This window comes from Rhododendron vialii, chromosome 6a, assembly GCF_030253575.1.
Source record: "Rhododendron vialii isolate Sample 1 chromosome 6a, ASM3025357v1".
In the NCBI taxonomy this organism is placed as follows: Eukaryota; Viridiplantae; Streptophyta; class Magnoliopsida; order Ericales; family Ericaceae; genus Rhododendron; species Rhododendron vialii.
The window spans coordinates 35272408-35342770 of record NC_080562.1 but is presented as its reverse complement, the minus strand read 5'-3'; the positions used below and the strand labels follow the sequence as shown (position 1 = coordinate 35342770).

The window sequence follows — 70363 nt, the reverse complement described above, 5'->3', positions numbered from 1 at the left end:
AAAAAACAAGGGTTTTTTTTTTCATTTCCGGAACGGAGCCTCAGAAAATTATCTGGGGGGTAGAAACGCTGTGAATTGTGATTTAAAAAAAAGAAAAATCCTACATTTTATATTACATTGCCAATCTGGGCAGAGAAATTGGATTGGTAAGGATGGGTTCCAGAACTCCAAAAAAGTCATTATTTTTTTATGAAGGCAATTTCAAACTCAAAAATTATGGACTTGTTGAAATCTAAAAATATATAATATGGATCTTGTTTGAAAGATTTTATTGAGATCTTTTATACGATGCAAAAAAAATTAAAAAAAATATTTTTTATTTATATTATTTTTGAGTTTGAAAATGTAAATCTTATTTTTTTTAAGAAAATTTCTGAAACGGAGCCTAAGTAATACCACCCTTAGGCTCCCTCTTTCACATAAAGTCCTAAAAACTATTGGTAGAAGCTCAGCCCGTGCAGTGGAATAATCATGGCTTTAGTTCCTATTAATAAGAGAGGACTAACTAAGTACTAAAAATAAGAGAAAGAATCCTCAAGAGCTCAAGGGAAACACACTAGGCGTATATCTATGCGTGGCTACTTAAAAATGGAAATAAATTTATTAAAATAAAAAACACAAAACAAATAAGGCAAGTGACCTTGCCTTGTCGAGGACGAGCTAACAGGAAGGGCCCACTAAGCACTAAATGGAAGGAGACCCATTCTTAAACAGCACATGGGGTCTAGAATTCAATAATGAACCAAGTAGAAATGGGATTACACCAATGGGGTTCTCGTCTATCGCGCATGGTTTAACGATTTAAGATTTATAATGATTATGACTAAGATCAGATAAAGAATCTCATACTGTAATCGCCAAAGAGAGAGGGGTGGGCAATAGACCATTCCAGCAGCAGTGCCGAATTCCAGATATATACAATTCCTTCTTTTCTTGCGCTTCCGGGGCTTTTGTTTGAGCCGGAGTCTGATATTTTGCGTTTCCACAAAGTTCTCAATTCTGGGGTTTCACGTCCAAGACAGGTCTGATCATCTGAAACCAAGTGAGTAGCTCCCGTTTCCACAAGTCCTCAATTTTGGGGTTTCACGTCCAAGACAGATCTGATCATCTGAGACCAAGTGAGCAGCTGGGGAGACTTGACATAATCTCCCAACCAATACTATCTGTAAAATATGTATTTATACGTACATTACAACATGTGTTATGCATGGAAGTAGTAATGGACAAAGTAATTAACTTATTTCAGTGACTAGGTAATTAAGTATTGGAAAACAATTAAGTATTGGAAAACAATATTCACTCTCAATATTATATTCGTCTCATCTTTATTTTTATAAAAGAAATGTAAGAACTTCGTGGATAGTAGTAATAAGAAACAAAAAAAAAAACTGGAATATCACAACAGTACATTGAAGAGAGACAATGTAGGTGAAGATTTGGATGGAAACCTTTGGGAATTTGAATTGGGTGAGTTAACGTTGACCCAATATTTTGGATGTTTTGATTGGTTTGATCCATATATGACATATGCAAAAGTTGCAAACAGAAGGGAAAGCTCCCTTGAGATGAAAGAAGATACTCTTTCCGTCCTAATTTATTTGTCCAATTTCAAAAATCTAACTTTTTTAGAGAATATAATAATTACACTTAAAAAAAATACAACTTTCCACATTTACCCTCAACTTTTTTTTAAAGAAGTTGCTTTATTCAACTAAAGAAAGGGCAAAAAGGAAAAAATGATTCACTTAGAAGTCAAATGGATAAATATTTTGGGACACTTAAAAAGTTAAAAAATGGATAAACAAATCGGGACAGAGGAAGTAAAAAGGTTTGGATTTTGATTTTAGCGCTCTACTTTTGTATATAGGTGCTCCATTTCTAACTTCATATATAAAGTGAACCGTTTGCGTACAAAAATAGAGCGTCAAAATCAATTTTCTAAAGGTTTTTATAAGAGAGAAGAGAGTGTTGTGAGCTTGGTTTTTGCTGTATTGGTAGGGGACTGGTCACTCTGATGAGCACCCAATATTGTAGACATTTGTTGCGACTAATCCCATTTTATGTTGTTTTAACTTACATTTATTTAGCTTTTATTTGATACTGCACGTAAGGTGTGTTTTTAGTGTTTTCAGATAAAGCGTGCAAATAAGGCGCATTTCAACGCCAAGGAATGCTCCGGATGCTTCCAAGTACCCGAAGACCCTATCGGCCCCCTAAAATCTGTCTAAGTATGGAAAAATGACTTTTTGAAAAAGTATCAATTTTCGAGATAAAAAATGACGGTAATTGATTCTTGAATTTTTCTAAGAGTAACTACGAAGTTGCAAGGTTTTATTTAAAGAGCAAGGTCATGTTTTGAGCCATTTTCTCTTGCGGAATTTGTGCAGTTTTCCATTTTGTACTAAAAGTGGGGGGTTGACATTTTGATTTAAATGGAATCTTGAAATTCTGGTAATGCTATTGTTTCCAAATGGGGGGTACTTTTTTATTTTCATTAAATAAATTAAAGTAAAGGAAAAGTGAAAGAAAGGTTTAAAATGTAGCCTTTACTTAAGTTTAGAGAATGAAAATAAGATGCTGAGGAGCTGTGAAGTTGCTGTGAGCTGTTTGCTGAAGCTGAAGCCAACTTGAAATTTGCAGTTTTGAAGAATGTTATCGATAACATCCTCAATGGTATCGATACCATTTGCTCCATTTTGGTCCACAAGTTGTCCAGACCTGAGGGAATCGATAACATTTTGTTGGAGTTATCGATACCAATTTTCTCCGGGGGATCTTTTCAAGGATGTTATCGATACCTTAGCCTATGGTATCGATAACTTTTGTCTCCTGCAAATATTTTTACTGCTTTTTGGACTTTCCATTTATGGAATACTTGTCACTTTTGGCAAGTTCAGGGATATTTTGTGAAGAGAAAATGCTGAGTTGTATAAATACTCTTCTCTCTCTCTCTCTTATAAAGTAGTAAGTAGTTAGCTTAGGATAGTCTTTCTCCATTGTTATGCTTTCAAGTTTTCAAGCTTATTTTCCTTAGAACTCAAGTAAGTATTTGGTTTCGTTTAATTTGTCGTGTATTAATGTTGTAGCTACGAACTAGATTCTTCTTTAAATCAAGTTTATTTTCATTTCTATCGGTTAATCATGTTTTCTTCCTTTAGCATGCTTTCTAGTCTTCTTAATATGCATGAGTAGTTGATTAGGCTTGGCTACGGAATGATTAACGTCATGTGATTTGGGTTAATCTTGCCTTTCTCGACTTAAGACTTGAGGTTTGGTTTGGAAATGTGAGTGGTTCGCCTTTATGTAACAAAACTTGTCGATGTTAACCTCCGTTGATCATGTGCTCGCTCATATGGTTCCGTCAGCTATGTCTAGCCTCGTGTTTGCCAAAAAAAGAACCAAAGAACTTGCTCGCTTCCCAAACCACGCTTCTAGTTCTTGACCTTGATATTTAGTTTGAATGCAAGTCTTGGCGTTGTTAACCTCCGGTGATCATGTGCTCGCTCACATGGTTCCGTGAGCTATGTCACGCCTTGTGTTAAGCTTGTTGTTCAAACTCTATATCAAGTCTAACTATTTTCATAGCTAAATCTTCCGGTTGATAGCCTGTGCCGCGCGATTCAACCGTGTTTTCGTTGAGAATGGTTAGCTGACCTAAATTACGGGCGTTATGAACTCCATTGCCTTGCCGCCTTTAATTCTTAAGTTTAACTCTTTTTCTAGTCATTTTCATAAGGGCAATTCTCACCTTTCAAAGGAAAACCAAAAGTTGGTCGCCTAAACGCCGAAAACCCTTACATCCAATCCGAACAAGCTATATTCGAACTCCCTGTGGATCGACTCGGACTTTCTCGCTATACTATGCAAATCTTTAGTTGTAGTCCGATTAATAAATAATTGAATTTGACGGCCGTTTGGTAAAGTTCACGACTACCGAATTTCGGCTCGATCACACTCTAAAATTCTAGCACCACAAACTCTTACATAAACACATTCATATATATTGTGGGGCTCACACACATTAGAGGTCCAATTGGATGCCGTATGAGTTTTGTGTATATTATTTATGAATGGGTGATAAGATAATAAGAGGTAGTATTAGTTAAGGAGGGATGACTCATATTGATGTGATATTTATAAATGGTGTATTAAAAAGTAGATGATTTGGATGATGTAGTAGATAAGGAGGATAAAATAATATGCCGTTTGGATGAATGATAAATTAGGTGTATAAAGAAGAATGTATGATGTAAAAAGCTGTCAAGTGACCCATTGGCCATTGTGCAGTGTTTAATTTGATTATTCATTACATTAAACATATAATTATGAAATCCAACTTTCGATTAAATTATTTTCACAAATAATCAATAATAATTTAGTTAACTAATATAATAATATTAAAATAATTAAAATAATATGCAAAATATTAAAAAATCATTTTTTAAACGTATAATTCATTTTTTAAATTAGTTAAATACCACCCACATGTTTCCATTTTATAATATAATACCTAGCCCTCTTGAACTATCATCTGGCCACACTTTTTTTGGCCTTCTTCTTTTTCTTTTTTTTTCTAGACTAAAGACCGTTACACATATTTTGCTGGTATGATCCCCCTGACTGGAAAAAGGCATATGGGTTTGGGGCCAATGAAGAAATTGGGAGTGCAATCTCTTTCAACAACAATGAAAGAACACTGGAAAAACATGGCAATGCAAAAGGAAATTGAAGAATTGAAAGTGGCCAATCAAATAATGCAAGCTAGACAAGAATTACAGAAAAATGTTGGACAATCCAAGTGGAATGTGTTGTATTTTTGCTATCGTACAACAACACATGGAACAAATGAAGAGGGGGATGAGTGAGGGTAGATCTGTCAAGAAATAGGGTGTATTAGGCCGGATAAATTATCCACACCTCAAGGGGTGGCTATAATTTGTACGCCATCGACGGGATAAACGGAGAAGGGGGATACGTGAATACAAGAGACAAAATTGCATCCAAGCGGCTCCAAACCTGTCCCGTCAAATCCTAATACGGGTGTATTGCACAATACACTTCTCTTCCACAGCATCCAATCGGGCCCTAGAGGTGCGTAGTGTGTGCGGGACCCATAGGACACGTGATGTGTTTGTGTAAGCATTTGTGGTGCTAGAATGATTGCTTGTCACTTGAGGGGGTTATTTGTAAATTGTAATCCTTGTACTGACGAGTGGCGAGTGACAAGAGAGTGTGCATGATTTGACGAAACTAACCTTTTATCAAACAGAGGAAGTGTCTTAAAAACAAGGGGTAGTTTTGGGTCAGACGCAAGTCAAGTCAACAAAACTCTTTCTCCTGGAACTCGCACACGCACATGAGATTTTTCATTCATAAAACAGGTTATAGTATCGATTAATTTTCACAACCCACAATATTTTTCATAAGAAATCTCTCAAATTGTTAAGCTCAAGGGGTTGGTCGAGTACAAGTGTGACAATAAACAAGAGATTTAGGCTCCGTTTCAGAAACCTTCTTAAAAAATACTCATTCAGTCCTAATTTATTTGTCCCAACTCTAAACTGGATTAAAAAACTAGTTATATCTTTAAAGTGGTAATGAATTTTATATCCAATATGAATCTTGTTTGATAGATTTCGATTTATTCTATAATTCAATATTTTCGAAATCACCTAAAACATTATAAATTACAAGATATAATTAATTGAAAAGTGACACGAACTCCTAAAAATGACAATTAAATTGGGACGCAGGGAGTAAGCAGCTTATTTCACATTTTCAAACTCAAAAATAATATAAATGAAAAATAATATTTCAATTTTTTTTGCATCGTATAAAAGATCTCATCGAGATTTTTCAAATAAGATCCATATTGTATATTTTTAGATTTCAATAAATTCATAATTTTTTAACTTGAAATTGCTTTCTTAAAAAATAAAATTTTTTTTTTTAAATTTCGGAACGAGGCCTTAATGATTACATTCCTAAACTCATAGTTTCGAGGCGTTCGACCTTCACTACCCGCAAAAGTTTTTTGGCGCCATGCCATCAAAGGTTTGTCTAACCAATAATTTCAGATCTCGAAAATGATCTTGTATGCGGGTCCCAACACCCAACTACAGAAAGAATAATCTCTTGAATCGTTGGATTAGGCTTTTTGATTCACGGAGTCAACTTGATTGGATGGATGAACCTACAATGTGGCCTTCAAATTTTCAAGTATGAGGCATTACTGAAAGGGTTGTTGAACCAAACACACAAATGTTCACACTACACTTGTTAAAATCAAATACTAGTTATTTGTCTACATCCTACAAATACAATAATGCTAGGAACACAACATTTTACACTAACACCAATTACACCCGTTTACGTGGCACTGCGTGATTAGTAATGGGAGAACAACTACTTTGCAACCACCAATCATGTAGTGTCACGTAGGCGGGTGTGATTGATGTTGTAGTTGAGTGTTGCGTCCCTAACATTATTGGGATAAATAATCTTACTTCTCGTATTACGAAAAAGCTATGATACACATGGGGTGTACCATAGAAATGTAACGCACTTTTTAATTTTTTGTGTTACACGTAATTTTGGCGTGTATATTACACATGTTTTTTGCTAGTTATGAAAGTGGTGTACCTTAAAGTATATGATACGAATAGTTTTGGGGACGTTACACATTTTTGGTTCATGTTCTGTGGGTTTTTTGTGTCATACTTTTTAGCTCATTAGTCACAATTTTATGGTATTAGTTACGCATTTTTTGTTTGAAGTTTTGAGTAGAAGTGCATGGGGACCAAACCAAATTGAGCCTTGTATTTCAATCAATCGGAGTCGGCTGAATAGAAGTGTATGGTATATATGCCCCAAAATAGTTGCGTATTTTTTTTGGGTATTAATTACTTTTTTTTTTTTGGTAGCCAAAATTTTGTCACTAAATTTTTTTTGGAGTGTACCATAGCTTTTCCGTCACATTGTGTACCATTTTCAAATAACACTAAACAAAGCTGAACGGATAGTCGAATAGGGAATGGGATGTTGCCGATCATCCCGGGAGCCTGCAAAGCGAACAGGGATGAAACCAAGATTTTACCATAGTAGTGGCATGTATACTAAAAAAATAAAAAAATGCATTACAATATTAATAGTCATTGGCTCCAACAAAAACTATACTAGTAAATAATGTTTTTCATTTGCACAGAGTGTGAAAAAAGAATAATTTTAATTTTGGATATCGACAATCCCACTCCCCAAATTTATAATGTCACTCCCCAAATTCCTATATGGATTTCCCAAATTGATAACCGCACTCCCTTTTAGTGACATTATAAATTTAGGGAGTGACATGCATTATAATTAAATTCCCTTAATTTTTTAGATTAAATTGTTTTAGGGTTAGAATGTGGAGGTTCTTTTCGTAATTATTCATTGTCATTTATATTATTTCACTTTGGCCCATTGAATTTAGTTTTGGAATACTTTTTTGGATCTCCTTTCTTAAAAAAAAAAAGATTTATGACTAGTATATAATAAAAAAATAAGGGAAAAAAAAATCTAGCAGTGGCGAGACTATATATAAGTTGGGGATTAAAAAAAAATTCACATATCATAATTACATTTTCTAAAATTGTTGTCTTGACGACCGCCGCGTACTAGACCCTGATTCCATCCTTGAAAGCGGATGCAGAGTGGGCGGTCTGCCTGGAATTGCTGGGGGAAAGTTTTCTCTACATGAGAAAGGGCACAGATACAGAGTTCACACAAAAAAAAAAAAAAAAAAACGGAAACTGCAACTAATAAATCACAGTTCATCTTAGCTATTTAAGGGTATATCAAATAACTCTAATAAGACATGATCAGTCTGTTTTGGGCTTCAATTTTGATCCCTTCCCTCACCTTCCTTATGAACTCTTCAAATTTCTTGTTTAGTTCCTCAACTTCCTCTGCACTCATCAATCCCATTCCCTCTTCTTCTTCCTCTTCTTCACTGAAAATAAACTCTTCCTCTTCTGTTTCTTCACCAGTACTTTCATCTTGTGAAGTGAGTACAAGATCATTTTCCTTGGCTTTGTCTTCTTTAAATTCCACAGCTTCTTCTCCAACCAATTCTCTCTTCTCAGCAACTTCAGGTCCCGACACTACTACAATAAACCATAAAGATCACAGCTATTGGCCGTGATTGTAAGTTTTCTATCACACTCTTGCTACCGTGATGGATATGGGTGTGATTGTAAGTCATTCTCTTTTATCACAGTTATAAACCGTGATTGAAAGAGAGAAACAATCACGGCCAAAAGGCGTGATCGTTTCTCTTTTATCACGGTTATAAGCCGTGATTGTTTCTTTTAGGCGAGATCATTTCTCTTTCAGGGTGTGATTATATGTCACTTTAGATCATGGTCTATAACCGTGATTGAAAGTTCAAAATAATCACACCACCATAAATTGAGATGGAAAACCATTGCGTGTGATCTGTTCTTTGTATCTACTAGACCATCTTTTCTTGTCATTGCCAAGTTTCGAACCCACGCACCCTTAGTTGATTTTCTAAGCCCTTACCACTAAGCTAGCCAAGAACTTCTGTTACATTAGGAAAACAAAAATATTTATACTTACTTCCTAAATTGAAAAAACTTTTTTTTCCCCTTAAAATTTGCTGAATTTTTTATTTTATAAACTAACCATTTCACATAGATTTTGTGTTTATATTGAATTTCAATTTCAATGGTGGCTTCTCAATTGGATTTTAATCCTTTTCAAATAAGGCTAAGCCATAATAATATAATTGCTTTTTACCTAATGTGTCAAACGTATGCTTGGAAGACATCCGAAATAACTAAATTTCACTACTACAATAAATCATAAAGATCACGGCTCGCCCACGTAAAAATCGGGCACTAGTGGAACAGTTCGCCCGTCATCGAAGAAACAACTGAGCACTGGTGGAACCCAGTTGTGGAATTTGCCTTCTCTCTCTATATCTTTTTGGACGTGAAGATAAAGATGAAACGTAAAGATTTTTTGGGATGAGTGCAATTAGGGCTTATCTTCTTACTTTTTGTAAAAAAGAAAAAATGAACTTTTCAAAGTTCTTAATTAAACGACATCGTTTTTCTCACATAACTTTTCAAAGTCTGTCTAAATGCGTATCAGCCCGCCTACGTGAAAATTCAGATTGGGAGCCTAAATACGTAGGCTTTTTATCTCACCGTAAGAGTGTGATAATTTATCTCACTTTTTTCCGAGCTAAAATTTTTTATCACGCTACAAGGGTGAGGTAATTTCTCTTTTATTTCGCCGCAAGAGTGTGATCATTTATCTCATTCTTTTCCGCCCTAAAATCTTTTATCACGCTACATGGGTGAGATCTTTTCTCTTTTTTATCACGCCATAAGAGTGAGATCTTTTCTCTTTTATCTCGCCACAAGAGCGAGATCTTTTATCTCATTTTTTCTGCCCTAAAATCTTTTATCACGCCTCAAGGGTGAGGTTGTATTTCTTTTATCTCGCCACAAGAGCGAGATCTTTTATTTCGCGCTAAAACTCACTTTTTATCTCAGTTTTGGACTTAAACTGAGATAAAAAATTTAAGCACTACTTTTTATCACGCTTTCACTGAAAACCGTGATCTTTGTGAATCTTCTTAGTGTGACGCATATCTATTATTGTAGTAGTGCGATATCAGATAGTCGAAAATCTTCGTGACGAGTTGGTCGCTGTGATCAGCAGAGGAGTTTTTGACCAAGAAAGCTAGAATTCCATTGCAAAACAGGAATACGTAGTTCCTGTCAGTGGTGTAGCCCAGGATTTTAGAGGAAAAGGTGGCGATACTATCAGTGAATAGGGGGAAAAAGGGGAAAGAGAAATCAGAAAGGAAAATGCAAAGAGGGAGAGGAGAATTTGGATGGGTTTCTTTGGGAGTTGGAATTGGGTGAGTTGATCCATTATTTGAATGCTTTTTTGAGTTGTTTTTGCTATAGCGGACTAGAGGATTTATAGTCCTCGAACTGCAAGGGAGTGTTGGTTGATTTGACCACACTGCCCTGTCGACAGACAGAAAGTGTTTAGAACAGTGTCTGAACAAAGGGTAGTTTTGGGGACAGGAAAAATTATTCCATGCCACACTACCCCTTCACTATCTTTCTTCAGTATAAAAAAAGGACAAGTATCAGCAAGGGACAGCAACCCATGGGGTTGAGTTCGTTACAGAAAGTCCAAGGATCTCCACGGCACGCCGGGCTCACTCCGGCCACCGGACGGCTGATCGGAGCCGACCAAAAATTCTAAAAAAAAAAACCCGAGTGGGTTTACCCGAGAATCAACGGCATCTGATATGTGTAGGTGGCCGATCCAAACACTCCATTTTTTTGTCGTGCCGTCTGGATCAGGTCGGGATCCCTTTGGTCGGGAACTGTAGCACGGCTGAGTTCGTTAATACCTAGTCAGTAATCACCTCCTCCGCTTGACATGGAGATTTATAAACATACCAAAAACATTGTCTCGTCCGCAAGACGAGAACTTTCTAAGCAAGGTCACGCACGTGTTGTGTGAAAAACACCATCGTGCGCTTCCCAAAGGATATCGATTGATTTTCACACCTCTCGATATTTTGCATAAAAAAATCTCTTGGGTCCTTGACTCTAAAAGGTTAGTCAAGTGCAAGCATATGAGAACAATTAAAAGGTTTACGTTCTTGAACTCACATATTCAACCCCAACCGTCAGTGATTTTGGGCGTTAAATATTTATTTGATCGTTATATTTAAAATTTCAATGTTAATCAAAATGCGTGTAAGCTTACCATCCAAAACATCCATAAAAACTTTCTTGAATTAATCGTTCTATTAGGCTTCATGATTGATTTTCATGGAGTGGATTTGTATAAAGTGGGGATTGCTTTGGGAAAGGGACCGCTCTACGGTCAACACGTGTTAAAAATTCAAAAGTTGTATTATACATTGGCAAAAGCTATTGTCAGCCCTAAGGGCGTACCATAGTGAGCATCACGCACGCTTATTTATTGCTTTTTTCAACACACTGACAGAATATTTGAAGATTACTGAAGTTCTGAAGCAAATGACAAAAATAACTCCACACTTTTAATAATTCTACATCACCCAACTCTCTCTCCCTTCGTGCCATTGACGAACCCCAACAGCCAAGGTGTTCCTAAATTGGACTTTTTCTGGTAGCCCTCCGTTTACTTTTTCTTTCGCCATTTTCAATATTTCCATCGTGTACGCATCATATTCACCTCGAAAAATAGCACTTCATTTTTACCTTCTTTTTGATTGAGCTCTGTAATTTATGGGTTTAAAACTTAACTCAGTTGAACGTGTGGACGTGGAACAAGGAAAATATGGTTCTCTCACCCCGCCCGTGCTCTTTCTCACATTACTCAACAGACATGGGTACTTTTTTTTTTATCGACAACAGACATTGATTTTACTCATGGTTTGTTTTTCTCCATCACTCATGGTTTTCTTCTCTTTATAAATCTCTTCTTTTATAGATCTAGATCTGATTTTCAGTGTATTTTTTTACGAAGTTAGCGGAAGGATAGATGTTGTTTCAATTGGGTCGGTGATTGGCTTGTACTGTTTTGAGCGAGGAATTCTTTAGTAATGGCCTTCTGGTTCTTCCATTGTTGCCGTCGTAGTCAAAATTAAAAGTTCCCATTTCAAATGTCATAAGATCTAATTATAGTGTTCTTGTTTTTTAGTCGGACAATCAATTTAGACCTTTGATTCCTTATTTTGAAGTACATTAGTCGGGCAATCAATTTAGTTGGGTCTCCCCCAGTCCGGTTTGTACTGGTCTAGCGCTCTAGATCCGGTGGGTGTTGGGCAAATAATTTTAGTTAAGGTTTTGGTGGGTGTTCGGAGTGAGGTCAGCGGTGGTCGACGGCGGTGTCGGTGGTGCTTTTTGGGGGTTTCCGGCAGTGGCAGCAGTGACGTCGTTGTTGGGGTTTTCCGGTAGCAGCTCAGGTCTGTTTGTTCGCCGGCGTTGTTTCCTTGTTCTAGGCCGTCAACGGCAGTTTCAGGCGTGAAGCAGTGTTTGGTCTTCGGCACGGGATTAGATTTCTTCTTTCGGTTGTGATCTATTTGTTATTTTGATTACATCCATTATTATTGTTTACTTGTTTGTACTGGGATTTTGTTTGATTTCTCTCTGCCTAGTTCCGGATGGGATTCTCATATCGGCACCTAGTGCTGATTTGCTTTTGCAAGGTGTTCTGTAATCCCGGAATAGATAGTTTGGTGCACTCCAGTATTTTGTGATGTAATCTTTGTCTTTGGGCTTGAAATGAATTGACTGATTAAAAAAAAAAAACAGAGAGTACATTTGGGGAATACGGAACATGGCAGACAGAGGCTAGAGAGATGCATTAATCAACTATTTCATGCAATTCGTGCTGAATCAAGTAATATTAGAATTTGGGAGAGACAAGCAGTCGACAAATTTGGGAATCAATTTTATTAGAGTTCTCGGAATATTGTTTTCATCCTCAGCAAATATAAATGCATTGGTTTGTGAATAGAGAGAAAATTGGGAAAGTAGATCTGGCCTTCAGAGCTGGGTGCTTGCAGAAAGAACTCAAGAGATAGGGAATGGAGTCCTGCTATCATTACCGATAGCCTCCCCACTGAAATCGTACCAACGGTCGCACTGGGCCGTCTTCAGCCACTGGACGGCCAATCCGAGCAGTCCAAAAATTCTAAAAAATAAAAACGAAGGGTCCATTAGGGAATCAACGACATCCGATGTGTGTAGAGTGTTTGATCTAAAAGCTCTATTTTTCGTATACATATATACACGAAAAATAGGGTGTTTAGATCAAACACTCTACACATATCGGATGCCGTTGATTCTCTTGTGGGCCTCTCGTTTTTTTTTTTTTAGAATTTTGGACGGCTTGGATCGGCCGTCCAGTGGCCAGAAACTGCCTGGCGCAGCCTTCGGTACGATTTCAGCAGAAATGGGTTAAAGCCTTAAAGGACAGGAAGGCTAAAATGGGACAGGAAGGCTAAAATGGGAATTCTTAGAGCTGTGACAGTACAAAAATCAAATATTTGACTGACTGTGAAAAGTAGTCATAGAAAATGTCAGAGCATAGACATGTGTCGTCCATTCAATTTAAGTTCCTTACTTTAATCTTTCCTCTCCATCAGCCCAGTGGGCGTACTGTAGAAAGACCCTTATACATTTGCGCAAAGACGCTATTATTCGGGTAATTTGGTATATTTCAAAGTAAGTACAACACCACATAATGCCTAAGGGGCATGGAGTAATTACTCGGGTCGATGGGCGTACTAGATTTGAACAAGTCAAAAAAACAACTTACTAAATTTTTTGCTGTGACATCACTTTTTTTTTTTTTTGAACGGCTTTGTTGTGACATCACTAATGTAATGTAAGTAGATGACCTAAGATACCATATTTGCACTTTACAGTGGGCGAAGGAATTTGATTAAGGCCCGGTTTCAAAACACCATTTAAAAAATACTCTTAAGTACTTATTTCATATTTTCAAATTAAAAAATGATGTAAATAAAAAATAATTTTTTGATTTTTTTTGCATCATTTAAAAGATCTCAATGAGATCTATCAAACAAGATTCATATTGCTAAGAAAATTAATTACTTAAACACATGATTTTGAGCTTGAAATTACTTTTTTTAAAAATAAGTATTTATTCTTCATTCTGGAACACACTCTAAGCGGATAGCCATTTACTTTATTACATTTTAATACCTCTAATATGTTTAATTGCAATTCAAGTCCTTATAACTTCCTCTCAATATATGCAGGGTCCTCAGTTTGTTGTCTTATTTATTCTGAAATCCACAAAAAACATTACTACTATAACATAAAGAGTGAAATTAAAAGCGGTGGTGAAAAATATTTCAATGATATTTTTTTGGTCTTCATTATCGATTCCTTTCTTGATAGTTTCTGGAGAAACTATCTTTACCATATGTGTTCTTCTTTATTTTCTTTAATTTTATGACACTTTTATCATTTATCTCATTTAGAATCCTTTTTTTCTAATCTTCTCTCTTTTCACATTTCCAAATAAATTCAAAATGAGAATGTTACACTCCCTTGTTAAGATTAGAAAGGTCATCAGAAACCAACATCACCTTAAACTAAAATTATTGATAAATACATACTCCCTCCGTCCCTTTTTAAGTGTCCTGCTTCGTAACTCCAACTTATTAAAAAGACATAATCGTTACACCTTTCACATCAACTTTTTCCTCCACTTTCCCTACTTACCCATCATCATTACACTTTTACTCACTAACTTTTCAAAATAAAATCTACTTTTAGGGACAAAATAGACAATACACCAACTTTTACTTCCCTAACTTTACAAAATGGACACTTATTAAGGGACAGCCCAAAATGGTATACTGGACACAAAAAAGGGACGGAGGGAGTAAAAAATATGATCAAGTTGATAACCATTATAATTCTTACAATATCAAACATTATAAAGTTATCAAAAAAAAGCAGTTATCAAGCTAAAAACAAATTTTTGAAAAGTGATAACTTTTGTAGAATAGAGTTTTTTTTTTTAGGAAGTAGAATAGAGTTGATTGGTTAGTATTATTCTCTGTTTATGGCGTAAACTAGTTTAGGCCACTTTCTTATTGAATAGGAGTAAAAGAATATGATAAATAAGTTTTCCAAACAGGATGGCTATTTAATTTGTTCAATCTTTATAACTAGCATTATTCGTCAGTATTTTAGTATTTTTTTCACCCGATAACAATATTTGGGGCAATCTGCTAGATAGATTGGGTTTCTCTATCGAAGAATTCTAGGCCCACAGTGTGTCTGGGGCCTAGAAAAAAAACAGATATGCACAGGAAAATCCAGAGAAAATTGGCCAAAATGGATAAAATTCCCAGAGAAAACAAAAAGGAGAAACCAACCTCGACCTCACATAGAAGATTAGTTAAGATTGGCATTTGAAAAGTAGTTCCCATTTGCTCCAATACTGGCCTTTCAAAGAGAGCTTCAAAGGGACCCATCGAATTTTCATTTAGATAACAACGAACAATCTTCGTCCGTATAGAGACGCTGTGGCGATAAAACAATCTCACTAATTATCATACGGAGTATTAATTACTCCAAAATTTACAATTACCACGTTGTAGATCTCCAAGAGATAAGTATCCATATTAATATAGATCGATCGATGTCCATTACCACGTGTTATGTATGATATAATCAGCGTAGTTCCTTAATCTAATCCACTAGGCTAGATTCTCTGACGGACAAGGTTTTATTTTTGGGCAAAAACCAACGGGAAAATTCGATTATGAAGCTCCGAAATTGAAGATCGACAAAAGTATGAGAGAGAGAGAGAGAGAGAGAGAGAGAGAGAGAGAGAAGAACCAAGAATACCTTCACGTATTGCAGATGATCAGTGATGGAAGAGAGAGCTGAGGAGAGAGAACCACCTCTGATTGTTTGCACCAGTACAATCTAGGGTGGAAGCGGGAGATGGGAGGAAAAGAGATTGGGAAATAATAATAAAAAATTGGAAGCGACTGAACAGTTGCTCGTCTGGCTTGATGAGTTACTGTAGCATCGATACTTCTCTCCGACGATGAAGCGAGGCTGATTTTGATGAGGGTTTGGGTGAATGACTCCATACTTTTGACATACAGAGGGCTTCCACAAGCCTGATGAGGATGCTCTTAGAGATGGTGGAATTAATTTTCATCTCGACGAGAAAAATCAGAAAGCATAAAACTGTATTATTACAATTTACAAAAACTCATATAAAATGACGCCAAAGATAGTGAAAATTTGTCATTTCTGCATTTTTCTGCCTTGTTGGAGCTTTTGATAATAGTTTTTACTTTAGAATCCTATTTGTCAAGATGAATGATAAATCGTAAAATTTAGCTCAAACATAAAAGATTTAGAGAGAACAACCAAATCAATAGTGACAAAAAAGACCCTGAAAATTTAGTTCAAAGGGAAGTCTTTCCATAAGCTTATTTTTTGAACAGTTATAATATGATCTTATAGTACAACCAAACCAATTGAACCCCAATAAGGATTTTTTTAGTGCCACATGTAATTTAAGGCATGTTTTCGTAAAAAACACTTAAAATAGATTTTGAACACTATCCCTTGTTTTTTACATCTTAAAATTGTTTTAAAATATTTTTGAGGATTAGTTTGCGGAAAGTTACACACATTATTATTTTTTTGACTTACTACATAACGGAGGCAGCAAGTAATTTGGTATATTCTAAAATAGAGTACTAGACAAACAATATGAGGCGGAAGAAAAATTATTCGTATGCCCCATGAGGCAATGCGACATAGTGCCTCAGGGCATGGAGTAAATACTCGGGACGACTGGCGTACTAAATTTGAACAAGTCTATTTTTTGGGAATGACTTCGGTGTCCCCGGTCATTTTGGGGATACCGTAACTTTTGGCATAACAAAACCATTATGAGTATAACTAAAATCCATTACAAGCATAACAGAATCACAACAAAGCATAACCAAAACCACAGCAAGGCATAACTTGTTTGTTATGCCTTAGTTGGATTTGGTTATGCCTTGGTTGGTTTTTTGGATATTCCTTAGTTATGTCTTGTTTGGGTTCTGTTATGTTTGTAATAGGTTTTAGTTATACTTATAATGGTAAAGTTATACCAAAAATTACGGTGTCCCCAAAATGACCGGGGACACCATAGCATCATCCCTATTTTTTTTAACTGTGACATCACTTTTTTTTTTTGGACGGCTTTTTTGTGACGTCACTAATGTGATGTAAGTAGATGACCTAAGATACCATTTTTCCACTTTACAGTGGGTGAAGGAATTTGTAAGCGGATAGCCATTTACTTTATTACATTTTAATCCCTCTAATATGTGTATATTGCAATTCAAGTCCTTAACTTCCTCTCAATATATGCAGGGTCCTCAGTTTGTAGTCTTATTCATTCCGAAATTCACAAAAATACTAGTGTAACATAAAGAGTGAAATTAAAAGAGGCGGTGAAAAATATTTTAACGACATTTTGTTGGTCTTGATTATCGACTCCTTTCTTGATAGTTTCTAAAGAAACTATCTTTGCCATATATGTTGTTCTTTTTTTTCTTTAATTTTATGACAGTTCTATCATTTATCTCTTTTATCTTCTTTTTTTTCCCCTCATAATCTTCTCTCTTTTAACATTTCCAAATAAATTTAAATGAGAAAAAATGTTACTCTCCCTTATTAAGATTAGAAAGTTCACTAAAAACCAACATCACCTTAAACTAAAATTATTGACAAATACATAAGAATATCAAGTTGATAACCATTATAGAAATTACAGTGTCAAGCATTATAAGGTTATCAAAAAAGTAGTAATTAACAAGCTAAAAATGAATTTTTGAAAAGTGATAAATCTTGTAGAATAGAATTTTTTTTGAGAAAATAGAATAGAGTTGATTGGCCAGTATTATTCTCTGTTTATGGGGCCACTTCCGTATTGAATAAAAGAATATAATAAATAAGTTTCCCAAATAGAATGACTATTTATTTTGTTCAATCTTTTTAACTCTCATTCTTAGTTTGTATTTTAGTATTTTTTCACCCGATAACAATATCGGGTTGGGGCAATCTGCGAGGTAGATTGGGCTTTTCTATCGAAGAATTCTAGGCCCACAGTGCCAGGGCCAAGAAAAAACAGATATGCACAGAAAATCCAGAGAAAATAGACCGAAATGGATAAAATTCCCTGAGAAAACAAAAAGGAGAAACCAACCTCGACCTCACATAGAAGATTGGTTAAGATTGGCATTTGAAAAGTAGTTACCATTTGCTCCTGTACTGGCCTTTCAAAGAGCTTCAAAGGACCCAACGAATTTTCATTTTAGATAACAACGAACAATCTTCGAATTCCCACATGAATGCTTGTTAATTTCAGTCCAGGAATGAGGATCCAATAAGTTTCCTTCTTCCTCTTCTTTCTGATCATCAGTCAATTGCATGGCTACGCAGTTCTGTCCTTGTTCTTCCTCCTCAGCAGCCAACTTCTCAACCTCTCCATCATTCAAGAATGAGACACAATCCTGCTTGACAAAATCCGTCATTTACCCAACAAGAATCTGTTACTCCAAATGGGTGCCTCAGATTTGTTCAAGATTCCACGCAAGAAAGCATTTTGAGCTCAATTCTGTAAATGGGTTTCCTTTAAATGCTGTTTCTTTTCAAGATGGTTAGTCCTCTCTCAAACTCCCGCTATTTGTTCCTACTATTGTTTGCATAATTATACCCTAGACGTGGGGCACACGGGATGCGTCTACAAGTCCATTTTTGTTAGAATATGCATGGTGGCAATCTGAACTGTGAAAGTGGGAAAGAGGGGAGTGAGACGGGCAGTTTTTTTTTTGTTCTTCATTTGGTGGCGGTGCCTTTCGGCTTTGATTTGGGGCATAGTTCCACAGTCACTTTAGCTCCTCGGTTTTTGAAGGCACAGGAGGCTACTGTTTTAGTGGTATTCTGAGAGCAATCACTTTGTGCATATATTGCCAAATGTTAGGTCTGTCTCCCATCCTCCCCGCTATACCCAATGATTGGAGACTAGATGAATTCTGTTGTTGTTACTGTGTATTCGGTGGCAGTGCCCTCTATGCAGTTAAAAATGCCGTTAAAAAGGTAATTCTGGAAAACTAAAACGTGAGTCACTCTTGAGACTTGTGTGTTTGCACGCGTGTCTTCTTGACTGAAATTTTAAAAGACCTGCATTTTCTGATTCTTGGTTCTTGCTAGCAATAAGTTTGGAAGGACATAGTCCATTTGTGTAATTATCTTGTATGCCGATCAATGGGGTTGGGTATCTTTTATATACCTGTGTGTCCGCGCGCGTGTGTGTCTTCTTTGATTGTAGTTTGGAAATACATACGTTGTCTGATTCTTGGTTCTTGCCGGAATTTAATAAGTTTTGGAGGACATTGTCCGGTTGTCTAATTATCTTGAATGTTGCCTATTCTTTCTTTATTGGTTATGAAAACTTTCTGAATCCAACAGAAGAGCAAGGATTTTTTTGAAAACCCTAGAAGAGGCGGATTGAATAAACAAGTACAGTGAAAGAAAAGATAACTACTAGTACAATCCTGTGGAGTCTCCTGGGACAGTTAGCCATGCACAAGGAGACATTGCTTCTGAAAGAACGCCTTCAATGAACTTAAAGCAACTAGTCTGCCGCTAAAATAATACCGGGTTGGAAAAATATCTAGGAGTGTATGTCAGTCAGATCTTCCCTTAATGCTGCAACTTTAGTCTCAACATCTATTTTCCCCATTAAGAGCCATTATTTCTCGTGATGCACATAATAAAAGTTCAGACCAAGTTCTACTATCTCTCCTTAAACTGACTGGTTTTAGGGAGGTTTTACTTGCGTCATCTATGGTACTTGACATTGCACCCACTGGCCTTTTCTGGAGCTGCAAATACATGAACAAGAGGTGATCTTTACGAGACTTGAGAAGCACATTAATTCCTTAGTTAATTACGGCGCAAGTCTAAACCTGGGCTCTCTCCTCCTCTCTTTTTCCCCCCTTCTTTCATCACTCTCCCGTGTAATCCATGATCATGGGTATGTTTTATGGATCCTTCCTTTCTTTTCGCTCATTTCTAATTGTATGTCTGGTGCATTTTTGGACTAGGTTTAGCTGAAGAGCCAATATCTAGAGCAAATAGTAAGCCGGTCGCTTTGGAGGGGTCTAGTCCCTTCTCAGGATCAAGAAAAGAAGAATCCAGTCTTAGCATAATTATTGTTGGAGCTTCAGGGGACCTTGCCAGGAAGAAGATTTTCCCTGCACTTTTTGCTCTTTTTTACGAAGATTGTCTACCTGAGGTTCTACTCAATTCTCTCTAAAAAACATGTTTCACTTAGTAACTGTATGAAATGAATTGAGGATAATGCATTTGGTGCCATTATTTTTAAAGAACTGTCCATAAAATGTCTCCCCCCGTTGTTACTTTAATGCAGAATGTCACAGTTTTTGGCTATGCGCGAAGTAAAATGACTGATGAGGAACTGAGAAACATGATTAGCCAAACCTTGACTTGCAGAATCGATAAGAGGTATACAATAATGCTGAGTCTTGGTCTTGTGCATCATTTAGCCCTTGTACTTATAAACAACAATTATTAAAATGGATGACCACTTCCAGAGAAAATTGTGGGGACAAGATGGACGAGTTTCTAAAACGATGCTTTTACCACTCTGGTCAATATAACTCCAAGGAGCATTTCGCTCAATTGTACTGCAAGCTGAAAGAAAAAGAGGTATTCCATGATTTACTTTTGTGGATAAATTTTGATGTTTGTTAATTACAAGTTCAATTTGCTTAACAAGTGAGTGATATCAGAGCAACAAGTGAGTAATATCAGAGCATCAAAGGTCTTGTTAGTAATTGATTGTTACCATCGTCTGTGTCCTATCTGTCCATGTCCAAATCCAGCACCTCCATAGACCAGTCTCTATTGGTTTAAGCTTTTATTCCCAGTAAGATGAATAGAAGCAAGAGAGAATACATGTTCTTGTTACCCAGGGGATTCTACGTCATATATGTCCAGATAGGGTCATAATCTTTGCAATCCTCCAAATTTTGCATTATAGCAACTTGATACTGCTGTTTTCAGGGAGGCAGATCATCATTTAGGTTGTTTTACTTGTCAATACCTCCAAACATATTTGTGGATGTGGTGAGATGTGCTAGCACCAGTGCATCTTCAAAGAATGGGTGGACAAGGGTCATTGTTGAAAAGCCATTTGGTCGTGACTCGGAGTCATCTAGAGAGCTCACTAGGTGTCTAAAGCAGTATCTAGCTGAGGACCAAATATTCAGGTATATTCTGCTTGGATTCTTTTTTATGAGACCAAGTTATGGACTGACGACAAAAGCTGAGTTTGTTAATCTGTGAATCCAGGATTGACCACTACTTGGGGAAAGAGCTTGTTGAGAACCTATCAGTTCTTCGTTTCTCAAATCTAGTCTTTGAGCCTCTATGGTCGAGGAACTACATTCGCAACGTGCAGTTTATATTTTCTGAAGATTTCGGTACAGAAGGACGAGGGGGGTGAGTTCTTATGTCTTTTGATGTTTAAATTATAAAACTCATGATTCCTTCTTGATATATAGATAACCTTCATCTATTTCTTATTGCAAGCTACTTTGACAACTACGGAATCATTCGTGATATAATGCAAAACCATCTCTTGCAAATATTAGCACTATTTGCGATGGAGACGCCTGTCAGCTTGGATGCAGAAGACATTAGGAATGAGAAGGTAGACATTCTCTATCATGATTCTAGTAATCATTGCATAGGCTATTTTTTCTCCAAAAGCTTGCTACAAATATGGAAAATCATTTTTTACTACATCGAGCCCTCCCTTATGGATGGAACGGTACAAAAGATTTATAATATGTCTGTGGCCTCATGAAGAATGGTGTCGTTATCGTAGCCTATAAATTACTATCAATGAGCACATTTTGATTCAGGTCAAGGTTTTGAGGTCAATGAGACTGCTGCAACTTGAAGATGTCATGGTAGGGCAATATAAGGGCCACAGCAAGGGTGGAAGGACCTATCCTGGATATACTGATGATCCAACTGTGCCAAACGACAGTCTCACTCCAACATTTGCAGCAGCAGCACTCTTCATCGACAATGCTCGATGGGATGGTGTTCCTTTCTTGATGAGGGCAGGAAAAGCTCTCCACACTAAGCGGTTGGTAGATCTTTTTCATCTTTCTCCTCCACAAGGATTTTAAAAACAGACAAATTGCCGACAAAAAAAAGGATTTTAAAAACAGTGTGCAATTGTTTATGGTTTATATCTAACTATAAGAAGGCTTTATATCTTCCAGAGCAGAGATCAGAGTTCAGTTCAGACATGTCCCGGGCAATTTGTTCAAGCGAAACTTTGGAACTGATTTGGACAAGGCTACAAATGAGCTAGTGCTTCGCGTACAACCGGATGAAGCAATATATCTGAAGATTAACAACAAGGTTCCTGGTCTTGGAATGAGACTAGACCGCAGTGACCTCAATTTGCTTTACAAAGCAAGGTAAGAAACATATGGTTAACTCAAAATGCTTCTACGACTCATATTCCCTTGAGGATGCTAATAGACAAGCATAATCTTTTTGCCATGCTCTGCATCTGTATGTCTATGTTTTTGTCCTTCGTGCTTTGAGTAGGTCAGATCAAAGTAGGTAATCTTTCTCATTTGTTTCCCCCCAAAAAAATTAGGTGTCTTACTTCTGGGTGATAGGAGCCTTAGTTCCTCGTGGTTAATCTTAGAGGCCCCTTAACTCTGTACTTGAAGTAGGTTCATTAGTAGATTGTGGATGGAAGAGTCGTGATAAATGAAGTAATTACTTTCCCTTGTAGAGTTTCTCAGTGGACAAGTAAGAAACTAAAGGTGAACACACCTCATGTTACACGGACTCCTCTATATGCATAAGGTATCCATGTAGGATACTCGATAGTAGAGTAATGGTATGAAATTCATGTCGTCCATTTTAGTTAAACATTCACCTAGGAATCATATTTAGTAATTATATTTTATAATTGAGCTATGAGTAAACTATCGTGGTATGCATAGAATGCTCCATGGCACCTTTTAAGTACCATTTATAGCAGACAATGAAGGTGTGTTGAGGAATATTGATACTTGTAGATGTGCTAGTGTCCTTGACATGTAAATTAGATTAACATGACACAGACACATATCCCCCAGCCCATGCAACAAAAGAGCAAACAAATATGTCACTCGCCTTAAGTTCCTGTGACCTGAACAAGGTTTTGCTCTGAGACTTTGGTTTGTAAATGAAGGTATCCAAAAGAAATACCGGATGCATATGAAAGGCTGCTCCTTGATGCAATAGAAGGAGAACGAAGGCTATTCATAAGAAGTGATGAGCTTGATGCTGCCTGGTCTCTATTCACACCATTGTTGAAAGAACTAGAAGAGAAGAAGATTGTGCCGGAGCTATATCCTTATGGTAGCAGAGGACCCGTTGGAGTACATTATCTTGCGGCTAAGCACAACGTTCGGTGGGGAGATCTTAGTGGTGAGGATTCATGAAGAATGAAGCTCTCCAAAGGCTTCGCATGCTCATGACAGGTTTTTCATCAAAATTTTAAAGGGTTAAACTTTGATTCTTTTAATGCATGAAGTATTATGGTACTGTCCAAAGTTCCAGCAGACGGGTAGTTTTCTGGTTTCATGCATAGAAGGTCGGACTGTAAAAGAATGGTGAGTTCAATTTTGAGGTTAGACTTTGTTGCATAAATAATGTCCAAATGTGGAAATCAATCGAGTAAAGGATTATTAGGCCTTGTTGGAACTTTTGTGAACTACTTGATTGCTGATTTCGCTTGATTGATTTGATCGGAAATGAGAACCATTTGATGGATATTTTCAGATGGCTAATTCTGCTTGCAAGCTCATTTTATTCTTATATTGCCAATTTTTCAGGCAAAGGGCTAGGCACAAAACAACATAGCACGATTGGAATTTAAACAAAAAGCAAGTCAAGGTGTCTTTTAAAATTATAAGAACGCCACTGTCGCATCATTTTAGTTGGAGATTCTAGTTAAATAATAAAGTAGCATTTTGTTTTTAGACCTCGGTTTTGTAGAGTTTATCAGTGTCCCCCAGCCACTTTGAAGAAATGATTGTAATAGGAACAAATTACATTTCAGTTTGACATAAATGTGCGAACACACATAGAACTACATGAGCAAGTTTACTTGAACAGACTGTTTCGGCTTACTGCACCCTGAATCTGTAGTGTCAAACGCTAGTCTAGTCCAAGAAGTGACCAAAAGGGTGGCAGCTAGGGAAGGCCTTGCTCTAGTCACCTCGAAGTAGTTGACGGCTGATCGAATGAAGTCACTATCTTAATCACCTTTTGCATGAGTTCAACTGCAAAGGACAATGGGTTTTCCGCTAATTCCCCTTCTGTGCATAGACACAAGGTTATAAAAATTGCCATTTCCAATATACCTTTTCGCTGATCAAAAAAAAAAAAACCCTTTCACCCGTGATGGGTTGGATTTTGATCTTCCATCGACTGCAAAAGGAAGCATGGTTTCATTTTTAAGGCTTTGGTTCAGGCACGCCAGAGCAGAGGGGTGAGCACCGTTTAGGTTGTGCAACTTCCTACCTCCATCGTTTATCACCATTTCTCTGAATTCTGGCAACTTTTCTGGATCAAACTGGAGTGAGTTGTACAAAGGTGTGCTCTGTCAGATAGAGGGTACGTACCACCGATGTTTGATGTCTCGGTTATGCCCATGAATTCATGTGGGTAATTGATGGCAGTGTTTTGCCTCTGATCTGAGAATGGATCTATCAAGAAATGGTGGTCTGGCTAGAGAAATGCAGCCTCTGGCTGTTTCTGCCTGCAAGTCACAAATTGCGTAGCCCATATTCGATCGGCCATCCAATGTTTTAGTGTAATTCAAAGCACAAAACCTCCACAGTTGAAACTTTCACCTGTAAAAATTTGGCAGACAAAATATAAACACTACTTGCACAACTAGAAAGTGAGACAGGAAAAAGAAAGAAAGAATATATGTGCATAAATATGCGATTTTCTTATTGTATATGTTTTCAAAATTGATTCTTTTAAAGTACCTCAACCAAAATGATTTTTCAGTAACTCTCAATTCTTTTCCCCTTCCTAGACTTCAAACAAAAGGTAGTAACACAGATCCGGACACAACCGTGTTCAGAGTTGTCCGATGTATATGGGTTTATATGCATCGAACGGTTCTAGATGCAGTTGTGTTCTTAGCATTGGTCGACAACAAAAGCGGTGGATGAATATAGCGGAGGCAATTGTCTGCCCTTAACCTTAAACCATTTATGAATTAGTACTTGAAGGAAACTACAATTATAGAAGAGAACGAAATATGAGAGAGAGAGAGAGAGAGAGAGAGAGAGAGAGAGAGAGAGAGAGACCAAATGGGAACATGGGAAGTTATGGCAAGGAAGGAATCAAATGGGGAGAGAGAGTCTGAGTCAGAGTCAGAGAGAGAGAGAGAGAGGCATAGAAACGAAAAATTGGGATTTCGGGAAGTTATCGTAGGGAGGGAATCAAATAGAAAAAAAACAACATGGTGGCCGCAAATTTAACATGGCCTGAAAATTGTAGCCGCGAGCTTTGTCATACTGGCTGCAAACATGAATAAGATGGCCGTAATTTATTGCATTATCGCCATTAACTTCAATATCACGGCCACAAATTTTTACATCACAGGTGCAAATTTTGAAATTCTGGCCGCTAATTTTTACATCGTGACTGCAAGTCTTGGCGTGGGAGCTAACTTTTACATCATTGCCGCAAGCTTTTGCATGTGGCCGCGAATACCTAGTCGCACCAAATGCTCCCCTTTTGTGAGCACCAAACATAGCCTAAACCGTAAGGCTTACCCTCGTATCGAAAAAGATCAAGACTTTCTCAAAAACCTCCAAAACCCTAGTTTGAAAAATTCCCCAATCTCAAGAAACTCAAACAACATGCTTCGAATCAATCGACCTCGATCTCTCTCCAATCTCTCCAAAACCATTCGGACCTTATGCACTGCCCACGTCTCCCCTACCCCTTCCAAACAAGCCCTAGATCTCTCTCCTACTGCAACTCAGATCAACGATCAGAGCACCTCAGTTCCTCCGACCGATCCAACGGCCAGAAAGCCGTTGAATTTTCTCAAATTCGGCCTCCTTGGTGTCCTAACCGGAGCCTCGGTCACCGCGGGTTACGCCACTTACGGTACTTTCAAGTTTTCTTCTTTTTGTGGTTAACCTTGATGAATGTTGTTACTTATCAGGAAAAAAAAAATCTTGATTTATGTTAATTGCTTTTTGAAAGAACCCGTTTATCAAATATAGTTGCTCTGTAATTTAGCTCAATTGTAATTCTTGCACCATCTCCGGTCCTTCAATCAATTTGAGAGAATTGAATGAACATTTGAGTTGAAACTTCATTGGATACATGGAGCACTCCAATGAGCAAACACCGAATTTAAGTACAATATTTGTTTAAGGTTTATTAACGGCGTAGTGCTAAATTTTTTAGTCCTGTAGTATCTCGAAAATTTCGTGTAAAGAAGAGTGTGTCCCTTGGTTTTGGGTGAAAAGATGAGTAAAACTCATTTTGATGTGTGTTTGAGTAAAGGGAGGGTTTTGATGATTTTTTTCCCCCAAAAAATAAAGATTGTAAAGATCTTGGTAAGTCTGGAGATGCCCTTGTATCTCTAGGGGGTAACAATTGGAAGATTATTATGGAAAATTGGGGTGATGTTTTGCTGACTGATGAGCTTATGGTTGATGCAGAAAGTTTATGCTTGTGCCTATTATCATCTCAATTTTATTATGGCATGTAGAGGTTGAGTGAATTAATAAGATGGCAATGGGTGAGCAGCTCCCATATGTGACACAATGTAATAGATATATTTGATGAATTGGTCTTTCTTGATCTTGAAATAAGAGCAGTTGTTAGAAATAATAACAATCACGGTCATTGAGATTGTCAAGGTGATAGAGGCAGCAAATATGGCATTTCAGATGGTGCTTTTTGTACATGCAATATTGCACGTTTGTTTACCTGCAAAATTTTAATGTACGTTGTGTATATGCAGCCTACACCTTGGAAGAAGTGGATGAGAAGACGAAGCCTTTCCGAGTGTCTGTTAATTTCGCTGTTGGAGATAAGGCATCGAGTCTCGATGTAAGTATGGCATTGATTCTCAATGTGGAAACTTTCATGTTTTGGGGGTTTAGACTCGTGTATGTAAAAGGGGATATTACACTTCACCCTCTGACGTTTGCCCCATAAATACATTACGTTCCTGTGATTCAAACGTGCCACTGTACACCTTGCAATTGCAACCGAAGTGCGAAATTTACTGATTGGGTTAACAGTGGAAATAATATTACTGTAAAACAAGAGACCTACCTAGAGACATTGTATGCATGTAATATATGACTGCGTGAATGTGTTATGTGTGTGAGAGAGAATCTAACATTGAGGTAGCTGGGCTGTATCGCACTCTGTGATTTGAGTAAGCTAATTGAGAGAAAGCAACTAAGGATATTGTCATGTAGACAGCAGTGAGTGGTTGAGTTTCGAGGGAGAAAATCGTGAGCAAGAAAAATGAGGACAAATAAACAAGAAACAAATCCTGCGTAAGGAAGTGTTGGTGGTAGCAGTGGCCATGGAAGTGTATGGTGAGAGAGAAACGAAAAGGAGAAAATGACAGGGATTTTGCTGGTATATGTGTCATTTTGTATACTAAAGCTCAGTTTAAAATCAAAATTATTTAAAAATGCTAACCACCAATTTGATGCAAAATTGGCAGTTGGCCATTTATTGCAGCAGCAAGGGGTTTTAGTGTCTGGTTTTGGACCACAGGGAGCCAATCTTGTTTCAGGCTAAACCTCAGGAGGTGAAGTATAATTTCCCAATAGAATTATTTTGGTGGACCATATAGTTCTTATCCATAGTCCATGTACTATCCTGTTGGGCTTTCTGGTTAAACCAAAAGGAATGTTTTGTTAAGGACCGGTCTTACTGACCGATAGTGTAACGCCCCTAGTAGACCATTGGCCTAGTACCCTGATTTTGATTCACAAGCCACACCACATGGCCCAAAAGCTTAAGCACAAGATACTAGTAGTAGCCCACAAGATTTGTTATATGCCCAAGATCATCAATGTAGACTTCCAATGTGGGATGGGGTGTTTCAATCTCCCCAACTTTATAGCCTCGCGCCTTCGCGAGGGGTTGAGCACTATAATCACCAATACAAATCAAACCAACAACCAAATCAAACCAAACTCCAAGGCCCACATGGTCGTGCACATGGATGGCTTTGATACCACCTGTAACGCCCCAAGCAGACCATTGGCCTAGTACGCTGATTTTGATCCACAAGCCACACCACATGGCCCAAAAGCTTAAGCACAAGGTACTAGTAGTAGCCCACAAGGTTTGTTATATGCCCAAGATCATCCATGTAGACTTCCAATGTGGGATTGGGTGTTTCAGAGAGCCTACGTTGCAGCGCATTAGCAGACTATCAAAATGGATTACTTAGCTGTTTCGTTGTTGCATACTGAAAGGTTACGGAAGTGATGCCTGTTTTGTTTGGACCATTGATAACTTTTAGGCTTTCTAAAGACTGAAATATTTTTATCATTTATTTTGTGGTAATATGTGTATATGGTGATGTCTATTTTGGCAAGGTTGATCCATTGCAACCTGAAATTCTGAAGAGAACGTATTTCCAAATCGATCCGAAATACTTTTTGGAGCATTTATCTGTTTTTGTCTTGTGAAAGCTTTGCAGTTTCCTGACAGAAGCTAAATTGTTTGGAGGTATCTATGTGGCACTACCCATGCCAAAATGGTGCAATTTCAGAATGAACAAAGAAAAAAAAAAGATTTAAGAAAATACATAGAGGAAAAAGCCTTTTTTCTGCATGAATAGGATTGGTCCTGTAATTTCATAGAAAAGTGTGTAATATTCTATCTAGAACTCTGATGGGAATTTCTCTTACATAACAACATTGTTTCCCTTTATCCTCCATGCAGAAGTTTCAAGGTTTTCTTCGTACTGCTGCAATGGCAGGTAAGATCTTGAACCTTGGTACTCTCTTCTTGATCCCCACCCAATTTGCTCCTCGGCCTCCCTTCTCTTTGTGTTTGTTGTGTCTCATAACATTGATTGCAAAAGCTTATTTTTCAGTCACCATACAATAGTGTCCCATCCATGAATATGTGGCCGACTACTATTCCTTGAGCATACTTTTTGCTGATAAGTTAACTCATGATCACACCTTGAGTTCAGCAGATTAGCTTTGTTTTTAAAATTCCCTTGAACTGTTCAAGTCCTTGAAATTTCCATGGCTTTTTTTCATTGGTTCATTTATTTTCATGCTGTTACTCTGAGTTCTTCTACAATCATCAAGAGGTGAATGATGTATTCTGCTACTTACATTTGTCATTCTTGGTCTTGTTTATTTTGTATGACGAATAGTTGCATTATTTTTCCCCCCAATTGCAGTGCCAGCTAAATCCATTGAGCTTTACTTGGATCTCAGGAGTAAAATTGAAGAACATGTCCGGGTGCATACTCTTGTCCAGAGCCAAACCTTTCCTTGTAGCATGTTATGATTTTGTCCTTGATGGAAATTTTTTACATTTTTCATAACATTGTTGTAGGGATTTAGTGAACCTCCCTCAAATAAGCTTCTTCCAGATTTGCATCCGTTGGAGCGGCATGTGTTTACTCTTGTGCTGGATCTTAACGAGACTTTAGTTTACTCTGATTGGAAGGTATGCTTTTTCTGTTGAAGAAATTGTGTGTACAATTAGTAAAAGAGTGAATCCTTTTTTGAGGGAAATTAGGCAAATAAAACGAATTTCATCTTTCATGGATGGATGTTGCTAAGATCCTTCCATTTAGCAGCAACATTGCACCCATTGATTCTAATTGTAACTTTTTCCTATTGTGCATTTGTTTTAAAACAGGGTGGTTTTGTTTGTAACTATGGGTATAGACAACACGCCGATTTATCTTGAAAATGGATGGATTGTTTCTAAAGAAGTTCCGTTAACATATTGATTCTGTTCTGCATTTTTCGTTTGCAAAGCGTGAAAGGGGTTGGCGAACGTTCAAAAGACCTGGAGTTGAGGCTTTCCTTGAACACCTAGCTCAATTTTATGAGATTGTTGTGTATTCAGACCAGTTGAATGTGGTATGTTTTTCTCTTCATTCTTTCAACGTCGTACCCTTTTCTTGTCTCTTCATCATTTTTGAGAGTAGTTCAATTTTTATTCATAGATTTCCGGTTTCCGGTCAATTTCTCCTTTTCGTTTGATTTTTGTAGTATGTTGATTCCATCCTTGAAAGGCTTGATGCTAAGGGGTCAATACGTCACAGATTGTCAAGAACTGAAACTAACTATCGAGGTGGAAAGCATTACAGGGTAAGATAGATTAAACAGACCATGGCATATCTATCATGTGTTTGTGATTGACAGCACTTGACTGTTTATGTTGATGTGTATGTCCGGTGTTAAATTATGCTCTTTTTAATGTTTTACCCTTGTGCATGCATTTTCCGACTTAGTTCATTTTTGCCAATGTTACCTGATAATTACTGAAACTTTTTAAATTTGTCTGCTCATTTTGACTTTGACTAATTAGAAATGCCCGATAATGATGTGATCTACAAGTAGAACTATTTTGGCTGGAAATTCTATAATCCTTTCCAAACATGCTCTATAAAACTTGATAGATGTGCTATGCCAAGAAATAACTTGTTCTTTAACTCCAATCGGAAAGGATAATATGTTCTTGAAGTTATTGTTCAGGTTCCCACAGCATTAACTGTGTTGTGTAGACTACGTGTATCAGACTTATTACAATACAATTGTACAATGTGGTTATGTTGAATATGAATTATTCTGGCAGGACTTCTCAAAGCTGAACAGAGATCCTTCAAGAATTCTGTATGTGAGCGGACATGCACTAGAATCCAGCCTCCAGCCGGAGAATAGTGTTCCTGTCAAGCCGTGGAAGCTTGAAGCAGATGATACTGCACTCGTGGATCTTATCCCATTTCTCGAGTGTAAGAATTGTTGAAATATGGTTTGATCAGTATGCTTTGCTTCTGCAGATTATTGTACTCCTTTTTTTTTTGGAATTTTGTATAATGCTGATAGATTATTGAATCTGGGTTTGACACAGATGTTGCCCGCCATCCACCAGCTGATATAAGACCAGTATTGGCGTCTTATCAAGGACGAGATATAGCAACTGAATTTATTGAGCGTTCTAAAGTACATCAAAGGTACTTCTTTATTCTACAATCTGCTTGCTGAAGTCAGAAGACAGGGAACATTATTACTTTCTCTTGGAGCACCGCCACTTGGTGCTCCAAAGACCTTTACCACCACGCATTCGTGCGGGGCCCAGGATTAAGTGTACAAACACCACATGAATATGCGGTGGTAGAGATCCCTGGAGCACTACTGAATAATCACTCATACCAGAAGATAGACATGTAGCATCATGGATCTCTGTCCCTCTTTCTTAACTTTGATTTAAGGTTGTAAATTAAAGACCTATCCACCAGTTGAAAATGTAAAGTTATGGATATAAAATAATGTGGCTGTAACTTCAACTGGTATACTAAATACTGTGCATGAGAATCAATTCAACATAAGTTCAGTTTGTCTTTGCTAAAAAATATAATTTACTTTCTTGTCCACATGGACCATATCCGACTGCAAAGAGCTTATCGGAATCAGAATTAGATGTTTCATTAAGCGCAGCCATCACTGGAGGTTTATTTCATCTACCAAGTGGTTAATTAAATATCTATATGCCACTTTAACTTACAGGCGGATGCAAGAACAGAAGCAGCATGGCCTTTTCTTGCGGCGTTGAGTCTGGAGTAACATATGAAATGATGGGGGTCTGAGGATATAGCAAATTTGGGGCGAATGTAATTAGGATTGTGCAACGATTTTGGACCGAGGTTGTGAAACAGGACACCGTTTAGTTAGTGAATCATGCCACCATCTTTGCTGCATCATGCCACCATTTCTTTGCCTGTTTTTGGTGCCCATCAATTTTCACGAAGCTTAAAGGGGTTCCTAGTGAATCGCAGTTTTGATTTAAGATTTCAATAGCTGTACCTCTATTCAGTTTTTTCTTTCATAACAGAGTACCATTAGATTGGACGATCTTGACATGGTCCTTGCGTAATTGGATCTGTGTAGTGTAGGGAAAAAGCGGATGACAATTTCCATCATATTCTTCACTATTTGACTTGGATAATAAAATGGAGTTAGTTACTTTGCTAATATGATGAATGAATTGCCATTTGATTGATGTGCCTTTGTACATAATTAGTGTCCAATATGATATTAATATCTTCTCAATCATACGATTTTTTTTGGTCAAAATTTGATGTATAATGTTAAAATTATATGTAATTGATGAAAATCTAGCAAAAAGTGTGTAGGATATGGTTGGGGTTATAATTTGGTCAAAAGGTTAAAATGAGTTTTCATCGAATAAAGTATATATTTCGACTTTCTTGTACTGTAAAAATAGATCATATAGAAATGTGAAAAAACTATTCCACTTGTAAGAAAGGAAGGTGAAATATTCGAATGAAATCCAGAATTAATAGAATGCTGGAAACCTCCACTCACATCACCATTCAATATTTCTTGGCTCGCGACTGATGGGTATGTTCATTTTGTAACAAGTACAAAGGAAACACTCCCTCAATTGTTTCAATAACTAGCGTTTATTTGTGTAGAAGGTTCTAGAGATGTAACTGCTCACCGATTTTATTCAAAATAGTTTAGTGGAGTATATATATAATACAGTTAATGTTTAATTTAGTAAAGGCTTAATGTAATACAAATGTAAAGATTAAGAGATCCCCTAACATATTCTTTTTTATAATTCAGACGCCGACTCCCTTGTCATTAGGTCACCAACTTCCAATAAGAATTATTTGTTCTTTCGTGGCCAGACTTGCAACATGGGATTTAAAAAGACTTGAAAGGTTTGTTGAGCGCCTTGTGATTATGTCATGATATCTTCGGTTTTGAAAGAAGAAAATAAATTTTGATTTATATAATGCTTTAATATGTTTTTTTTTTTTTAAATTCTGCCGCCGCCCGACTCTAGAGGCCTAGACACTTTAAAATTCTTTTTCAAACCTGTTTCCATTTCAAGTGACGAGATAGATAAATAAACACATCTAAACAAAATTAGTATGGGTCATTGGGAGATCTTTCACGATCCCTTCAACAGCTTGGCTCGCAGTAATCCCTTGACCAATTCCCGGTCCAATATAAGCAAGTTGATTTTGCATTCGGGTAGACTTCTTGCAAGAAACATTCTTGCAGAGGATCCAGACTCAAAAAAAATGGTAGGGAAAGAGAGTGAAAGAAGAAACAAAACACTGGCATTGAGTAAACAGAACATTGCTGGATTAGGCGTAGGGCTGTAAATGAACTGAGCCGTTCGTGAACTGTTCGAGGCTCGACTCGGTAAAGGCTCGTTCGAGTTCGATTCGTCTACTAAATGAACCGAACCTGAACCTCAATTTTAGGCTTGTTTCATAAATGAGCCGAACATGAACGCAACAGTATTCGGCTCGATTAGGCTCGCGAACCTGAAGTACATGTGTATCATGGGGATTTTATATAGTTATATAGTAAAAATTTTAAAACTTGTACAAGTCTAAACGTTTACAAGTACTAAAAATTTACTTATGTATATGTTTTTATCTTTTTATATGTATATGAACATATTTATGTACATAATGAAAATTTTATTTGCAGTTTTAGACCTGTATAAGAACATAAAAATATGATATTATTGAATCGTTAAGGCTCGTAAACAAGCTCGAGTTCGACCCAAACCTGGGCAAGCTCGGTTCGAGTTTGGCTCGTCATAATTTTCATTGAGTTCGGCTCGAGCTCGAGTTCGCTAAAAAACTTAACGAACGAATCTGAGTATTCTAATATTCGGCTCGATTCGGCTCGTTTACAGCCCTAAATTTAGGCGAGGTACTGTTGCAAGATGTAAACTATTGATGAGAATATTGAGGTAAATGGCTAAATATTGGTTTTCCCAGGCTATAAACCACTTGCATTTCGTCCTTTGTTAACTGAAGTAACATTTCAACCAAATGTGAAAACCAATAGTCATACTGGAAAACTTAAGAACTCCAACTAGGCTAGGGACAATAATGCCAGGAACACTCCTCTCCCTAATAAACCAAGAAAATGGCGATATCGATCGATAATCACATCACTGTTTTATGTGCATTTTGCATCAACGTAGCGATGGAATTGTCAACAACAGTGAAACCCCCATCAACAGCTAAATTATGGCCACTGACAAAAACAGATTCATCGGAAGCGAGGAAGAGAGCAGCCTCCGCGACATGGTTAGCTTTCAAGGCAATTCCTTTCAAGTTGCCTGCGGAACTTGCTAGTGCTTCAGCTGCGCTCGGATCCTCGATCCCCACCGCTGACATCCCCGGCATCACCAGGGGAGTGGCAACAAAGTAAGGAGAAACACAATTGACCCTTATCCCATGCTTTCCAAGCTCACTCGCCGCAGCTCTAACCAGACCCACCAAACCATGCTTCGAAGCAGTGTAACTGACGGGACCCAACCCTCCTAGAATGGACGCCGAGCTTGCCGTGCAAATGATGGATCCCCTTACTTGTCTCTTAACCATGGCTCGAGCAGCATGCTTTATGCATAATGCTGATCCTCTTAAATTTACGGCCACGGTTCGGTCGAAGCCCTCCTCCATTTCCATGTCTAGGATGCTCTCCATTGGACCCAGGATCCCAGCATTGCTGTACATGATATCGAGGGTGCCGTATTTCTCGATAGCGAAAGCCACGGTTTCTTCCACCTGCTTCTCCACCGTAACATCGCAGTTCTTGTAAATAGCTCTGTGATCAGGGCCTGCTATGGAAGCCACCACTTTAAGACCCAATTCCTCTTGAATGTCAGCTACCACCACAAAAGCTCCATTCTCCACGAATACTTTTGCAGCTGCCTCCCCAATCCCACTAGCTGCTCCAGTTATTATCGCAACCTTCCCTTCTAGTCTGAAACCAAACATTTAAAACGAGCATACAAAACTTGAGAGAGAGAGAGAGAGAGAGAGAGAGAGAGAGAGAGAGAGAGAGAGAGAGAGAGAGAGAGAGAGAGAGAGATCACCTCCTTGGCTTGGACATTTTGATCAGGAGACTGATGTGGAAGGAATGGCTTCCGCAATGTATGCAAGGATACAAGTGCATAAAAGTATGGACTTGCAGTCCTATGATGTTACTATATGTACATGAGAGAGACTTATTCATGGAGGAGCCGTGAATAAATCGTTTGCGGAGCTGTACGATCTCAATCGTCCATTTCGGCATTGGACGGTATGCATGGATTTTAAAAAAATAACTATTCGCCGGAAGAGTTTAAACTCTTCATGCGAAATAGTTTTTTTAAAATCCGGACCGTCCAATACACTTTGGACGCACGCGATTTGGCTCCATAAATGTTTATTCAGGGGAAGTTCCGTAAGAAAGTTTTTCTCTATGTATATGAGAACATAGGGTAAGTTGGGGGACTCGTGGCCCACTGATTGGTTGATGAAATTTGTATGCTATGAATTTTGTTCTTTTAACAGAAATGGCCGGAGAACATTACCTTAATGCGGTTAGTTTTTAACTCGAAAAAGATTACAGATAAGGTGGTGGAGATTGAGGCACGGACCAAATCGCTTCCTTGACACTATTCGTGCCTTTGACTGCGGAAGAGCTCTGGTGTAATAGACCACAAGTCTGCAAGCCGTCCCCAAGATACAAGAAGCCCAAGGACTTAGTTGTATACCCTTCCAAGTTTACACAATTTGGAGAGTAAGAAGCTCTCAAAAAATAATATACTTTCTTAACCCAAACACAAAATTAGGCGTAGAATATGACTTGTTTGCGGTCCAAGTCATGAAACTAGTACACTAGAGGGGAAGGGGAAAAAAAAAAAAAAATCCTTATGCTGCTGGTTAGTCTATCCACGTTTTCCACTTTACATCTTGGATGGGAATTTTGCAAGTACTAAAGGGAAGGTGTAAACTTGGGAGCTGGCTCCTGTCCAGTTATAATTTCTTCGGTCCCGAATCCAGTTTGGGCATTTCGGGCTCACAATAACGATTGAAATCGTTCATTTTGTAGAGCTCGTGAGTTTGTTGTTCATGTAAAAAATTAACTTGATTGGACATTGATAAGTAGACAATCGAAATAGATATGTACAGGAAAATTGGGATGAAAAATTAGAAACTTAAAATTTTCATTTTTTTCTTGTAAAAATTTGTTTCAATCATGAACCTTTCGATGTTTAATCAAGCTAATTTTTTTTACGTGAATAACAAATTCCACAAGCCCCACAAAATGAACAATTCTAATCCTTGTTGTGGGTCCGGAATGGCCCACAAAGACCCAAACTGGACCCATAGACTAAGAACTTTCAATTGCTTCAATCACTACTGTTCAATAATGTTACAGCGTAAATTTTTTTATTTTTTTGAACACATTCAATTTATTTCATATCAAAAGCCCGAATGCAATACAGATTCCATCAGAAGATACAAGGATGAACCAAAACTATTAAAACTTCGACACAGGCACCCACTACAAAAGCAAGACCGACGGAATCACTACATGAGAACCAATCTAGATTCAGATAAAAAAGAATTCCAAACGGACCCTCAGCTTACACCTGAGAAAGCACATATGAAATACGGACGACTTCATGGCCGTGACCAGCAGTGGTACTGTTGTGGTCCCTTGTTGTTTGAACTGGAAATGAACAAGAGCATTTAGTTCCATTGCTTTCAACACTCACGATCGATTCAGGAAGAGAAAGACTACTACAAGTCTCACCATTTCTTCAAGGGTATATATTTTCAAAATATAGACTTGACTCTACCAGTCAAGCAAACAAATCTAACTTGACTGACGGGAATTCCTTATTGGCTGGCTAAAGCTAAAACACAGTATTGAGTGTTAGACTGTTGCACTTTCACAATAAGTCTCATCATTTTGCTGCTAGTCTATCCACGTTTTCCACTTCACATCTTGGATGGGAATTTTGCAAGTCAAGTACTAAAGGAAATTAAGGTGTGTAAACTTGGGAGCTGGCTCCTGTCCAGTTATAAATTGTCCAGTCCCAAATCTAGTTTGGGCATTTCGGGCTTACAATAACGATTGGAATTGTTCATTTTGTAGAACTCATGAGTTTGTTGTTCACGTAAAAAATTAGCTTGATTGGACATTGATAAGTAGAGGATCGAAACAGATTTGTACAAGAAATTGGGATGAAAAAAAATTAGAAACTTAAAATTTTCATTTTTTTCTTGTACAAAATTGTTTCAATCATGAACCTATCGATGTTTAATCAAGTTAATTTTTTAAATGAATAAAAAATTCAATGAACTCTACAAAATGAACGATTCTGGTCCTTATTATGGTCCCGGAATGGGCCCACAAAGACCCAAACTGGACCCGGAATCGGACACATTAAAACTAGAATGGAGCCCCCGTGGCCTCATACAAGTTTTTATTTGGGAAGTCAAAAAGCGACTTCCTAGTTTGTGATACAATTTGAAATGAGTTTCACACTCCTTTTTGATGCGTACACTTCTTCTTCTTCTTTTTTTGTCTTGCATAAAAAAAGTTTCACCGAAAGACAAAAAAATATAGCGCATATACCAAAAACGATTTTGAAAATTATTACCCTTTTTTTTATTTGGGTAGTCAAAAAAAGACTTTCTAGCATTTGGGTAGTTAAAAAAGGATTTTCTATCTACAAAGGTTACCACATACTGTATAATTTTATTAGAACATCGAGGCATCCAACTCTAGATAAAGCTTGATTCATAGAGAAGGCCAAAGAAAAGAAGATCAAAAAAAGAAAAAAAATACATCCAACAAAAGATTGAATGAAACCACTAGGAGATAAATGGAAGAAGCAGCTTCAGCAAGACTTCTCGAGCCTTTATCTGGTAGGTCATCAAGAAACATAATCCAGCATCAAGCTGAAGGCTTAAATGCAATTATTTATTAATTGGAGTATTTGTTATTGGAAAACTTAAAAAGTCCAACAGTTAAGACAAACATTTTCTTGTACTCCAATAAATCAATAATACGAGTAGTAGTCTATCAAGTACTAATAATCACATCACTGCTTTATCTGCGTCTCCATTAACATAGTGATAGAATTATCAACGACGGTGAAACCCCCATCAACAACTAAATTATGACCACTGACATAAACGGATGATTCATCAGAAGCAAGGAAGAGAGCAGCCTCTGCGACATGCTTCGCTTTCAATGCAACTCCTTTCAAGTTGGCTGCGGAACTTGCTAGTAATTCAATTCCGCTTCCGCTCGCGTTGTTAATGCCCATCGCTGACATCCCCGATATCACCAGGGGAGTGGCAACAAAGTAAGGAGAAACACAATTGACCCTTATCCCCTGCTTCCCTAGCTCACTCGCCGCGGCTCTAATCAGACCCACCAAACCATGCTTCGAAGTGCTGTAAGATATGGGACCCAACCCTCCCAGAACGGACGCTGTGCTGGCCGTGCAAATGATGGATCCCCTTACTTGTCTTTTTACCATGGCTCGGGCAGCATGCTTTATGCACAATGCCGGTCCTCTTAGATTTACAGCCATGGTTCGGTCGAAGCCCTCCTCCATGTCCATGTCTAGGATGCTGTCCATTGGACCTAGGATCCCAGCATTGCTGTACATGATATCGAGGGTGCCGTATTTTTCGATAGCGAAAGCCACGGTTTCTTCCACCTGCTTCTCCACCGTAACATCGCAGTTCTTGTAAATAGCTCTGTTGAAATCAGGGCCTGCTATGGAAGCCACCACTTTGAGACCCATTTCCTCTTGAATGTCAGCCACCACCACGAACGCTCCATTCTCCACGAATAGTTTTGCAGCTGCCTCCCCAATCCCACTGGCTGCTCCTGTTATTATTGCAACCTTCCCTTCTAATCTGAAACCAAACATTATTAAACATAAAAAAGAATTCTACAATCAGAAGCTTCTCATGATCTGCATGGCTTAATTAACCACAGGAGAGAGAGAGAGAGAGAGAGAGAGAGAGAGAGAGAGAGAGAGAGAGAGAGAGAGAGAGAGAGAGAGAGAGAGAGAGAGAGAGAGAGAGATCACCTCCTCGGCTTAGACATCTTGATCAGGAGACTGGTGTGCGGCGGATGGCTTCCTCAATGCAAGGATACGATAAGAGAGGAATTGAGATACAAGTGCAGAAAAGTATATATGGATGGATTTGCAGTACTCTTGTGATGTGCTTTATATAGAGCCATACAGGGCATGTTGTGGTCGTAGCTAGCTTGTGGCACATTAATATTGACTGGTTGGTTGCTCAAATTTGTATTCTATGAAGGACAAAGTTCACTTTGACCCCTGTGATTATCGCAATATGCGATACCCCTCATGGTTTAAAACAAAGTAAATAATTTATCTGTGGTTTTGAAAATGTATAGATAGACCCTTGCCGTTATATTTTCAATTTATATTAACGGACACAACATTAAAAGATCGATATACCCTCATCATGTCCTTGGATTCTTTTTCTTTTTTAAATCTAACCACACCATCCCTTATACCAAAAATTGAATCCAAACCGTTGATATTGTAAATTTTAACGAGTACTACATTTATGCCAAAATTCAAGTCAATCAAAAAATGAAAAGCTCATGGTCGAATCGATATTGTTATGAAATTAAAATTTCAAATTTGAATTTACTAAAAATTAGATCACTTGGTTATTGATGCCTGATCGAGATGATTTTTTACGGAGATACTCTATTCTTTATTTAATACATTATGAACGACTCAGATTACATTCCAGAGAGTTATTGATGCGTGTCAGATTACCTCTGTTAATATGGATAAAAAACATGACGGCATGTGGTCTATTCGCACATTTTCAAAACCACAGGTAAGTTATGTGCTCAGTTTTGAATCATGAGGGAAGTATCCGCACATGACGATAACCAAAGAGGACTTTACCCTTCTATGAATCTTGTTGTAACAAAAATAGAGAATATTACCTGGATGCAATTTTTGGTTTAGCCAAAAAAGAAGATTAACGTACGATGGGGTGGTGGAGATTCAAGCATAGACCAAATCACTCTTGAGACTATTCGCGTGCCATTAATGGAGACTTCCGGTGTAATACACTACAAGTTTGCACGCCGTCCCCGGGATCGATACAAGAAGCCAATAGTATGTACTTTATCGATAAGATATTTTAACAAATCTGAACCATTAATTACTGAGATGAGTTGCCGAAATAACCGTATGAGAAGTCGGGTCCTTTGTGTACGTAGGAAAAGATCGATCCAATCCTACACAAACCCGTACACTAATAATAAAAAGGAAAGACATTTGTTCGGTTCATAATTTAGTTTAATTTTTATTTTGTTTTTCAATCATTACCCTACTTTTTTTTCCAATTATTACCCTATTTCTCTAATTATTACTTTCTCATCTATTTCTATCTCTCTCTAATCATTACCACTCTCTTCAATTATTACCCTATTTCTTTCTCCATTACTATCAAAATTAAATTAAACTCTCAACCAAATAAGCTATCTTTTTGCTGGTTAGTCTTTCCACGTTTTCCACTTTACACCTTGGATGGGAATTTTATAAGTATTAAAGGTTAGGTGTAAACGTCGTAATGAATAAGAAATCAATGCCCACATTTCTAGCCACGAATTTTTTATGCAATTTTATAGTAGTTTATAGTTTGTGATACAATTTTTTATTCGGGTAGTCAAAAAAGAACTTCTAGCAGCAGGTTCGTGATACAATTTTTGACTTGGGTAAAATGACTTTCTAGGCAAAGGCTGCCTATGTTTTGTTTTTTTTTTTTTTTTGAGATTATCACATTTCTCAATAGAATGTTCTAACGAACAAAAAAAAAACACTTCCCCTGGAAACAGAGCATTTGAGAACTACCAAACCATGATTAACAGTGATTTTCACGTGGCCCCGTTTCACTAAAGAGAAATAAGTACTGATTTTTTGAATTAAAGGTGATGTAAAATGAGAGAATGACATGTCTCGTAAAGCGAAAAATAAGTACTTACAAAATAAGAGCCTTGGCAGAATGGAATAGGTTGTAACTTCCCTCCAAGAACATTATTGGTAAAATCTGACTAATGCAAACTAACTAGAACTTGGAGAACAAAACTACATTCTAAAATCAACTATTTTTTAGCGATACAAAAAATGATTATTCAATACAGCGAAATCGATCCCTTAGTACTCAATCATGTTCAATGACAGCAAGAACAAGGGGTAGCTAGTAGCTACATGGAAATAAGTTTGATGGCGGCTTGCTCTGTTTTTTTTTTTTTTTTCCCTGCTACCTTGAAGACGTGATTTTTCCAGGCAATCGGATTCTGATCAATCGCCAATTGTTCTTCTTTCCTCTGCGAAGTTCGTTCTTGCTATACTTCTTGATTCATTTTCCCCCTAAAACTTTTAACCCAAATGCGATTTATTGGTAATTAGTATTTTTTTAGTGTTCACAGTATATTTTTTGTCGTTAGTATATATTGAACGACCAATGTATGTGTAAACCCCTATGTTTATGCTGCACGCCATTCATGGCATTCTTTCCATGTACTTCCTGTGATGTAATTGGAGCTTTATCGACAGAAACAAATCAATTTAGATAGCACATTGCGATTCTGGCGGCTTATTGAAAAGGCCTCTTACTATAAAGAGGGCGTATAAGCAGCTTAATGCTTTGCTGATAACATAGAAAGGGGCAAGCCAAAACCTACTCCTACCAAGTTGCCGGCTTTCAGGCCTACCTACCTACTTTAGGGTTTATGTAATGTATAAAAAAGAGTTTGGCTTTCCCTGGTATGAGCCCATTTCTCTTTTGGAAGGAAATCCAAAAACGAATGTGAAAATCATTACCCATTTTTTATTTGGGTGGTTAAAAAAAGACTTTCTAGCATTTGGGTAGTTAAAAAAGGATTTTCTATCTACAAAGGTTACCAGATATAATTTTATTGAATTCGACAAAGGGATACATCGAGGCGTCCAACTCTAGATACAAGAAAAAGCCTGATTCACAGGGAAGGCCAAAGAAAAGAAGAAAAAAAATAAAAAAATACATCCAACAAAAACTCGTGAGCCTTTATCTGGAAGCATCCATAAACACAAACAAGCAGCTTCAGCAAGAACTCTTGAGCCTTTATCTGGTAGGTTATCAAGAAACAAAATCACATCACTGTTTTATCTGCTTCTCCATTAACATAGTCATAGAATTATCAACGACGGTGAAACCCCCATCAACGACTAAATTATGACCACTGACATAAACGGATGATTCATCAGAAGCAAGGAAGAGAGCAGCCTCTGCGACATGCTTCGCTTTCAATGCAACTCCTTTCAAGTTGGCTGCGGAACTTGCTAGTAATTCAACTTCGCTTCCGCTCGCATTGTTAATGCCCATCGCTGACGACATCCACGATATCGACTGGGGAGTGGCAACAACGTAAGGAGAAACACAATTGACCCTTATCCCATGCTTCCCAAGCTCACTCGCCGCGGCTCTAACCAGACCCACCAAACCATGCTTCGAAGTGTTGTAAGAAATAGGACACATCCCTCCCAGAACGGACGCAATGCTGGCCGTGCAAATGATGGATCCCCTTACTTGTCTTTTAACCATGGCTCGAGCAGCATGCTTTATGCACATCGCCGGTCCTCTTAGATTTACAGCCATGGTTCGGTCGAAGTCCTCCTCCATGTCCATGTCTAGGATGCTCTCCCATGAACTCATGGTCCCGGCATTGCTGTACATGATATCGAGGGTGCCGTACTTTTCGATAGCGAAAGCCACGGTTTCTTCCACCTGCTTCTCCACCGTAACATCGCAGTTCTTGTAAATAGCTCTGTCGACATCAGGGCCTGCTATGGAAGCCACCACTTTGAGACCCAATTCCTCTTGAATGTCAGCCACCACCACGAACGCTCCATTCTCCACGAACAGTTTTGCAGCTGCCTCCCCAATCCCACTGGCTGCTCCTGTTATTATTGCAACCTTCCCTTCTAATCTGAAACCAAAACATTATGCATAAAACAATAAACAAGCATTCCATTTCTACAATAAGAAGCCTCTCATGATCTGCATGCCTAGTTAACTAGAGAGAGAGAGAGATCACCTCCTCGGCTTAGACATCTTAATCAGGAGACTGGTGTGCAGGGGATGGCTTCCTCAATGCAAGGATACGATAAGAGAGGAATTGGGATACAAGCAGAAAAGTATATATGGACTTGCAGTACTCTTGTGATGTGCATTATATAGCTAGAGCCATATAGGGCATGTTGTGATCCTATAGCTTGTGGCACATTAATATTGACTGGTTGGTTGCTCAAATTTGAATGCTATGAATCTTGTTGTTGTAACAAAAATGGAGAATATTACCCGGATGCAACTATTCTTTTACCCGCAAAAGAAGATTAACAATGATAGGGTGGTGGAGATTCTAGCACGGGCCAAATCGCTCTCTTGAGACTATTCGTGTCATTTACGGATTACTTCGGGTGTAATAGACCACAAGTAGTCTGCACATCGTTCCCGGGATACAAGAAGCCCAATCACCTAGTTGTACACCCATACACAAGTTTACACAACTTGAAGAGTAAGCTCTGATCAAAGGCTAATATTTGTTGAAAATTGACTGGAATTCCTAAATTGATTAGGATTCCTATTCCTAATCGGTTTAGGTTTATTTAGTGATTTCCTATAAATAAGGATCTTGGAGGTTCCTAGGCTGATGGTTCTTTTGTTTAAAGGCTTAGATATTAGAATTTTGATTCATCTCTTAGGGTTCCACTAAGGGTTTGTGTCTTCCTTTTGGATTCTATCGAAGATTTGTCTCTAAATATCTGTTTGTGTCTCATGATCTGCATGCCTAGTTAACTAGAGAGAGAGAGAGAGAGAGAGAGAGATCACCTCCTCGGCTTAGACATCTTGATCAGGAGACTGATGTGCAGGCGATGGCTTCCTCAATGCAATGATACGATAAGAGAGGAATTGGGATACAAGTGCAGAAAAGTATATATGGACTTGCAGTACTCTTGTGATGTGCTTTATATAGCTAGAACCATATAGGGCATGTTGTGGTCCTATAGCTTATGGCACATTATTGACTGGTTGGTTGCTCAAATTTGTATGCTATGAATTTTGTTTAAGGGCTTAGATATTAGAATTTTGTTCATCTCTTAAGGTTTCACAACGGGTTTGTGTCTTTTTTTTGGGTTCTATCAGAGATTTGTCCTAAATATCTGTTTGGTGCTTTATTTAGAGTTGCGGGTATAGCCGATTCTTTATTTCTTTCCCCGTTTATAGTGATTCCTCTTGCTCTTCACCCTGTGGAGTATGAACGGTAAGGTGTAAACTTCTTAAGGAATAAGAAATCAATAGCTACATTTAAGAAATCAATAGCTACATTTCTAGCCACGAATTTGTGATACTCGTTTCTAGCCACGAATTGAATTTGTGATGCTCGTTTCTAGCCACGAATTTGTGATGCACGTTTTCATTTGGGTATTCTAAAGAGGACTTTATAGTTTATGAGATACAAATTTCTTTTTTCTTTTTTCTTTTTTTTGATCCGCTACAGATTTCGGGCCGTTCGGACAAATAAGCCACAGTGGCTTATTTTTTGTCCTTATTCAAATTTTTTTCGTATCACTTGGCTTATTGTCATTTTTTTTGGGAATTATTGCATCCTCACGACAAGAGGAATTTAAAAAGTAAAAAAATTTGACCGAAATCCAATTTTTTTTGAATAAAGACGAAAAAAGTGGCTTATTGATTTTTTTTCGTTTTTATTGAAAAAAAATTGGATTTCGGTCAAATTTTTTTACTTTTTAGATTCCTTTTGACGTGAGGATGCAATAATCTCCAAAAAAATGACAATAAGCTAAGTGATACGAAAAAAATTTGAATAAAGACAAAAAATAAGCCAAAGTGACTTATTTGTCTGAACACCCCCTAGGAAAAAAAAAAGGACTTCTAGCAGTAGATTTGTGATAGTACAATTTTTGATTTGGGTAAAAGGACTTTCTAGCTCTCCAAAACTTCCTAGCCCTAGCTACCTCCCTCATTCCCTCCCTCCCTCCCCCTGGGGTTTCCACCGTATGATGGGCGACGGGAGGGGGCATTCTCTATTAACGTTTCCTCTGCCTCCCTTTTACATTTTCGTCGACCTCCACCGTCGTCCTCTTTTCACCGCCTCCTCTCCGTCTTGCCTCCCTTTGGCTACCTCCATCACCGCTATCGAACAGAACCTCACGCACGACTTTTTCCCCTGTCATCCCAAAGTTCTGAGATCGCCTCGACTGGCTCGAAGCCATCCGCAGCCAGGACCCCGTCCAAATCCAGCCGTGACGCCTTGCTATAGATGTTTCGGCGACCAGGGGTCGGGTTGCAGAGCCCGGAGTCAAGAGGTTGCAGAACAGGGTCCGATCTGGAGTTGATTTGGAGAAAGGAAGGTTGGGTTGTCTGGTCCGACACCGCCGATGGGTTTCTTTTTTCGTTCTAGTTTTCTGCTATGATGTCCTGTTTGCGGGTGTTTCTCCCCTTCGGGGGTCTTTCTAATCCTTTTGGGTGTAGTGTGTTTTTTTTTTTTTTTGATGTTGGTGGTGTGAGTTTTACATGAGGTATTGTACCTCGCTTTGTAAGGAATTTGGGGTGTAGGTCTTTTCTCGTTGGAGCCTATCCACGTGGTTAGCTATACTCTCCTTGTCCAAGTAAGGAAGAATATGCCATTTGATGTCCTCTCTTGGTTATCAATGAATTTTTGAAACTTTTGGAAAAAAAAAAAAAAAACTTTCTAGCCAAAGGTTACCTTTGTGTGTGTGTGTGTTTGTGTGTTTCTTTTGTTTTTTTTTTGAGATTATCGCATTTCTCAATAGAATGTTCTAACGAACAAAAAAATCACTTCCCCTGGAAACAGAGCATTTGAACTACCAAACCGTGGTTAACAGTGATTTTCACTACCGTTAATTCATGGAATTTGATAGTATCCATTACCTACAAAGACCACCAATTGAGTCATCGAAGAGTTCAACAACGACCAAGAGTAACAAAAATGTGTAACCTCAGCTCCCTCCAAGAACATTATTGGTAAAATTCTGACTAAATAGAACTTGGAGAACAAAACTACTACATTCTACTAAAATCAACTGGGGTATTTTTTAGAGACGCGAAAAATGATTATTCAATACAGCGACATTGATCCCTTAGTAGTTAGTACTCAGATCATGTTTAATGACAGCAAGAACAAGGGGTAGCTACATAAAAATAAGTTTGATGGCGGCTTGCTCTGTTTTTTTTTTTTCTTCTTCTTCCTTGAAATTGTGATTTTTCTGGGCAATCGGATTCCGATCAATTGCTGATTGTTCATCTTTCCTCTGCCAAGTTCGTTCTTCTAAACATCTTGATTCGTTTTCCCCCTAAAACGTTTAACCCAAATTCGATTTATTGGTAATTAGTATTTTTTAGATTCACAATATAATTTTTGTCTTTAGTATATATTGAACGATGAAAGAAAGCGTAAACCCCTATGTTTATGGTGCACACCATTGGTGGCATTATTGCCTTCTACTTCCTATGATGTAATTGGAGTGTCCCACTTGGTGCTAATCCTAAGAAAATTCAAACTTGGCAACTTGTGGTAGATAGGGTGGAGAAAAAAACAAAATTCTCAATGAGTGCGTTGTGTGGGTTTAAATGTCTAGATCAGGATGTGGAAATATTAGCTCAGGTGATGGGGTGTCGTGTGGGATCTCTCCCATTGAATTACCTTGGGGTCCCACTTAGTGCTAATCCTAGGAAAATTCAAACTTGGCAACTTGTGGTAGATAGGGTGGAGAAAAGATTGGCAGTATGCAAGAGGAGATTTATCTCCTCAGGTGGTAAGTTGACACTTATCAATTCAAATACTAATAATCTGCCTATCTATTTCATGTCTATCTTTAAGATGTCAATTTCTGATGCAAGGACACTCGAAAAATTGCAAAGGCAGTTTTTTTTGGGGGGATTCTATTGATAAGAAAAAGATCCACTTGGTTAAATGGAATGGGATACGATAACAAAAAGTAAAGAATATGGAGGACTGGGGTTGAAAAGATTGATTGAACAAAATCATGCTCTCTTAGCTAAGTGGTGGTGGAGATTCAGTAGAGAAAAAGATTCCTTGTGGGCTAAAGTGGTATGCAGGAAGTATGGGTTATCACATCAAGATTGGCTCCCCAAATTACCATTTTCAGGCCGACCATCAACAATCTGGAAAGACATCTGTGAAATTGGAAACTCGGCTAATGAGGTGGGAAACATAATCCACAAATTTCAGAATTCAAGTTAACTCAGGTAGTAATCCATTGTTCTAGAAGCACAAATGGCTAGGGGATCAAACGTTGCAAGAGGAATATCCTAGACTTTATCTGGCATCGACGCAAAAAGAGGAGTTGGTTTGTAATATGATCAATACAGAGGGCAGTGGGGATAGGACTTTGTTATTTCGGAGGAGAATATTTCAGAGGGAAAGATCACAGTACGATGAGTTAGTAATGAGATTACAGAATGTAGTTCTGGAGCCGACAAGAATGGATGCAATGCTTTAGATTAGTAATTCTAATAATATGTTTTCTGTGAAGTCAATGTATGGTCTATGGGAAGCATATGCTCTTACCCCCAATACTGGACTTGGATCTTTGTGGAGAAATCTTATTCCTCCAAAGGTTGAAATTTTTGTTTGGTTGGTGTGTCAAAACAGGATTGCGACTAGATCTTTCTTGATTAGCAAAAACATTTTGTTGGGAATGGATGAGCTGCAGGCTTTAGCATGTTCATTTTGTCTACTGGAAGTGGAAACACCAGAGCATGTCCTGCTAATGTGCCCGTTCTCTAGGCAAATTTGGTCGGGAATAGCAGAGCGGTGGAATATAGATTGGGTGATTCCTTCGAATCTGCTAGGGTTATCTTCTTGGTGGTTTTCTTTTCAGTTCAAAAATCTGGAAAAATACTTTTGGGAGTGCTATTTTTTCGCAACATTGTGGTCTATTTGGATAATAAGGAATGATGCTGTCTTCAGCAATAAAGCTGTTGATCTCAACCAAGTGGTAGAATTAATCAAAACAAGGGTAGCTCTGTGGGTCAAAGTCAAATTTGATGTAAAGGTGTTTATATGATGGAAGATTTCAAAAGGCACCTTGATGGTATTAAAAGACTCATGATTTAGGTATACTTTTGGGTATAACTTTGTTTTTTTTTAATTTTCTTTTCCCTAGAGGTTGTCAGCCACCGCCACGTACGATCCATTCTCCACGAATAGTTTTGCAGCTGCCTCCCCAATCCCACTGGCTGCTCCTGTTATTATTGCAACCTTCCCTTCTAATCTGAAACCAAACATTAGTAAACATAAAAAGGCATTCTACAATCAGAAGCCTCTCATGATCTGCATGGCTTAATTAACTACAGGAGAGAGAGAGAGAGAGAGATCACCTCCTCGGCTTAGACATTTTGATCAGGAGACTGGCGTGCAGGGGATGGCTTCCTCAATGCAAGGATACGATAGGAGGGGAATTGGGATACAATTGCAGATCGATGTGCTTTATATAGAGCCATATATATAGGGCATGTTGTGGTCGTAGCTAGTTTGTGGCACATTATTGACTGGTTGGTTGCTCAAATTTGTATGCTATGAATCTTGTTGTTGTAACAAAAATGGAGTATATTAAAAAAATTATTTTCTACACAAAAAATAAAAAAATATAGTGCAATACAAGTAGAGCCGCCTCTGACAAGGTGCCCAATCACCTAGTTGTATACCCAAACAAGTTTACACAACGTGAAGAGTAAGAAGATCTCAAACGCTAATACTTTCTTAACAAAGGAACAAACCCAATTATATTAGGCATAGAGTGGCTTTTCTGCCGTACAAGTGATCATAACCGTCTTAAAGTATTTTTAATGACCCAAATTCATCAATAGTATGTACCTTACCGGTAAGATATTTTAACAATTCTGAATCAATGATTGTCGAGATAAACGGCCGAAATGCCTGTATGAGAAGTAAGGTCCTTAGGTGTAGATAGGAAAAGATAAGATCCAAACTCTACACAAACCCGTTCACTAAATGGAAAGACAATAATATCGTTTTGCTGGTTAGTCTTTCCACGTTTTCCAGAGTACACCTTGGATGGATAACTATTAAAGGTAAGGGCTTAACAGCAAGGATGGTTTTCCGGTGGTTTGTGCGGCAGTGGTGATTGAAGGGGTTATGGTTTTGAGGGTCAGATTGGGTGGGCTGGTCCTTGGATGGACCGGTTTAGGATGCTTTGGGCTTTATTTTTCTTTATCTGGGTGATAGGTTGAGTTGTATTCTTTTATGGGGAAATTTTTGGCCGGCCCTACTTTTTTGTATGGGTTCCATGCAAACCCTATTTTGTAAGTGCTATCCCATTCAGATCATTTTTAAATATGCTTTTACTATTTTGCCCTTTTCACTTTTCAGCACCCACAGAATTCACATCCCTTTGAAGAATTCAAACCCCAAGAATTCACACTTCAAAGAATTCACACCCCAAAGAATTCACACTCTCGAGAATTCACACCGCTCAGAAGAATTCACACCCCTTTACAGGAATTCACAACCCCCGAATTTACATCCCTTTGCAGAATTTACACCCTCCAAATTCACACCTCCGAATTCACATTTTTTTTTGTAGAATTCACACCCCCTTTACAAGATTTCACACCCCAAAAATTCACACCCCTGTCACTATTCACACCATCAAAATTCATATTTTTTAAAAAAAGACACAATTTGCACGCAAATGAGGAATTCACACTTTCGAAAAAGACACAATTCACATCCAAATGAAGAATTCACACCTTCAAAAAAAGACTTAATTCATATTCTCAAATTAAGAATTCACACCCCCAAATTAAACCCCAAATTATCAATTCACAGCTCCTTAAAATCCACCTATTGTACGCCATAGTTTTAAGGGGATAAATTGTAAAAAATCAGTATTCACATTTCAATTACACTTTTCACACCCAAATTCTTTTTTGCTTTCAGTGGCCAATATAATAACACCATAGAATTCCATTATCAATCAAACAAGGCAAATGCAGAAGAAAACAAATTGATTCGATACTGAAACATATTTTGCACAAAATGTAATCGGTTACTCTAAATTATGGCTGATAAATTAACCAAACCACTTAAGTTTGAGCTTGTGTGCGCTCATTTGATACCGAAACATATTTTTGAAACTCGTTAATATTTTGAATCAAGCTCGAATAAACTACTGATTGACTCATTTGACTTATGATGGTTAAAAAATTCTATCTACTCAAGATCAACGCGTGAATTCTGGAAGAATTTTGTGTGTGAATTCTTTCTGTGAATTTTGGTGAATTCTTAGTGTGTGAATTCAACCCAGGTACACCTCTGGTAGGTGTGAATTCTGAATTCTAAATTCACAATTCACACTCCCAAATTATACAATTTACATCTAAATTCAGAATTCACACCACAATTCACGCCCCTCATCGTTATGAAATTTCTGGTGATTTGATCACAAGCAACTGAGAATCTTTTAGGTTCTTGTGTTTTGTTTCTGTTACAAAATAAATACACACATTCTTCACATCTATATCAGTATATATACATACAAATCTTTTTGTCCCAAATGTAAATTAGTTTCATCAACCCACGACTCGGCATGCATTAGTGCAATGTCTTTCCAAACATTACAGTGCAACTCATACGAGAGCCAAACAAAAAATCAAACCATTCGTTCCTTTCAAAAATCAGTAGAGCTTACTGATTCTTCGAAGCATCTAGATCTGCCACCTGTTTGAGCAAACTCTCGTCGTCGTCGTCTTCGAGAGCCATCTGGAAGGGCTACAATTCGAGCCCCTACACGATCGCGAGCATGATCTTCCTCATCTCCGACCAGAATTCCTCCAGATCTACGAACTCGCTCCCGTCGTAGTCGAACTTCCTGAAGATGTAGAGTCGGAGAGCCGCGCCAGCTCCTCCGGCGCCGTCGCCATGTTGTCGCCGAAGTACATTTCAAGGAGCCGGAACGACTCGAACGTCTTGCGCAGCTCATATCGAGATAGGACGCCATCATGGTTGAGGTCAAGCTGCTGCTGCTTACTCTCGTCCATGGCCGATTTGGAGGAGAGAGAAAGAGGGGTTATCTCAGTCTGGCATGTAATAAAGGTGGAGAGAGAGGTTTTTAGCAAATAGTAGTAAAGGAGGGGTATTTTGGGTAGTTCACTAAATGGGACTCATGTGAATAGGTTTTGACATGGGGTGGGCCTAGACAGCTAAAAGGAAACAAAACTGAGCCGGCCAGTAAGAACCCCTTGTTTTATTTGGGTGTGATCCTTATAGATCTTTGGGTGGGCTTTGCCCTTGTGATGTATCTTCCAACTCTTTATTGGATCCCCTTCTCCTTTTTTCCGTTTTTAATAAAATTCATCTTTAGCTGATAAAAAAAAAAAGGGATAAATTTCGTAATGAATAAGAAATCAGTGACCACATTTCTAGCCACGAATTTGTGATGCAATTTTATAGTTTATAGTTTATAGTGTGTGATACAATTTTTTATTTGGGTAGTCAAAAAAGGACTTCTAGCAGCAGATTTGTGATACATTTTTTCATTTGGGAAGTTAAAAAAGGACTTTCTAGCCACAAAGATTACCTCTCTCTCCCTCCCTTTGTTTTTTTTTTTTTGAGATTATCGCATTTCTCAATCGACTGTTCTACCGAACAAAAAACCACCTCCCGCGGAAACAGAGCATTTGAACTACCAAACCATGATTAACACTAATTTTCACTACCATTTCATGGAATTTGATAGTATCAATTGCCTACAAAGCCGTACTTATTGTGTCATTGAAGAGTTCAACAACGACCAAGAGTAACAAAAAATGTTTAACCTAACCCCAAGGGTAGTGCAGTTGGTTGACCAGACAGCACATAGGGCTTTACCACCCCAAAGTCCCAGGTTCGACTCTCCCGCCTTGCGAAAAGCCATTGGGACCACCCCGTGCATAAAACCCTTTTGGGTTAGCAAAAACTGGTGGGGGTTGGAGAGATTAGTCCTGTGGTGCGCGTAAGCTGACCCGGGGACCACTCTTCATTACAAAAAGGAAAAAAAAATTAACCTCCCTTCAAGAACATTATTGGTAAAATCTAACTAATGTAACCAACTGCAACTTGGAGAACAAAACTGCATTCTAAAATGAACTAATTTTTTAGTGTTACGAAAAATGATTATTCAATACAGCGAAATTGATCCCTTAGAACTCAGATCGTGTTTAATGACAGCAGGAACAAGCGGGTAGCTAGTAGGTACATGAAAATAAGTTTGATGGCGGCTTGCTCTGTTTTTTTTTTTTTTTTTCCCTTCTTCCTTGAAGATGTGATTTGTCCGGGCAATCGGATTCAATTGCCGATTGTTCTTCTTTCGACTTTCCTGTTTGATCTTCGTCGGCTGTCGCCTTGCCGCCAACGGGCAAGTTCGATTGAGTCTGGGAAATTTTCTCTTGCCACAGCTACTAATACATGTTTCCCTTGTTTTCCGCCATCATTCACTTTGAATGTATAAAACTTGAGTGGGATTGGAATAAGCAATATGAATAGAGTATTATGAGTATGTTAAACTATGATATGAAATTTTATAGGCTTTGCCTATTTTTTTATTTATAAGCTTTGCCCCGTGGAATTCCTATATACTTTAGGATATGGGTTGTTTGAAGTTTTGGGGAAATAATGTTACAGGTTTGCCCACTGGGATTTGCATAATTTTATCTTATCTATCATTGTCATTGTGTTCTATTCAAATTACTATGGACAAGTTTCTGATAATAAAATCATCCATTGCGCAAGGTTATTCAGGAAAACTATTCCAGCAGATTACGTATTGACTTAATTGAAATTATTATGATATATTTTTTTGTGGTTTTACAATTGACAAAAATATTGACGTTTATGAATGATTGATCCCATGCCCCGAAATTCTTAGAATCGCCATTGATGCCGGTCCTCTTAGATTTACAGCCATGATTCGACCGAAGCCCTCCTGCATGTCCATGTCTAGGATGCCCCCTTGAACCCATGATCCCGGCATTGCTGTACATGATATCGAGCTTGCCGTATTTCTCGATAGCGAAAGCCACGGTTTCTTCCACCTGCTTCTCCACCGTAACATCGCAGTTCTTGTAAATAGCTCAGTCATCGGGGCCTGCTATGGAAGCCACCACTTTCAGACCCAATTCCTCTTGAATGTCGGCCACCACCACAAAAGCCCCATTGTCAACGAATACTTTCGCATTGCCTCCCATTCCTGCTGCTCCAGTTATTATTGCAACCTTCCCTTCTAATCTGAAACCAAACATTTAAAACGAGCATACAAAACTTAAAAGACACGCACAGAGAGAGAGAGAGAGAGAGAGAGAGAGAGAGAGAGAGAGAGAGAGAGAGAGAGAGAGAGAGAGAGAGAGAGAGAGAATATATGGGAGAGAAAACTGATCTGTATTACTGAATATTAAGAGTAAATGATTACAATGCAAATACAAACTTAAATAGAGAAAAGTCTAAAAATCTATACTGAAAATAGAAGATTACAAAGAGATATGATTACGATATTATCACAATGCGATTCTATGCCTAATATACAAGATACGACGAGATCACAATGCATAATACTTTCACACCCTTCCTCAAACTCATGATGTGAGCCCGGAGAGCATCGTGGATTTTGCCAAGGAAATAACGAAACCAAGCAGTGGTGCACGTCTTAGTGCAATAGGGGCTAAAACATTGCTAAACCGTGTTGCAAAACACCAATCAGAGGTCCAAGATCGAGTGCCAAAACCTTTAAAACTGAGAGATTTTGCAGTCTCAAACCAAAGTGCCAAAACAAAAGCTGAAACTTTTTTAAACGGAGCCACTACTATGTTGAACAGTACCAAACTCTGTAGAAAATCTGTAAGTGCTAATGATAACAGATCGCGGTGAGCAATGCTGCAGTGAACAAATGACTATTGTGAAGTGAGAGAAGATAGAATGGGTGGGAGGAGGAGAAGATGCAAAAAGGAAGATGCAAACATTGCCGAATAAAGCAGAAGAGTGCCGAATAGTCCAGAATTCGAATATATATAAAATGCAGAACAGATGCAAATATCAGAATAGATGCCAAACAGATGTAAAGTAAAGAAACAAAAAAGTTTCAGATGCCAAACAGATGCAGAGAAGATAATGAACAAATGCAGATTTAGAAAATACACATATTCAAAAGATGAAGATTCGGATGATTTTCGAGAAGAAAGAGAGAGTGTCATACAGATATCAGATGCAAAACCAGAGAAATAGAGCCATAAATAAGAAAGACAGAACTACAGAGATGCAAAATCAGAGAAACATAGCTTGAAATAATACGAAAGTGAATAAACAGTTTTCAGAGACCAAATACAGAAGTGTGTAGATGAACCGCGATCGATGAACATATTGAGAAGAGAGAGAGAGAGAGAGAGAGAGAGAGAGAGAGAGAGAGAGAGAGATCAACTCAGAGAGAAGAGAAGAGGAAGGTTGATAACAGAGAATGCTATGGTGGTGACAGATTTGACACCATATGACAAAATAGTGAGAGCCCGGCAGACGGCGGCTTGGCGTAAGCTACCTGCCGGGAAGCGAATATCCCACACGCCTAAATCTTAGGCATGTGACAAAACATATAGGAGAGAGAACTAATCTGTTTTACTTAATATTGAGAGTAAATGGTTATAATGCTAACACAAACTTAAATAGAGAAAAGTCTAGAAATCTATACCTAAAATAGAATATTGCAAAGATATATGATTACAATATTATCACGGTGCGATTTAATTTATGCCAAAAATACAAGATACGACGAGATCACGATACATAATACTTTCACAATCACCTCCTTGGCTTGGACATTTTGATCAGGAGACTGATGTGGAAGGAATGACTTTGTAAGTTGTGGCCTTGTGTCCCATTATTTTCTGATTGGTTGCTGAAATATGTATGCTATGAATTTTGTTTTTTTAACAAAAAAATGGAGAATGTTATTATACCTTAATACAGACAATACAGTTAGTCTTTAACCCGAAAAAGATTACAGATAAAGTGTTGGAGATTGAGGCACAGACGAAATCTCTATGAATCAAAAAGTATAGAAGAACGAACTTGGCAGAGGAAAGAAAGAACAATCAGCAATTGATCGGAATCCAATTGCCCAGAAAAATCACAACTTCAAGGACGAAGAAAAAAAAAAAACAGAGCAAGACGCCATCAAACTTATTTTCATGTAGCTACCCCTTGTTCTTGCTGTCATTAAAAATGATCTGAGTAGTAACTACTAAGGGATCAATGTCGCTGTATTGAATAATCATTTTTCGCGTCTCTTAAAAATACCCCAGTTGATTTTAGAATGTAGTTTTGTTCTCCAAGTTCTATTTAGTTTGCATTAGTCAGATTTTACCAATAATGTTCTTGGAGGGAGGTTACACATTTTTGTTACTCTTGGTCGTTGTTGAACTCTTCAATGACTCAATAAGTATGTCTTTGTAGGTAATGGATACTACTCCCTCCGTCCCATTTTAAATGCTCATTACGTAAAGTCGTGTCATTTTTACTTTTAAAAAAAATCGCATTTTCATAATTTCCTTTAAAACTTTTTTTCACCGTTTTAAAATACTCATCGAGATCTTTTGAACGATGCGAAACAAAGTTAAAAATTAATTCCGAAAGTACTTTATCTTTCGAGGTCAAAGTTACACGGTCTCATGTACGGAACATTTAAATTGGGACGGTGGGAGCATCAAATTCCATGAATTAATGGTAGTGCAAATCATTTTTATGTAGAGTTTTGCCTAATTTGTCGCGAGAGTAGCAGAAACCAAGTTTTGGAGCATTCTGATTTCCTGGTTCGGACCAACAAGACAGTTTTGTGCAGAACAAACATTTTGATTTCTGGTCCGGACCAAAGTCACGGTGGTCCGGGCCAGCGGGCAGCTTTTTTGCGTATTTGTTATTTTGTTTTGGTTTTTTGGTCCTCTATTATAAATAGGGGTCTTGGGAGCTACTAGGGTCATGTTCTTTTGTTCAAGGGTTTAGATATTAGGGTTTTATTTATATCTTAGGGTTCCACCAAGGATTTGTGTCTTCTTTTTGGATTCCACCAGAGATTTTTTCCTAGATATCTGTTTGGTGCTTCATTGAGAGTTATGAGTATAGCCGACTCTTTGTTTCTCTCCCCGTTTATAGTAAATTTTCTTACTCTTTTTCCCATGGAATACGTCCTTACTTTGTGTTTGAGCGGAACCACATATATCTTTCTGTTTTTGTTTATTACTTGTTGATTTGTTATATTCTCACTTTTGTGTTCGGCACAACAAATTATTATCAAAGCACCAGGTTTCAATCCGAGGCTTTTGTTTTCTATTGTGTATTCTACAATTGGTGATGTTTAAATGCGACTCATTTTGAAATTGCGAAGTTCAATGGGCAGAGCATTAGATTCAGTTTATGACGTATTAAGATGAATGCTTTGTTTGTTCAACAAGGATTACACAAGACTCTGTTGGGGAAATCCAAGAAGCTTGCTGATATGCAGAATAATGTGTTTGAGGATCTCGATGCAAAGACACTTAGTTCGATTCAGTTGTGTTTAGCCAATGATGTGTTTCGCAAAGTTGGGGAGGAGGATACAGCTGCCGATATTTGGTTAAAGTTGGAAAGCATCTATATGACGAAGTCTATTACCAACCAGTTGTATTTGAAGTAGCGCCTTTATATGTTTCGTATAAGGGAAGGTACGCCTGTAAAAGACCATCTAAATGAGTTAAATCGAATTATTATGGATTTAAAAAATATTGATGTTGTGATTGATGATGAAAATCAGGCCCTTATTGTTTTGTGTTCTTTGCTTGCATCTTATGAGCGCTCTGTTACTATCCTACTTTATGGGAGGGATATGATTTTCATGGAGGACGTTAGGTCTAGTTTGTATTCGAAAAAAATTAAGGAAAAAAGTATCCGGTGAGGGTGGTGAGTTCGATGCTCATGGTTTGATGGTGCAAGGAAGAAATTCAGATAGGGATAATGGCAGTAGAGGATTTTCTGGCTCTCATTCCACAAATCAGGCTGAAGTAAAGTGTTTTTACTGTAGGAAATACGGGCATATGATGAGAAATTGTCAAAGGTTAAAAAATAAGGATAAATTTGAAGAGAAGAGTGTTGATGGTATTGTTGAAGATGATTCTGATAATTCACTTTTGGCTCTTTCTGTGAATGTTTGTAATATCTGTTCGGATACCAATTGGATTCTGGACTCCAGATGTTCTTACCACATGTGTCCGAATAGAGATTGGTTCAATACTTATAAATTGGTCAACTGTGGTACAGTTCTTATGGGGAATAATATGCCTTGTATAATTGTTGGAATTGGAATAGTTAAAATCAGAATGCATGATGATTTTATGAGGACGTTGTTTGGTGTTGGACATGTACCAGATTTGAAAAGGAACCTTGTCTCTTTGGATACTCTTGACTCTGTGGGTTGAAAGTATACTGCTGAAGGTGGAGTCTTGAGCGTTTCAAAGGGTGCTCGTGTTTTGATGAAGAGTCGAAAATCGGATAACCTCTATGTGCTGGATGGTAGTATGATTGTGGTGCTACATCTTTGGGTTCTTCATCAATGAATTCGAGGTTGACTCGGTGTTGGGTTTTTAACTCCATGGTGGAGTCAGTAATTAACTCCGTGAGAAGTTTGAGCAGATCTTCGTGTGCGGATCCGGGAGGGATGCGTTGGGTTGGAGGTGCCCGTTGGAAGATGGAAGCATAATTTGGAGGCATGTGCAGCTGGCTTTCCTGAGTTGTGTTTATAAGGTCAAGTAGGTGTGCTTGAGTCTTATTCGTTTGTGCCGTTGGTTATTGCCCCGTGGGGGGCTTTTGGGGGAGATGAGCGATTAAAGGAGAGGATTGCCTATGGTGTTGAGTTTGAAAGAATTCAAGTTAAGGTGAAGATTTGTGGAGTTTTGCCTTGAATTTGTCGTGACAGTAGCAAAAACCAAGTTTTGGAGCATTCTGGTTTTCTGGTCAGGACTAGAGTCATGGTGGTCGGGACCAACAAGACAGTTTTGTGCGGAACAGACATTTTGATTTTCTGGTTCGGACCAGAGTCACGATGGTCCAGACCAGTAGGTAGCTTTTTTGTGTGTTTGTTATTCTGTTCTGATTTTTTGGTCCTCTATTATAAATAGCAATAATGCTATAAGGACCGACCACATATACCGACGATGTACCGCTCTGAGCTGGACCATGGGGGGCCCACTCCTACACATACTCTGACACTCTCTCCTCTCTTTACAGATTTGGGCTAAAAGTACTGGCGGGTAAAATTTTGAAGAAAATTCAAATTCAATTTTTTTGGGTTTTTAGGATTAGAAGACTCACGAATTGGTTTTGCTTCCAAAAAGTTTCTCTCCCATCTCAGAAATGTTTCTCTCTCCTCATTCCCAGAAACCCCTCTCTCTCTCTCTCTCTCTCTCTCTCTCATCTTCCTCAACGCCACTGTTGCCCACCCCCACCACGTTCAACGCCCTCTCCCCCATGTCACCGACGCTGGTCCGGCGTAACCATTGCCGCCATCCCACCGTCACCGCTGGACTCTATCACAGATCTAACATTCAAAGTCGGGAAGGCACACTGGATTTGAATCAAGCATCGCTTGTCCAAATGTAAGGTCCAAAGCTCGAATCTTGGTCGAGTTTCTGAATGGTGGCCTTGTGCATGCCCAGATAGAAGTGCAGAAGAAGGCTAAGATTTATGAAGTACTTTTTGTAGATAATATAAAATCACAAATGTAGTACTTTTACTTGGTGATGGGGCGAAACCCATTTTTTGGTGTAAGGTGAATTTTGAATTGATGCACAAAAATTGAAACCATTGATCAAGGTTATTGTTCCACTTGCAGGCTGTATCTGATTCTTTTGTAATTTTTATATTTCATCACCCCCATCGTATTGGATTAGTCTTATCCCAAGAACAAACAAGTGATAATAAAAAACAGAAAAGAAAAATAGATTTGCTAAACAGATTCATGTTGTATTGTTCAATGCTATATGCCTATGGACTCATCATGAATTGGCTGTGTTCTTACTTATGTGGATTATGGTCAGCAGCTAATGCCATGCTGTCTTCAAAACATCTATCTTTTCTGGAGTATGTGCTTTGTTTTTTTTGCATTCCGTTCAAATTCTTAATGCTTGGTACTGTTTTTGTTCCGAATAATTTTTAACATTGTGGTGGTGGTTTGTATTGGCATTTTCTGAATTATGAGCTCTGTTTTCTTACCCCAACTAAGGTGTGTATGGCATTTTAAAGAGGGTTCTCTATTTCTTTCAATATTGACTTGGATCCAAAGGCAGTGCTTATTTGCAAGTTATTTAGCCATAATCCATTCACCATATCTCTAAGGTGTGTATGGGGTTTGTTGTGCCGATTTAATGGCTGATTAGTGTGTACAAGTTATAAACATTTCAAGTTTTGTGAAACGAAGAATGATTTTACTTAGGATGTTTTTGGTTTATGGAAGTGGAACTGTGAAAGGTGATTCCATGGAATTATGTTCAACCCTCGACCTATTACGTCTACTAGTATCCTCTTATTCACAATTCTATTTTAAAAATTTATAGAACACAACATCCGAAAAACATCATTATAGGTATAAACAATAGAAATCATGGTTATGCGTGGACTGTGGACAATGTACTTTCACAAACGCAGGATAAAATTTTCATCAAATAAGAAACGCCACATCTCTCTTCTTTAAAATAAGAAAAAAAGAAACACCACATCTTTATCATGGTTATGTGTGGACAATATATTATTCGTTTGGTGTACAGGAATGCCCCTACACATATACATGAAGAAAATGAATTCATAACTTTCTTAGAATTCTAAACCACAAAACAGCGACGGAGGGCCGGTGGGAGGTAGGTAGCGACAAAAAGAGACGGGCAATGACGGTGGGAAGGCAAGAGATAGGCCACAATGGGAGAGAAGCGCAACAGTGGAATGGCGAGAAACCGGTGGTGACGGTGGGACGGTGGATGGTGGCGATGGTTACGTCGGACTGGCGTCGTTGACGGGGGGAGAGGGCGTTGAATGTGGTGGGGGTGGGCGACAGTGGCGTTGAAGAAGGGAGAGAGAGAGAGAGAGAGAGAGGTGTTTCTGGGAATGAGGAGAGAGAAACATTTCTGAGATGGGAGAGATTTTGGGAGTAAAACCAATTCGTGGGTCTATAATCAAACCCAAAAAATTGAATTTGAATTTTCCTCAAAACTTTACCCGCCAATATTTTCGGCCCAAATCTGTAAAGAGAGGAGAGAGTGTCAGAGTGTGTGGAACTGGGCCCCCATAGTCCAGCTCAGAGCGGTACATTGTCGGTATGTGTGGTCGGTCCTTATAGCATTATTGTATAAATAGGGGTCTTGGGTGCTGCTAGGGTCATGTTCTTTTGTTCAAGAACTTAGATATTAGGATTTTGTTCATCTTTTATGATTCTACCAAGGATTTGTGTCTTCCTTTTGGGTTCCACCAGAGATTTGTCCCTAGCAGAATTATAGATACCGTTCCGTACCGGCCGGTACGTACGTACCGTTTTAGAGAAAAAACCGGTATAAGATAGGTGCGATTCCGTTCCGGAGAACTTTCCGGCCAATACTGGCGGTACCGGGCAGTAACGGAAAGTTCCGGTCGGTTCGGTGATTCCCGGCGGTATGGATCGACCAGTGGGGGAAAAAAAAAAAAAGAAATAGAAAGAAGAAGAAGAAGAAGATCGGAGCTATAAAAAAGAAGATTTCCGGTTGTACGCGATCTGCTGTTCACGCCTCTTCAATCTGTGAACGGAGCTAAAATAACCTCTTTTCTTGAGGAGATAACCATGGCCAGTAAACCAGATCGGAAAAAACGCAAAAAGAGCTACAGTGGAAGAGTTTTCAGACTTCCTTTTCTTCTCTGTTGATTTTGGAAATATGAGCAGAGAGGCACAGTTACTTTTTGATGCACGCATTAGCTTTTTTGAGATACTATTATTGTGTAGTGTGCACCCACCATTATCCCCTACTTCTAGTCCTTTTTCTAGTCTTTTTCTTTTCTTTTTTTGTCTTAATATATGTATTTTATGATGAATAACATGGTATGAGAAATTTTTTTGAGTTATAATTATATATAATTATTATATATATTGTAATTGCGGTAAATTCGAAACGGTACCCGGTACTTGACCGGTACTGGTACGTACCATACCAATAAGAAAATCGGTACCCTGTCCGAAACGGTATTCAGAACTTTGGTCCCTAGATATCTTTTTAGTGTTTCATTGAGAGTTACGGGTATAGCCGGTTCCTTGTTTCTCTCCCCGTTTATAGTGAATCTTCTTGCGCTTTTTTCCGTGGAGTACGGTCTTACTTTGTGCTTGAGTGAAACCATGTATATTTTTGTGTTCTTGTGTGTTTGGCTCAACATGTTAATCATGATTTGGTATTTCAAATGCTCTGTTTCCCGGGGAAGTGATTTTTTTGTTCGTTAGAACATTCGATTGAGAAACGTGATAATCTCAAAAAAAAACACACACACACACAGAGGTAACCTTTGGCTAGAAAGTCTTTTTACCCAAATCAAAAATTGTACATCACAAATTTGCTGCTAGAAGTCCTTTTTTGATTACCCATAAAAAAAAAATTTGTATCATAAACTATAAAGTTCTCTTTGAACTACCCAAATGAAAACGTGCATCACAAATTCGTGGCTAGAAATGCGGTTATTGATTTCTTATTCATTACGAAGTTTATCCATCCAAAGTGTACTGTGGAAAACGTGGAAAGACTAACCAGCAAAAGGACTCGACTTCTCATACAGTCATTTCGGCTGTTCACCGGTTAGGTAATATATATTGACAATTCTGAACCATTAAAAATACTTTGAGACCGTTACGATCACTTGGATGTACGCAGAAAAGCAATACTCTCCGCCTAATATTGGGTTTGTTCCTTGCGTTCAGAAAGTATTAGCTTTTGAGAGCTTCTTACTCTTCAAGTTGTGTAAACTTGTATGGGTGTACAAGTACAACTAGGTGATTGGGCTTCTTCTATCCCGGGGACAACGTGCAAACTAGCTTGTGCTCTATTACACGCGAAGTATTCTGCAAATGGCACGAATAGTCTAAAGAGAGGGATTTGGTCCGTGCTTGAATCTCCACCACCCTATCATCGTCAATCTTCTTTTTTCGGGTAAAAGAATAATTGTATCCGGGTAATATTCTCCATTTTTGTTACAACAAGAAGATTCATAGCATACATGCCCTATATGGCTCTATATAAAGCACATGACAAGTTCATACTTTTCTGTACTTGTATCCCAATTCCTCTCTTATCGTATCCTTGCATCGAGGAAGTCGTCCCCTGCACACCATTCTCCTAATCAAGATGTCTAAGCCGAGTTTTTTTTTTTTATCAGCAAAAATTTCATTAGAAGCTCAAAACACATACAACCTCAAAGGGGCATGCCCAGTATATAACAAGAAGAAAAGGAAACCTCTCTCTTCTAAGAAGCCTATACGGCAACCAATTGACAAACAAAACAGAGCTATATAGGCCCTACAAAAAAAAACCCTACACTTCAAACTAAGAGAATATACACCTAGGAAGGTTCCAACTAGCAGCCAAAGCCTTATTACTGGCAGAGGGTCCCACACCTCTTCTAGAACTCAGAAAATCCCTGATCGAATTCACCAATTGCAGAGCAAGACGCTCCACATGCAGAGTCTTCCCTTGAAAAAACAACTAGGTGATTGGGCTTCTTGTATTAGCCTTTGATCATCAGAGCTTACTCTTCAAGTTGTGTAAACTTGTATGGGTATACAACTAGGTGATTGGGCTTCTTGAATCTCGGGAACGATGTGCAAACTACTTGTGGTCTATTACACCCGAAGTATTCCGTAAATGGCGCGATTAGTCTCACGAGAGCGATTTGGTCCATGATTGAATCTTCACCACCCTATTGTACGTTAATCTTCTTTTTCGGGTAAAAGAAAACTTGCATCCGGATAATATTCTCTATTTTTATTACAACAAGATTCATAGCATACAAATTTGAGCAACCAACCGGTCAATAATGCGCCACAAGCTATAGGACCACAACATGCCCTATATGGCTCTAGCTATATAAAGCACATCACAAGACTGCAAGTCCATATATACTTTTCTGCACTTGTATCCCAATTCCTCTCTTATCGTATCCTTGCATTGAGGAAGCCATCCCCTGCACACCAGTCTCCTGATCAAGATGTCTAAGCCGAGGAGGTGATCTCTCTCTCTCTCTCTCTCTCTCTCTCTCTCTCTCTCTCGTTAACTAGGCATGCAGATTATGAGAGGCTTCTTATTGTAGAATGCTTGTTTATTGTTTTAAGAATAATGTTTTGGTTTTAGAATAGAAGGGAAGGTTGCAATAATAACAGGAGCGGCCAGTGGGATTGGGGAGGCAGCTGCAAAACTATTCGTGGAGAATGGAGCGTTCGTGGTGGTGGCTGACATTCAAGAGGAATTGGGTCTCAAAGTGGTGGCTTCCATAGCAGGCCCTGATGTCGACAGAGCTATTTACAAGAACTGCGATGTTACGGTGGAGAAGCAGGTGGAAGAAACCGTGGCTTTCGCTATCGAAAAATATGGCACCCTCGATATCATGTATAGCAATGCTGGGATCCTGGGTCCAATGGACAGCATCCTAGACATGGACATGGAGGACAGCTTCGACCGAACCATGGCTGTAAATCTAAGAGGACCGGCGTTGTGCATAAAGCATGCTGCTCGAGCCATGGTTAAAAGACAAGTAAGGGGTTCCATCATTTGCACGGCCAGCGCAGCGTCCTTTCTGGGAGGGTTGGGTCCCATCGCTTACAACACTTCGAAGCATGGTTTGGTGGGTCTGGTTAGAGCCGCGGCGAGTGAGCTTGGGAAGCATGGGATAAGGGTCAATTGTGTTTCTCCCTACTTTTTTGCCACTCCCCTGGCGATATCAGGGATGTCAGCGATGGGCATTAACAACGCGAGTGAAATTGAAGCACTAGCAAGTTCCGCGGCCAACTTGAAAGGAGTTGCGTTGAAAGCGGAGCATGTCGCGGAGGCTGCTCTCTTCCTCGCTTCTGATGAGTCATCCATTTATGTCAGCGGTCATAATTTAGCTGTTGATGGGGGTTTCACTGTTGTTGATAATTCCATCGCTATGATCGCATCGCAGATGCTAATGAAGGAGAAGCAGTACTGATCGGTATATCCCAGTTGATATTCGGTTTGGACTAGTTCAGTTTCCTTCGGTTCGGCCTGTTTTTGCGGTTCAGTTATTAATTAGGCCTGGATCACTAGGTTATTTTCTATTTTTGGGTCAAAATATTCACAAGCTTGGATAAAAAATATATTCTAGCATAGGTATAATACTCAAAATTTGGTTGTATGGTGCATCTATAGGATATGATCGAGAAGACGATTCAGTCCTTCCTAAAATACTAAAAGATAGTGTATTTCGAAAATATAACGACATACTGCTAGAAATCAACACAATGACGTAAATAGAAATAAAAATTTATTAGAATACTCTATTGACAAATGTGGTAATATAAAATAAATAATTAAAACCATAACCTTTGTAGCTAGAAAATGCTTTTTTAACTGTCCAAATGAAGAATGGCATCACGAAATCTGTTGCTAGAAAGTCATTTTGGAATACCCAAATCAAAATTAAATGGCAATGGTTTTTACATTCTTCTTTTTAGTACGTGCACTCTATTTTTTGTCTTTTAATGAATTCTTTTTTATGCAATTCTTTCACTACAAAGACCAAAAAAAAATGATTGTATGCATAAAAAAAGAAGTGTGAAAATCATTTCAAATTATATCAGAAAGTAGAAAACGTGGATAAACTAACCAGAAACAAAAGGAGTTTTTTTTTTCCCCTTCCCTTCTAGTATACTAGTTTCATGACTTGAATGGTAGACAAGCCAAATTCTACGTATGCCTAGTTCTGTGTGTGTTCCTTGAGTTAAGAAAGTATAGAGCTTCTTAATTACTCTTCAAGTTGTGTAAACTTGGAAAGGTATACAATAAGTCATGAGAAAATCTTCTTTACGGAGCTTTTGTAAACGCTACAAAACAAGTGTTTACAGCACTCAATCGTGACTGTCCAAAAATATTTTAGACGGTCAAGATGTTAATGAAACTTTTTCGGAGAAGAGTTAATTGTGATCGGTCATAATTGAAAACGAATCTCAATCATTAATTGCGCGAATAGACGGCTGGGATTGATTGATGCTGTAAACCAGCGGTTTATAGCACCTCCATAAATAAGACTGTCTCGTAAGTCATTGGGCTTGTTATATCTTCGGGACCGCGTGCAAACTTGTGGTCTATTACACTAGAGCTCTTCCGTAGTTATTGGCACGAATAGTGGAGAGAGAGAGATCACCTCTTTGGCTTGAACATTTTGATCAGGAGATCGATTGATGTGGAAGGAATGGCTTCTGCAATGCAAGGATACGGTAGGAAAGGAATTGGGAATTTGGGATCATTTTGTAGAGCTGATCGTGAATTTGTTGTTCACGTAAAAAATTAACTTGATTGGACATTGATAAGTAGATGATCGAAACAGATTTGTACAAGAAAATTGGGATGACAAATTAGAAACTTAAATTTTTAATTTTTTTCTTGAACAAATTTGTTTCAATCATGAACCTTTCGATGTTTAATCAAGCTAATTTTTCTATGCGAATAACAAATTCAACGAGCCCCACAAAATAAACGATTCTGATCCTTGTTGTGGGTCCAGGGTAGCCCACAAAGACTCAAACTGGACCCAGAACTGACTAATTATTCAATAGTCCCGGACTACCATGTGTAGCATGTCCGCATGGTGCTCCCAACCAATCACGTAGTGGAAAATTTTATAGGTGGCACATAGTGGTGACGCCACATTCAAAGTTGTGGAGTCGCTTGACCCCATGGAGGAAAATTAATCTCCTACTATTGTGTACAATTTTGGCTTGGATGAAAAATGAACCCACCAAAATATAGCGCTGACCCCATCATGAGGTGCAAACACCTAATAATTTATCCCATTACTATTTACTAAATTTGAGTCATCCATTGATTAAGCGTATCCAACTTAGCCACCTAATTCAGTTGTCTCTCTTGGTTTGGTTGATGCAGAGTACCAATAAAATAAGGATTTTCTAATGTTCTTTTTCTTTCGGTTAAAAAAATATGGGCACATTCTTAAAAAGAAGACAGTCACAATGCGAAATTCATCATTTTAGTAGTCGTGTTAAATAATTGTAAACTACTCATTTTAGTAGTGTCAATTTGAACAACTTTCGCTCTCCAACTAAAAGGAAACATCTTCAACTTTTAATTTTAATTTGTAAATGACCCCATACTAGTAAATTTCTGGAGTTGCCATTGGTGGCACATAGCCATCTTCTCTTAAGTGGTTGGGCGGCAAGGGTTGATCCACTTAGTGTGGATAGTGATAAATTATCGGTCGGGAGCACCACGTAGGACATGCCACGTGGTACTCTAGAAGTATTTAATAATTTTTCCCCTGGACGTACACATTAAAAATGGATAGGAAACTCCCCAACACTTGTTCTTGCATTGCCACTTCTCGTGGGGTGTTTGGTCGCAGATTCTGGATTGGTGGCATATGAGATGGGTGTGCCCTGCCTCTTTGGAAGCCCATTTCATTTGGTGGGAAGATAACCGGTTCAGAAATTTGGAGAAACGTGTGTGGGAAGTTACCTTTTTTGCTACTGTGTGGTCCTTGTGGCTAGTGAGAAATGATTATGTGTTCAACAATGTAGCAACGAGAGCTAGAGACGTTGGGGAGCAGGTTAAAACTCGAGTCGCCATGTGGATGAAGGCAAAATTCAACATTAAGGTGCATACGGTGGAGGAATTTAAGGTGTTTTTGGATGGAATTAGATTGCTTAAATTGTAAATTTTTTTCTAGCTGAGGGGGTTCTCTTTAAGGGGGGCTCGCCAATTCCCTATTGGTGGGTTTTGTAGGGAGTTTTGGATTTCTTGTCTTCCTTCTTTTTACTTGATCGAGTAAGTTCTACTTACTTTGGTCAAGCCCTCGATGTATCCTTTCGAGTTGGAATAATTTATTTCGTTTTATCGAGCAAAAAAAAAAAATGGATAGGACCTCTCTTGTATACTTGGTAAATGAATAAGAAATCAATGACCACGCTTCTAGCCACGAATTTGTGATACACTCATACAAGTTTTTATTTGGGAAGTCAACAAGCGACTTCCTAGTTTGGGATACAATTTGAAATGATTTTCACATTCCTTTTTTTAAGCATACACTCCTCTCTTTTTTTGTCTTTTGTGAAAGAATTGCATAAAAAAGTTTCATTAAAAGACAAAAAAATATAGTGTATATACCAAAAAATAAAAGTGTTAAAATCATTACCCTTTTCTATTTGGGTAGTCCAAAAAAGGCTTTCTAGCATTTGGGTAGTTAAAAATGGATTTTCTAGCAAGGTTACTGGCCCATGGTTTATTTAATTTTTTTTATTACCAAATTGGACTAAACCCAACTGATTACAACCATACTTTTTATTTATCTATCGGCAACCAGATATTTTATTGAACTCGACAAAGGATACATCGAGGCGTCCAACTCAAAATACAAAAAAAAAGCTTGAATCATAGAAAAGACCAAAGAAATAAAGAATAAAAGAAAAAATACATCCAACGAAAGATTGAATGAAACCACTAGGAGATAAATGGAAGCATCCATAATTAGGCTTGGCAATGGGGTGGGTAGGGGGTGGATACCACTATCCCCGTCCCCGATCCCCGAATCCAAATCCATCCCCATCCCCTCCCCGATCCCCACCGGGAAATTATTTTTACCCTCCATCCCCTCCCTAAACGGGGAACGGGGATCCAACTGGAACCACAGGCAAAACCGGTATTCTTAATCCGGTATCCCTCCTGTAGCAAGACGCCAAGAACAAACAACACACGCAAAGCTCTTTAAAGCTTCGTTTCTTAGTTTCTCAACATGACGCTATTTCATGAGTTTCCGACTTGAACAATATTTATCTGACTAGAACTATCGATTTGAGCTCTTTTTTCTACTTATCTTCTATCCGTGGTAAGTGAATTCAATTACTTCTATGTTAATTGACAGTGAGATTTAGTTTCTTTCTTTCTTCCTCACTTATGTATATATAGTACTCCTATATAATTTTCATTTATGTATATAACTTATTTATTATATATATATATATATATATATATATATAGTAATTTTCAGGTCCACTCGCCCGGATTTTCTTACGGTCCGGATTTTCCCTTTCTTGATCAAATTTACGGTTCAGTAAAAAACTGCTCGGATCAAGCCCTTCCCGATCATTTTTTTTGCTGATTTCTCGCGGGTACCCTTAAAATCACGTTCTGATCACTTTGAGCGGCTCGGATCATCGAAATTCGATCGGGAAATGGGAGGTCCGGACGGTCCGGACCGTAAGAGGTCCGGACCTGAAAAGGACTCTATATATATATATATATATATATATATATATATATATATATATATATATACACAAACACACACACAAACGGGGCGGGGCGGGGCGGGGCGGGGATGGGGCGGGGACAGACTCATTTCCATCCCCTATCCATTCCCCATTTTTTTAAAAAAATTATCCCCATCCCCTATCCGATCTCCGAAAAATCCCCGAATCCCCAATCCATTTGGGACGGGGAATGGGGCGGGGCGGGGTGGGGCAGCCGGGATTGCCATCCCTATCCATAATCACAAACAAGCTGCTTCAGCAAGACTTCTTGAGCCTTTATCTGGTAGGTCATCAAGAAACATAATCCAGCATCAAGGTGAAGGCTTAAATGCAATTATTTATTAATTGGAGTATTTGTTATTGGAAAACTTAAGAAGTCCAACAGTTAAAGACAAGCATTTTCTAGTAATAATAGTAAAAGCACATCAAGTACTAATGATCAACTGGAGGTATCGATCAATAATCACATCACTGTTTTATCTGCGTCTCCAGTCTCCATTAACATAGTGATAGAATTATCAACGACAGTCAAACCCCCATCAACAACTAAATTATGACCGCTGACATAAACGGATGATTCATCAGAAGCAAGGAAGAGAGCAGCCTCTGCCACATGCTTCGCTTTCAATGCAACTCCTTTCAAGTTGGCTGCGGAGCTTGCTAGTAATTCAATTCCGCTTCCGCTCGCGTTGTTAATGCCCATCGCTGACATCCACGATATTGCCAGGGGAGTGGCAACAAGGTGAGGAGAAACACAATTGATCCTTATCCCATGCTTCCCAAGCTCACTTGCCGCGGCTCTAACCAGACCCACCAAACCATGCTTCGAAGTGTTGTAAGCAATGGGACACAGCCCTCCCAGAACGGACGCTGTGCTGGCCGTGCAAATGATGGATCCCCTTACTTGTCTTTTAACCATGGCTCGAGCAGCATGCTTTATGCACAACGCCGGTCCTCTCAGATTTACAGCCATGGTTCGGTTGAAGCCCTCCATGTCCATGTCTAGGATGCTGTCTATTGGACCCAGGATCCCGGCATTGCAGTACATGATATCGAGGGTGCCGTACTTTTCGATAGCGAAAGCCACGGTTTCTTCCACCTGCTTCTCCACCGTAACATCGCAGTTCTTGTAAATGGCTCTGTCCACATCAGGGCTTGCTATGGAAGCCACCACTTTGAGACCCAATTCCTCTTGAATGTCAGCCACCACCACGAACGCTCCATTCTCCACGAATAGTTTTGCAGCTGCCTCCCCAATCCCACTGGCTGCTCCTGTTATTATTGCAACCTTCCCTTCCAATCTGAAACCAAACATCGATCAATAAACATAAAAAAGCATTCTACAATCAGAAGCTTCTCATGATCCGCAAGGCTTAATTAACCATAGGAAAGAGAGAGAGAGAGAGAGAGAGAGAGAGAGAGAGAGAGAGAGAGAGAGAGAGAGAGAGAGAGAGAGAGAGAGAGATCACCTCCTCGGCTTAGACATTTTGATGTGTGCAGGAGATGGATTCCTCAATGCAAGCAAACGATAATTGGGATACAAGTGCAGTCTTGTGATGTGCTTTATATAGAGCCATACAGGGCATTTTGTGGTCCTAGCTTGTGGCACATTGTTGACTGGTTGGTTGCTCAAATTTGAATGCAATGAATCTTGTTGTTGTAACAAAAATGGAAAATATTACCCGGATGCAACTATTCTTTTACCCGCAAATGAAGATTGACAATGATAGGGTGGCGGAGATTCAAGCACGGACCAAATCGCTCTCTTGAGACTATTTGATAAGCGCATAAATGTTTACATACGCGCCCCCTAATTTATTCCTGTTAAGTCCGTTTATATTGTTACTCCGGAGATTAATGCTCAACTTTTGTGTTGTAGGTATTTGGAGGTTTTGACATTTTAAATGGACTTTGTTTAGTTGCTGAGGGGCATGGAT

The 70363-nt window shown here is 38.4% G+C and overlaps 7 protein-coding genes and 1 long non-coding RNA gene across 14 annotated transcripts; 3 read left to right on the top strand and 5 right to left on the bottom strand.

The window, feature by feature from the left end:
* The first annotated feature begins 17795 nt into the window (after positions 1-17795).
* Positions 17796-26777, top strand: LOC131328809 (glucose-6-phosphate 1-dehydrogenase, chloroplastic-like). Of its 4 annotated transcripts, none has more exons than XM_058361721.1 (11): positions 17797-18246; positions 19697-19887; positions 20023-20117; positions 20207-20321; positions 20679-20884; positions 20967-21116; positions 21207-21327; positions 21542-21771; positions 21911-22111; positions 22882-23173; positions 26698-26777. In XM_058361721.1, exons 1-10 carry the CDS (start codon positions 18018-18020, stop codon positions 23132-23134), a joined length of 1791 nt encoding a protein of 596 aa, XP_058217704.1. In that variant the 5' UTR covers positions 17797-18017; the 3' UTR covers positions 23135-23173; positions 26698-26777. The 4 variants fall into 4 exon arrangements, with proteins under 4 accessions (XP_058217706.1, XP_058217704.1, XP_058217705.1 ...); XM_058361722.1 differs by lacking the exon at positions 26698-26777 and adding an exon at positions 23528-23989; XM_058361723.1 differs by lacking the exon at positions 26698-26777 and having other exon boundaries at positions 17796-18246; positions 19703-19887; positions 22882-23482.
* On the bottom strand, positions 24663-25431 carry LOC131328811 (uncharacterized). Its single transcript, XR_009200525.1, has 2 exons — positions 25294-25431; positions 24663-24899 (listed from the first exon to the last, which is right to left on the bottom strand). It is a non-coding gene; the product is annotated as an uncharacterized LOC131328811 (long non-coding RNA).
* Positions 25135-31961, top strand: LOC131328810 (mitochondrial import inner membrane translocase subunit TIM50-like). Of its 2 annotated transcripts, XM_058361725.1 has the most exons (10): positions 25135-25829; positions 26698-26786; positions 28653-28689; positions 29125-29186; positions 29283-29396; positions 29714-29818; positions 29951-30049; positions 30537-30693; positions 30813-30915; positions 31469-31961. In XM_058361725.1, exons 1-10 carry the CDS (start codon positions 25241-25243, stop codon positions 31512-31514), a joined length of 1401 nt encoding a protein of 466 aa, XP_058217708.1. In that variant the 5' UTR covers positions 25135-25240; the 3' UTR covers positions 31515-31961. The 2 variants fall into 2 exon arrangements, with proteins under 2 accessions (XP_058217708.1, XP_058217709.1); XM_058361726.1 differs by lacking the exons at positions 25135-25829; positions 26698-26786 and adding an exon at positions 28150-28180.
* Positions 31962-33448: 1487 nt separating this feature from the next.
* Positions 33449-34917, bottom strand: LOC131329270 (short-chain dehydrogenase reductase 3b-like). Its single transcript, XM_058362365.1, has 2 exons — positions 34836-34917; positions 33449-34723 (listed from the first exon to the last, which is right to left on the bottom strand). The coding sequence occupies exons 1-2, from the start codon at positions 34913-34915 to the stop codon at positions 33901-33903; spliced, it is 903 nt and encodes a 300-aa protein (XP_058218348.1). The 5' UTR covers positions 34916-34917; the 3' UTR covers positions 33449-33900.
* Positions 34918-37680: 2763 nt separating this feature from the next.
* On the bottom strand, positions 37681-39008 carry LOC131329275 (short-chain dehydrogenase reductase 3b-like). Its single transcript, XM_058362370.1, has 2 exons — positions 38847-39008; positions 37681-38670 (listed from the first exon to the last, which is right to left on the bottom strand). The coding sequence occupies exons 1-2, from the start codon at positions 38861-38863 to the stop codon at positions 37842-37844; spliced, it is 846 nt and encodes a 281-aa protein (XP_058218353.1). The 5' UTR covers positions 38864-39008; the 3' UTR covers positions 37681-37841.
* Positions 39009-41696: 2688 nt separating this feature from the next.
* Positions 41697-43841, bottom strand: LOC131329274 (short-chain dehydrogenase reductase 3b-like). Of its 2 annotated transcripts, none has more exons than XM_058362369.1 (2): positions 43684-43841; positions 41697-42781 (listed from the first exon to the last, which is right to left on the bottom strand). In XM_058362369.1, the coding sequence occupies exons 1-2, from the start codon at positions 43698-43700 to the stop codon at positions 41950-41952; spliced, it is 849 nt and encodes a 282-aa protein (XP_058218352.1). In that variant the 5' UTR covers positions 43701-43841; the 3' UTR covers positions 41697-41949. The 2 variants fall into 2 exon arrangements, with proteins under 2 accessions (XP_058218352.1, XP_058218351.1); XM_058362368.1 differs by lacking the exon at positions 43684-43841 and adding an exon at positions 42890-43306.
* LOC131329271 (short-chain dehydrogenase reductase 3b-like) lies at positions 41697-69959 on the bottom strand. Of its 2 annotated transcripts, XR_009200698.1 has the most exons (3): positions 69896-69947; positions 68692-69727; positions 41697-41905 (listed from the first exon to the last, which is right to left on the bottom strand). XR_009200698.1 is itself a non-coding variant. In XM_058362366.1 (2 exons), exons 1-2 carry the CDS (start codon positions 69910-69912, stop codon positions 68890-68892), a joined length of 855 nt encoding a protein of 284 aa, XP_058218349.1. In that variant the 5' UTR covers positions 69913-69959; the 3' UTR covers positions 68748-68889. The 2 variants fall into 2 exon arrangements, 1 of the variants encoding a protein (XP_058218349.1); XM_058362366.1 differs by lacking the exon at positions 41697-41905 and having other exon boundaries at positions 68748-69727; positions 69896-69959.
* LOC131329272 (short-chain dehydrogenase reductase 3b-like) lies at positions 63007-64125 on the top strand. Its single transcript, XM_058362367.1, has 2 exons — positions 63007-63153; positions 63280-64125. Exons 1-2 carry the CDS (start codon positions 63137-63139, stop codon positions 64112-64114), a joined length of 852 nt encoding a protein of 283 aa, XP_058218350.1. The 5' UTR covers positions 63007-63136; the 3' UTR covers positions 64115-64125.
* Positions 69960-70363: the final 404 nt, after the last annotated feature.

Bases quoted from the DNA above. Each gene is read 5' to 3' on its own strand.
- LOC131328809 (XM_058361721.1), top strand. From the start codon at position 18,018: ATGGCTACGCAGTTCTGTCCTTGTTCTTCCTCCTCAGCAGCCAACTTC. The intron at 20,885-20,966 runs GTATATTCTGCT...CTGTGAATCCAG, and splicing joins GCTGAGGACCAAATATTCAG to GATTGACCACTACTTGGGGA. The intron at 21,117-21,206 runs GTGAGTTCTTAT...TCTTATTGCAAG, and splicing joins GGTACAGAAGGACGAGGGGG to CTACTTTGACAACTACGGAA.
- LOC131328810 (XM_058361725.1), top strand. From the start codon at position 25,241: ATGAATAAGATGGCCGTAATTTATTGCATTATCGCCATTAACTTCAAT. The intron at 29,397-29,713 runs GTATGCTTTTTC...TCGTTTGCAAAG, and splicing joins TAGTTTACTCTGATTGGAAG to CGTGAAAGGGGTTGGCGAAC. The intron at 30,916-31,468 runs GTACTTCTTTAT...TTTAACTTACAG, and splicing joins CGTTCTAAAGTACATCAAAG to GCGGATGCAAGAACAGAAGC.
- LOC131329270 (XM_058362365.1), bottom strand. From the start codon at position 34,915: ATGCACTTGTATCCTTGCATACATTGCGGAAGCCATTCCTTCCACATC. The intron at 34,724-34,835 runs GTGATCTCTCTC...GTTTGGTTTCAG, and splicing joins AAAATGTCCAAGCCAAGGAG to ACTAGAAGGGAAGGTTGCGA.